The sequence below is a fragment of the Cotesia glomerata genome, linkage group LG10 (genome assembly GCF_020080835.1).
Source record: "Cotesia glomerata isolate CgM1 linkage group LG10, MPM_Cglom_v2.3, whole genome shotgun sequence".
Taxonomy (NCBI): Eukaryota; Metazoa; Arthropoda; class Insecta; order Hymenoptera; family Braconidae; genus Cotesia; species Cotesia glomerata.
Window position 1 is genome coordinate 5146833 of NC_058167.1, and position 72089 is coordinate 5218921.

A 72089-nucleotide genomic window follows, 5' to 3' on the forward strand; every position below is an offset into this window, starting at 1 on the left:
ACTCCCTCCTTGAGACACGCATTGAAGGTATCTATGAATAGTACCGGCGCTACTTTAATAGATGTTTTTAAGGCAATGTTTGGAATTACAGCCAATCTCGGCGCCTTATTATTCCCTACACGATTGCATGCCTCCATCAATTCTTCCTCTGTGACAAGTGGGATGTCTTCAGGGTCAGGCTGTAGTGACGAATAGATCAACTCACATTGCTGAAGAAACAACGTACAGACGATTTTCTCTAGTAGTTGTGGAGTTGTAGGTGACGGCATTGGTTGACATTTCAGGTGGGTCATGACCACCTTGTACGGTCTGCCCCACAGATCTTTTTCTATCTCTTCGACGAGTTCCTTCCAACAGCGTCTTTTGCTATCCTTGATGGCTCTATTCAATTCTCGACGGGCCTTTTTGTACTCTGCCACCAGTTCTGCAGAGTTAGGTCGACGGTAGCCACGCTGAGATATTCTTCTTCTCTTAAAACACTCTTTACGAAGAGCGCTGATGTTATCGTTCCACTAGTGTACCGAAGATCGATGATTCATGCCACGTTTCTGGGGCATACAAGCGTCGCAAGCCTGGGTCACCCTCTTCATTAGCTCTTTTGCTTTCTCTTTAGCATTCCCTGTGGTAGTCGGGTCGCTATCTAAGGCTACTATCAAAGTAGCTCGGTCAAAAGCTTTCACTTTCCATCCAACTGCGTTAGTTTGTCTGGTTGCTCTTCGAGGGTTCTGGCCAGTTCATACTTCTCAAAGGACGGCGTAGTGGTCGCTGGCAGTGTAGGTGTTAATAACTACCCAAGAATAGCTTCCTCTCGTAAGACTGCTGCTGACGAACGTAAGATCCACTATAGAGCTTACCTCTCCTTTTGAATATGTTGGTGTTTCACCAGTGTTCAGGAGAATAACATCTATAGTGGACATCGCTTCAAGTAAAGCCTTTGCTCGTGCATTGGTGAACTTGTTGCCCCAGTCTACTGCCCAGGAATTGAAATCACCTGCTATTGCTACAGGAAAGTGTTGCCTTGCATCTTCGGTTAGACGATAAAAAAAATCGATGAATTGTTCCAAAGAAAGACTCGGCGGGGCATAGCAGCTGTAGCAACGAATTCTGTCTACCCATGCTGCTACAAATCCGGCTTCTCTGTTGTTGACTGCCTTCTGGAATGGTAATTTGTCACAGGACCAAATGACAGCTTTGTTGGTACTGTCCGATTCCCAGGGTTGGGTACTCAGATGTTTATATGGTTCTGCTATCAGTACTAAGTCTAGTTCTAGTTCGCGCACGGTTTGTATGAGCAAATCATGCGCAGCCTCACAATGATTGAGGATGAGCTGCAGTATCTTCATGCTTGTTTATTTGTCATTTTCTCGAGTGCCTCTTTGAAAATCGGGCATTTGTACGTGCCAGCATGGTGGGCAGCGTCCTGCGCACCTTGATCATCAGCGCATAATACACATTTGGCGAGATTTTTGCAATCAGCAATCTTGTATTCTTCTCTTCAGCACCTTATGCACTGCTTAGATCGGTCGATTTCACTTTTGCACTGTGATCCAAAGTGCCCAAAGTGCCAGCATTTGAAGCATTGTATCGGTCTCTTTGTTGCTCTCATTCGGCAGTTGACCTAGCCAATCCTTATTTTGCCGTTTCCTTCCAGTAGCTGTTGTGCTGCAGCTGCTGGTAGTGTCACTGTAGCCGTTTGCGTAACTCTGTAGGCCTTACGGATCTTGATAGGCTCGAGTGGTCTTTCACAAGTTTCTCCGATTTCCGTTTTCAGGGCAGTCTGAATGTCCTCTTTCGTCGTGTCATCATCAATGTCTCGGATCTCGATGGTCTCCTGCGGTCCTTTGCAGATTATTTCAGCCTCTTTTTGAAGAATATCCGTGATGGCCTTCTGCAATGATTTGCCTTTGTCAATACTCTTCTTTGAAAGCGTAATCAGCATGTCCCCGGTTTTGGTTTTGGGGATCTTTTCCACGGTTTTGCGGACCTCTTCGTCAGGGACGGCCTGCTTTATACGACGCAATATTTTGGAGTACTTCTCTTTCTCGACGGACGGATGATCAGAGCGTCAGGCCTCATCCACTTTCGCGGTTTCTTCCGCTTAGGTTCCGGCCGGGGCTCTTTCGGCGGTTGCTTTTAGAGCTGCTCTTTCCTTTGCCTTTTCTGTTCTTTTTTAGACTGAACTCGTTGCCACTCTGACGCTTTCATCTGTTCGTCACTTTGCAGTGCTGCTCTTTGCAGAGGGCTTCTCTTCAGGTCCTTCTTCTTTATTGCTTAGCTGAATGTTGGGTCTGGAGAGGTTCTTTCTTTTCTCTTACCAGGGTTGCCGAAAGTTTCACGCCTATCTTCAGCGACTGATTCACCATCACCTTCGGCTCCGGTGTCCATTGCTTCGTCAGTCACGACGATAGCTTGACAGGTTTTCTCGGGTGTAGCACGGGAAATGCGCTGCAATGATGAGCGCCATTCTTCGTCCAGTTTCTCAAACCTTTGAAGGGCGTTAGCTACACTAGTCGTCTTGGACTTTATCTCCTTGTGAATGTTGACCTTTGATTGGATGAAATCATTCAACTCACTGGTCAGCTTTTCAAGGCGTTTGAGCGCTTGCGACCGCTTCATTGCAGCGCTTTCGTCATTCGCTGCTTGTTGGGCATGAAGTCCGTTTCCACTCTTGTTTGTTTCCTGTAAATTACTCATACTTATTTGATTTACTAGCGCATCATACGGAGTGGAGCGGGTTGTCATAACTAGGAACGGGTGTACCCTCGGAGATAGTACTCCTACCCCAGTTCCCTGAGGCCTAGTCGATAGTTAGCCAGTCTCGGAATACACGGACAGACTAGACTCGCTCAGGGCGGTGAAGATTCCGATCTCTAACACTCACTGCGTACTTCCTGATCAAGGCCCAAAGTGACTGGCTCCCGATCCACTGCTGCAACTTACACTTCGGCAGAGCAAGCTCACATCAATCGTGGCCCACATCGTCAGAAATAATCGACACGGGTTCCGGACACTCCCAGTGAGTTACAGCAGGGAACGATCGTCTTGCTAGATCAGTTAGTGTGACCAACCCATTATAGGGGAGTTTTGTCCACGGGAGCGTATTTTATTTGGCTCCTACCCTCTGTACCTCATCAACGAAGAGACTTAGCCTCATCCAAGGACAACGAGCGTTCTCCTATCTGCTACGGGGAGACGCGCCTGGTAGCAGATTCTCCTCTGCTGCAGGTGTGTGTGTGTATGTGTGTATGTGTGTGTGTGTGTGTGTGTGTGTGTGTGTGTGTGTGTGTGTGTATGTGTGTGTATATATGTGTGTATGTGTATGTGTAAGTATGTATGTAACCCTCTTATAACTTTTAAACGGCATGACCGATTTCATCGCGGTTGACGCCATTCAAAAAGGCTTGACCAAACTTAGATTTTGAATACCATTTGGACCGATTCAAACCGCTAGATTTTGAGAAATCTCGAAAAAACTTCAAAAAAATATTTTTTGAAATGTGATTTTTTTTAAATTACTTTTAGATAGCTTTACCGATCAATTCCAAAATCTAATCAGCTCTCAAGGTCAAAAAACCACGTCGATTACCGTAAGCTTGGTCAAAACCGGTTAGTTCGTTCGTGAGTTATCGTTGTCGAAAGAAAACTGAAAAAAGTGTTTTTTCGGAATTACTTTAAAATTTCTAACTCGATCGATTCAAACATGAAAATTCTTTATGGGGCTTAAGAAACTGCGTCGAATGACACCAACTGCGTGAAAATCGGATCATTCATTCAAAAGTTATTGCCGTTTGAAAATTCAAAAAGTTGTGTTATTATACTGCTATAAAAATTTTGAGCTCGAAGAACTAAAAATGACACAGAAATCATATTTTTAAGTTCGAAAAGCTCAAAAATATGATGTGTTATTTTAAGCACTTGAGTACAAAATGAGCGGGAAGTTGCAGGGATGGCCTGTAGGGTCAACCGTCATCCTAATTTTTTTGAGCTAAATTAACGACAAAATTATTTCAGTACTTTTTGGGAGAGAAAATTTTTCTCTACGATTCCTATTTGAAACTTAATCATTTTATAGAAAAGGCTGTAATGTCAGAAATTGAAACTCAATTTTTTATTAAAATGGTACTTTTCGACCGAGAAGGGCTTGTAACTTTTTTTGGGCTAATTAAACGACAAAATTATTTCAGTAATTTTTGATAAAGGATATTCATCTCTATAATTCTTAATTTAAATCTAGTCACTTTATAGAAAAAGTTGGAATGTCAGGAATTGGAACTCAATTTTCGGTAGATTTCATAAAATCTATTTGAATCGCGGAAAAAATAGACCAGAAAAATAGACCCGGAAAAAATAGACTTGGAAAAAATTTTGAAGTTACGAAAAATTCATATTATTTCATATTATTTAAGATTTAATAAATTATTATTACTATTATAATTTTTATTTTTCCGATTACCAATCTATCTATTGCATTGGCCCTTGTGTCAAAATTCGCATAGAAATTTGTTACTATATTAATTATATTGTCGAGTATATATAAATTATTTTTAAATATATTTAATTATCTGTAATAACAATAACTGTCACATAAATTTTCATCAAATTCTAAATTAAATTCTAATTTATTAAAAAATTTTGAAAAATTACTATTAGTTCATGTAAAATAACTTAACATTAAATATTTATTTGTACCGGATCTGGGTGTTGAAAAGAAATTACAATCACTTATTCGTGGTTTTCTCGTTTATTATATAAAATATCACACTTTAAAATTAGTGAACACTTGACTCTTAATAACTATTATAAATTTAACTTCTTAATTTATTTGAACTATTAATTAAGTAATATGAGAATTATTATTAAATTAAGCATATGAAAATACTGTAATTATAATTATAAAGACGAGTTATCAATATGTTGGCATCATAAACAAATATCAATTTAAGGTTTTAATAAGAGCGTTGAGTTAATCAATTTTAACAAGATTCTGAATACGAGCTCAGATAAAATTAATTGCATGAATTTGTTGATTTATTATTTTATCACAATAAAAATTATTAATGACGCGACAATAGTTAGTACGAGCGATGATACGAGTGAAGAGCACGGAAGAGAGTCAGAACGCGAACTCAACTCGGCAGTCACAAGAGAGGCTTGAATAAAAGCAAGACATTATAAGATTATTTGCATACCTGGTGATCAGTGACATCACCTCATCCAGGTATGACAACGACTTGAACTGACGACAATTATAATTAATGAGCCATGCAGGTATTATATCATTAAGACTGAATATTATTTAATCCCTTGTGAATGCTGATTGAACATGTAAAATAATTTATATAGTACGTAAAACATGATCCCGAGATACCGGCATAACAACAATCGAAAGGTTACGTTTTTAATTATTATTATTAACCAACATTTATTATTAACCAATTATTATGAAAGACACAAAGTTGGTACCTGAATTTCCGATGATGGAAAATTATCCTGGATGATTTGTTGAGTTGGATTGCACAAAGATGCACTGAATTAATTTATGTGTACTGAGTACGTGTAGCTGGCCACCGCGTGTAGAGTAATTATGCCGGTTGGCGCGTAACCGTCTATTTGCCTTGGGGAGTTGACTATCAGGGTGCGCGTCAGTCGCAGCACCACTGATGCAGTAGAGTGCGGATTTACCAAGTGTTCTAGCGCGAACATTTGGTATTTACGCAACAGTTCAAAATATTAAATATTAATTATTAAAAAAAATGAAGTTAGCACAAGTTCATCAAACTAGCTTACGAGCGTCTATTTTCTTGACTTTGGTTAAATAAGCATTTTTTTTAATGCCGAGTTCAAATTAATTTCTTTATCTAATTAGATGATCTTTGTTTTTTAATTAACAATATATGAAAAATTTATAAAATTGAATAATCGAAAGGAATTGTATGCTTTATAATATTTTAATATTGGGTGTTAATAACTAGTACATAATTTTTAAGTTGAATCTCACATTGACAACCAATCGACAGCGCTAAAACGCCAGTTTGAACTCTTCTGATTCAATAAATTATTTTTAAATTAATTTTTACTATTCTAATAGTAATTAATCTATAACGGGTGCTTTACTTCCCGCACTTTTAGCCCCTGATTAAATTTAACTAACAACAATATATTAACAAATGACTCTAAGATTTACCAGGGCGCCACCAGGATTTTTCAATGCGGTTCCTGGAACCGGAAACCAGAGCTGAGCTTAATAATCTACAGGGAGAGAGAGTGGAGGAAGGTTGTTCTGAAAATGAATAAATTTTTATTTAACAAATTAACCGGTTTTTATTCAACAACAAAATTAAGGGGGTATTCTGGTCTAGAAATTTGAAAAAATCGACTTTTTTTTTTGCATATTTTCAAAGTTTAGACCCTTAAAAATATGTCCTTCAATGGATTTTTCAAAATTCGAATTATTTTCGAAGATACAGTCGATTTTGTGACGCAGCATCTAAGCCGGCCGATCGTCGCGAATCACACAATAAACAGTGGCAGTTCCTGGAAGACTTGAGCACTCGTTCTTTCCAAGAACTCTTTTGTTTTCGACATAAGCCTTCATATATATTCAATATATATTTTTATACTTCTATATATACCTTTATACATACTTAATATACTAGGAATATACATACTAAATATACCAGGAACTGTTCAATGCGAAAGTTATAATGTTGATATTGTTTATCATTTATTAATCTGTTCAGTTTAGTTTCAATCTTGAAGCGAAGTAGACAAGTGCTCTGTGGATAGTTTTGTGAAATAATAAATTTTGTTTTTTTTTATTTGCTTAAAAATGGATAGAAAAAGTGCGCGGGGGAGCAGTAGTCGTCCAGATAGGCACAAGAAGAAACGATTTTCATCAAATCAATTTACCGCTGAAAAAGATTGTAGTTATACGAGTGCTTCCGCAGCAAAGTTAAAAAAGTTTGGAGATGAGGAAATAGTTATTAACAAAAATTTTGGGTACTGTCTTCTGGAATTTTTCTCAGTTTTTCAAACTCTCTCAACTTTAATTGTGTGTGCTACCTGCAAAGAAGAAATTAAATTTTCTCAAACGGCACCACGCGGTTTAGGATTTAAAATTACATTACAGTGCAGTTGTGAAAATGTTCGATACATTCAATCATGTCCGTTGGTGAACAAAGCTTATGAAATTAATCGCCGGATTGTTAAAGCTATGAGACTTTTAGGAGTAGGAAGAGAAGGAATAAATATTTTTTGTAGTGTCATGGATATATGCAAAGGTTTATGTATCAGTACTTACTACAGTTGTCTTGATAATTTACATACAGCCGCAAGTGCAATTTACGATCAGCTAATATCAAAAGCTGTAAAAGAAGAGCAAGAATTATTATCAGAATTTGAGCCTAATGAAAATCCAAAACACTTGACGGTTTCTGGAGATGGCACCTGGAAGAAGCGAGGGTTTACTTCACTTTTTGGCGTTACAACCCTTATTGGTAAATACAGTAAAAAAGTTATCGATACTGTCGTAAAATCTAGTTTTTTCCAAGGCTGTTGCCAAGGCGATTTACTACATCGATGTTTGGGATCCGAAACTCAAAATAACAATGAATCGCTCAATTCATTAATATGGACTTTTGCTCCCAAGCATATTCACGCTGGATCTCAAACAATTCAAATTGCGAATTATTTAGCTGTTGCCATTTTTAATGAAGGTTATTTACCCATCTTAAAAATGATGGAACTTATGGGCATCACCGTTGGTACTGAAGCTCATTCATTTGCTATCAGACGTAACGAAGTTCGGATTGAGCGCTCTGAGCTACGAGCTACTGCTGCTTCCAAAGAAGGCAGAACAGCTCGATTAGCTGAAAGAACTTCACAAAACATCGAATATGAAGTTGAGGAAGGCCCAATGTATGGATCTGGAATCGCCAATTAATCCAAAGTGAGTATTGAATGTTATTATACGAGTTATTCTACTATAATTGTTTCTCAAACTTTAAACGCGTTTTTCTCAAAACTACTTTTTTTGAAGTGGTTGACATGATATCTCAAGTTCTACCCGACCGATTCTTTTGAAATTTGGTGGGAATCTTTTTTATATATCTCTCTATCGCGTCTGCTTTGCATTTTAAAAAATTTCAATTTGGAGTATTTTTAAAAAATTCGAAAAGGTCAAAAAAAGGGGGTAAAAAAAAATTGATATTTCATGTCGACGCCATTTTGTAAATTTTTTTTTTTTTTCTTGACTAAGGTCAACGCGATAGCGACATCTTTACAGATTGAGAATTTTTCAAATTTTTTTGTTTCAGATCACTACAAGGGCTGGAATCATGTCAACCAAGGTGCACCGTTTTTTTTGTAGCCCCCACTTCACTGACCTGTAATTTGTCCAATTTATCATTTTTTTTTTTTTTCAATTTTTTTTTATATTCTTGAAACGTTAATAAACATCATATAAAAAAACCGATACTAAAAATGTTCTTAATTTTTTTTTTATGTTAGTTTGAAAAGTGCCTAAAATTTAGGCTTCTAGACCAGAATACCCCCTTAACAACTGTGCACTTGCACTTACTCTCACTCACTTACACCTAACTCACTTACAACTAAACTTAACACTACAACTTATGACTACTCTCCTCAGGTCAACTTCAACTCCACGACCCCACCGCCTTGTCACCCCGCAAAGGAACTAATCGTATGCAAAGGCTCGTTAACTCGGCTCACGAAAGTAGTCGACTCAGTGACTGAACGTAGACCGATGTCCTCCCGTGAGCTTACAAAAAATTGCTTAATCCCACAGTACCCTCTTATGGAGCGACTATACTGTAGTTCTACCTTACTACCGCTGTACCCCACTTGGCGTCTATACAACGGCTTCTAGGATTTCCCGCCCCGGAGTCAGATGGACTCAAGCGTGCTCAACGTGCCTCTTGAGCGGTACTATCTCACACACACATTACCCACGCGTCTCCACACACATATCCCGCTCACACACACAACTGACTCTGCTTTACTTTTATTTTGTTTTGTCGCAAACTCTCCAAGAAGGAGAGTTTCCGTAATTATTTTGTTCTTCTTGATTATTTAGGATCAGGATCAGGAATTCTAATTTTAAAATAAAACACTCGATGTTGGGGTGAATAATTATAACTAATTTGTTCCCCAATGGGAGAAAACTCTAGCAATGACTAGAGAAAAACTCCTCGAAGATAGATACAGATGCGTATGATGTGAAACTGTGTGTGTGTGTAAGTATAAATAATTGTACTAGGCGCACAATAGGGGTGAGAGATGATCTCAGCCGCTGTTAGGTTGTTGAGGTCAACCGTCAACCTGTTGTGTGTAGTGTAATACAGTAGTTGTTACATAATGTTAAGATTAGGCATTAATTGGTAATGGACATAATAGAGTGATGTTCCGTTTGAACAGTCCTCGTGTTGTTCGGACAGATGCCACCCGAGTAACTCCATCGTCTCCAGGGTGGATTTCGACTACTACGCCCAATTCCCATCGCATACAGGGTTGATTTTTGTCCATCAGCAGTACGATCTGGTCAGGTTTAATTTCTCCTTGAGTAGAATGCCATTTTTGACGAGTTTGAAGCTCGTGGAGGTATTCCAAATACCAGCGCTTCCAGAAGTCTTGTCGTGCCTTAGTGATGAATTGCCATACGCTAAGACGATTGTCTGCAACATCAGAAAAATCATATTCAGGCAGCATTGTGAGAGGACGCCCTATTAAAATATGAGCAGGTGTTAATGCGATAGGATCGTTAGGATCACTAGATAACGTGCATAAGGGTCTAGAGTTAAGTATGGCTTCAATTTGTACAGCTAAAGAATTCAACTCTTCAAAGGTCAGAAGTTGATCTTTCACCACCCTCTTAAAATGATGTTTAAAAGACTTTACTGCCGCTTCCCAAATGCCCCCAAAATGCGGTGATAGTGGTGGATTAAATTTCCAAACAATATTTTTTCTAACTGCATAATCATTGACTAAATTTTGATGAGTTTTAGATGTAAAAAGTGCATAAAGTTCTTGTAATTGGTTATTAGCGCCTACAAAGTTGGTACCATTATCAGAATAAACATGAGACGGGACCCCCCGGCGACCAATGAACCGTCCGAAAGCTGCCAGGAAGCCATCAGTGGTCAGGTCGCTAACAATCTCAAGATGGACTGCCTTCGTGGCCATGCAAATAAAAACGCACCCATAGACTTTAATCTTATTTCGATTTCTAAATTTTCGTTCTTTTATGAATAAAGGTCCAAAATAGTCTACTCCCACATGGGAAAATGCGGCTGATTCTGTGACTCTGGCACTGGGTAGATTAGCCATCTTCCCTTGAAGAATTACAGGACGATGTCTAATGCATTCCACGCATCTTTTGACAACTCGCCTTATCTGGCCCTTTCCATCCAGTAACCAGAATTTATGACGTAAATTTGATAATGTTGCTTGGATACCAGAGTGGTATGCATTTTTATGTGTTTCTCTAATAATTAAGTCTGTAACATAATGACGTGAACGCAGTAAAATGGGATGTTTTGTAGAAAATGAAATAGGGGCGTGTTTTAAACGACCACCTACTCGTAATAAACCATCTTGATCAATAAAGGGATTTAGACAACGTAATCTTAGATTTTTTGTGTCTCCCGTTTCTTTAAGTTGTTCTATTTCACAATGGTATTGTTCTTGTTGAATTAATGTAAGTATTCGAATTTCTGTTTTTAATTTTTCTTCAACACTCAGTGGTTTATGTTTAAACGAACTTGATTTGAGCATACGTAAAATGAATGTAAATGAATTTATGAGTGTTGAATACGATGAAAAGCGTTGGAATAGGTCACTGGTGGATGCCAATAAGCAGGTGTTTTTACGTAAACCTGGTAGTTCTGAAGGAACAGACTGAATAAAAATAGGCCAGGTGTTGGGATCCTGTGTCAGCCACGTAGGACCTTCAAACCATAATTTATTTTTAAGAAAATCGGAGGGTAATTGACCTCGAGATAAAGAGTCAGCAGGGTTATCATTAGTTCTAATATGTCGCCATTCTACGTTATTCCCGAGAGATTGTATTTCAGAGACTCGATTTGATTCAAAAACCTTAAGAGTGTGGGGCGAGCGTTTAAGCCATTGTAAGACGATGGTTGAATCTGACCAAAATGTTACTTTAGTACAAGTGAAATTAAGTGCAGGAAGTGCTTCTTTATATAATCTTGAAAGTAATTGTGCTCCACATAGTTCTAATTTAGGTATGGTTACATCTTTAATTGGCGCGACTCTAGATTTTGAGCAGGCTAATCTGACAATTACTTGACCTTGTTGATTCATTGAACGTACATATAAGCAGGCTCCGTAGCCTATTTTACTAGCATCACAAAACCCGTGTATCTCGATATTACTAGCATTGGGAATAACAATGTTACGTTCAACAGCAAATTCTCTAATTAAAGGTAGTTGTTCAGCAAATTTACACCAACGAGTGTGTAATTCTTGTGGTACTGTTTCATCCCAGTGAACCTTTACCTTCCAACATGCTTGTACCATCGCTTTAGCAGCAAGTACTACTGGACCTAAGATCCCGAGTGGATCGAAAATTTTTGCGATATCAGATAAGATTGTTCTTTTAGTCATCTTTTTCAAAGAATTAAGTGAATTGACAGTATAAATAAATTCATCAGTTGAAGAGTTCCAGACAATACCAAGAGTTTTAGAAATAGGGTCATCATTAATAGCACAATCCAAGTCAAGCGTTCTTTGGTCAAAGTTGTCTAGTGCATGTTTATGATTGGAGGCCCACTGACGGAGTTCAAAACCCCCCTTTCTTACTAATTGAATTATTTCGTCGCGTAATTGCAAAATTTCAGGTAAAGAATTAGTCCCAGTTAATAAATTATCAACATATAAATCGCGTTTTAGTATAATCGAAGCATTTGGGAAGTTATGACGTTCATCGTCAGCTAATTGGTTTACTGTACGTGTGGCTAGAAACGGAGCTGCAGATACTCCAAAAGTGACTCTCTGTAATTCAAACGTGCTAGTTTCGTCGTTATGATAATGAAAAATTCTTTGAAATTTATGATGATCTGGATGGACTCGGATTTGTCTATACATTTGAGCGATATCAGAAGTCATGGCGTAAACATAGATACGAAAACGTAATAAAATAGTAAATAAGTTATCTTGTACAGTAGGCCCCGTCAGCAGAACCTCATTCAATGAGATACCTTTATCAGATTTTGCTGATGCGTCGAATACAACGCGTACCTTGGTGGTAGTGCTAGATGTTTTTATGACGGGATGATGTGGTAAATAGTAGCCCGGCTCTTGATCATGTGATATGAGTACCATATGACCAAGGTCGATGTACTCCTGCATTACTTTATTGTACTCAATCTTAAGTTGCGGATCTAAGTTTAATCTCCTCTGTAAAGAGAGAAATCGTTTATAAGCTTGTTGTTTAGAGTTACCAAATTCCACATTCTCGACTTTAAAGGGTAATTTGACAATATATCTCCCACTTGCATCTCGGGTAGTGTTAAGTTGGTAGTGTGTTTCACAAAGGAAATCATCTAAAGTTCTAGATCCCTTAGGACTAACGTCTTCTATTATCCAAAAACGAGTTAACTGATTTGACAAATCTAAGAGTTGACATAATACAGGTTGTGTATTGTTATCATCATTGACTCCCCCCGCTACAACCCAACCAAGCTATGTTTTCTGTATAATTAAATCACAATCTTTATGTGAGCGATCAATTTGTCCAATTGACAGCAAAGCTAAAGTGGTTCCGGAACCAATGAGAACATCTACTGGTCGCGGAAGATGAAAAAGTGGATCAGCCAAGGTTATGCTATCTGGTATATCTATTTTTTCACGTGGAAATACTTCGTTAGGACTCAGATCAGTGATTTTATTAACTGTCAAAAAAGATAATGATTTTTGAAATTTATTGTTTAAAGATTTGCATACTACTTGAATGAGATGTTTAGAAAAAGTCTGCATTCCATTAACTGCACCGATTGGAATAGAGCAAGTTTGTGTAGGTAATTTTAATCTATTTGTTAAATTTTCTGTAATGAAATTAGCAGTAGCACAAGTATCAAGAAAAGAAGGAGCTTGAATGAATTTACCATTAGAATCGCGCATCTGGATGAGAGCGCTCATCATTAATTGAGACCTTGGTGTTCTGAGTATTGTGGTTAGGTTGTACACAGGTAGTCATGAAGTAGATCCCCTTACAGCCGGTGTGACTGCAGTTGATTCAGTAGTATTGGTGTTTGTTTTTGCATTTTTATTCTGATTTGAATAAGGGTTTGAGCTTCGTTCATAATGTAGCATAGTGTGGTGAAATTTGCGACAGCGTTTGCAGTGGGTGGAATTACAGGGTCCTTTATGTTCACGTAAACAGTTGGGGCAGAGTCGGGAAGTTTTAACAAATTTAACACGTTGGTCAACAGTCAATGAATTGAATTGAGGACATTTGTATAGAGGATGTGCCAGTTTGCAGTTTGGACAGGTAATCGTTGTTGTCGTCATTAAGGCTCGAACTGGCGTATCTGTTTTTTGTTTCTTGAAATTATTACTCGAATGTTCATTACGTCGTCTTTTGAAAGAGTTATCGGAGTCACGCTGTTTGTTAGGTTTACGTGTACTGAGTCGAAAAGCAGTTTTTATTATAAATTTGCTAAATGCGTCAAATGTTGGGAGGGTGTTATCGTCTTCATACGATTCGTCCCATTTATCTCTAATTTCCGTTGGCAATTTAAATTCTAATAATCTTACTATAAATGCGTCAGTTGGTGTTGCTTTTAATGACTTTAAATCATTCAAGTGTTGTCGAGCGTCATCTATGAATTTAGTAAGATTTTCATTAGTCGGAATTGATATTGAATTAAGATTTAAAAGAGCATCATAATGTTTAAAAACTAGAGCGCGCTCTTTCTGATAAGTTTCTGTTAAAAGGTCCCAAGCCCGTGTATAGTTTTCTGCTCTTGCACTAAAAAGCGCGAGCTTATTTGCAGCAGAACCAGTTAAACATCCGCGAAGATATAAAAACTTGTTAAGATCATCTAAATCGTTACGTCCGTCGATAAGTGTCTTAAATGTATTTTTAAAGGAAAGCCAATTTTCAAAGTTACCATCGAATTTTGGTAATTCCGTGGTAGGGAGCTTAGCAAGTCGTTGATTTTCGGTTGTCCGATTGAGAGTTGAAGCGTTAATTGCAGATTGAATAGTAGCGTTAAGAATGTCTTGACTAGGAGTCTTTATTTTAGCTGCAAGCTCGTAATAAATTTTACGAATTCCGTCCGCGAGTTCTACTTCTTTGTCTTCAGGTGTGTTAATTTCTAATTCGTCGACATTTGTATCGTACTGATCGAATAATTTTTCGATTTTAGGAAAGCGTAGAGAAGCGGTCTGAATGTCCATGGTATTTGTTTTTAGTTCATTGGCTAATGCGGTAATTTTAGTAGTTAGTAGAACACGTGATTGTTCTAAAGTCGGTTTTGTCTTAGTCATTTTGAGATAAATTTATATGATAATAATAGTAATAATAATAATGATAAATATCGATTGATAATTAATTATCTTATTTCAGTAATAAATAGATCACTTATGCTGATCAATTAATAACAACAAATTAATAATTTAATGAATTGAATTGAAATCAAATAGCGAATGTACTGTTATATAAATTATTGAACAAAGAAAAAGGCACAAAGTAGGATCAGTGTTAGTGAGGCTAGCGGGTATATTGTGTCGGTTACAAGTCCCAAACACAACTGAACTGTGCACATGGCGTCTGGCGCCTCGTGCTTCGTGCCGGCCGGGCTTCTTCCCGCTAGCTCATGGTGCGCAGGTGCGGCAGCCATTACAAACGTGTTATTGGACGTGTTCGTAGTAAACAGTCATAGAAATGACTCTTGTCAAGTCTTGAGTATAGTTAGGGTTTAGTATAGTCATGAGAGTCAGGGTGACCAACTCTCCTTTGCCTTGGCGGCAAAACATATTTCCGGATTTACAAAAATTAGACTCCAAAATTTACAACGTTAATTTTCACTAAAATTGTTCAGTCATTAGCTTACAATAAAACTCATGAATTATCCTCACGATTAATAAATTTACTTCTTAAAATTTTCGGCTTAAAACCGACGCTTCTTTTATTCCAAATTCAACACGAGCTTAACTCTGTGCATTAACTTAAATTCTTTCGAAGAACATTCTTTATAAAATTAACTAAATTTTTACTCGGACGTAATCCACACAATAAATAGTTTTATAACAATTTCTACCGGAACAATGATATTAAATTATTGACAATTTTCCAGTACATGACTTCAATATATAAGACAACCCAAGTATAAATTGGCAATTAAATTAGATAATTAATTAGTAATTTCTCAATATACAAATTACTTGCCGAAAGTTTATCTACGGGTACATCAGTCTTATCTGCTCCGAAATTTAGTAAATTAATTCTCAATAATTAATAACACGTGGAATAATTATTTTCTAGTAATTTGAGAATGACGATTGGATAATTAATAATTCGCCTCGGTGTAAAATAATTACAGAAAATTATCCACGACGTTCGATTACTAAATGCGTCGCAGTTTTCTCAATGAATCAATTTCCGGTAATTAAAATTGTTTCCAATAAATAATTAAATAATTTTCAATAAATGATAAAATATAAATCAGTATATATAATTAATTGAATGGTAATTCAACTGCTATATTTTATAAAAATAGTCCAGCTAATAATTTTGTAAATTTACTGCGTCACAAAATTCTCAAGGAATTTGCGCGCTCAAAATAGACGCCGTTGTTCGTTACTGCGTAGTTAGCTTGACCTCGGGCACCAACGTTTGACCAAGTCGTGAGTTGCTGATTGAACTATTTCTCGGTGTTCAGAAATAAATTAAATAATAAAACTGAATTTTAATGTAGCCCATCTAGGATGTTATTAATTATTAACCAGCTGAATTAACAATTTAGACACTCACGACCTAAACCCAGGAGGTCTAGAACATTCCTCGGGTGAAAAATCCCCAGGAGGAATTGTTCACAAGCTAACAAATTAAATTGATTAAAATTATTAATTATTATTAACAAATATTATTAAACAAATTGAATTACCACTTATTAAATCAAAATTGAGAAGTAGATCGACCAGTGAGCCGGGTATAAGCCCCAAGGCTCAACAAAAATTCCAATACCTTAATAATCTTAATACTGAAGAAAACTCTACTCTGGAATTTTGCTTCCTTCCTAGCTGCTTTAGTTGGCGATGTCATTGGTTTCAGCACTTCACTACTTCTGATTTTTTATTGCCGCTTCACTTCCGAAGAAACCCAAAATTTCCCCCTCTTAATTCTAGTCGGGTCCCGAAGACCGAGACGCGCCAGTGCTGCGTCGATTAACTACTTCGCACACGTGTGATCGGTTTTACCGATCAAGGGCAATTTACCCTGTTACAAATCATTTATGTAAATTATTATTAATAAACTTTAATTATATTGATTACTTACAATTAATAATAAAAATCGACTTTTTTAAAAATTCAAAAAATTCTCCAGCGACCCGATTCGATTATATCGGGCCCAAATTTTCAGGATCGTCTCTTTTTGAGATCGACTACTTTTGAAAAAAAAATCGGCATCATAATCGCTGACCTAAGTGCGCACACTTTCGTCGAGAATTAACAGATCTGCCTATATATATATATATATTTATTTATGTAATATAACGCGCGGCTCGTGGACACGATAACTCCCACAAATCCTAATGAATCTTCATGAAACTTGGTAGACTTATTCTACCGACAATTAGCTTGAATGAGTTCAAAAATTAGCTGAATCCATCAAATAGTTTAGAAATGGCAGCCATTTGAAATTTTCGAAAATGTGAAAATCACGTGTTTGTTGACTTTAATAGGTAATAACTTTTCATTGAGAAATAATAAATCGTTTTTCTGCATCCCATTTTAATGCTTATGAACTTCTCTTTTATTAATCGGCTGCTCAATTTCAAAACACAGTAACTAACATTTAAAAATTTTTTTCAATTTTTCTTATTAAAAATAAGTTTGCCCACCAAAATACTTGAAATTAAGGTCTAAAAGTTATAAAAAATGCATCAATACTAGTGTAAAATGCTGAAAATGCCGGAAAGTGGAGGATCAGGTTTTTGTCTGGATATTTCAATTAAAACGCGTAAATTATTATTAAAATGAACACTATAAATTTATTTACACAAATTACACTTAATAATTATTTAATATTTTAGCAGATTGTTTAAATAAAAGTGGATAAATAAAGCACTGCGTGATTAATAAAGCGAAGCCGGTTGACACGTGGTTGAGCACACTGCCGACACTGGAAAAGCGGAGAATTATGTTTACAAATAACACAATTTATCTGTAACAAACTAAAGCGGGTTAATACTAATTAATTTAAGCAAATTAAATTATTAAATAAGCAAAATGCGGTTTGTAAGCAAAAAGCGAAAGTAAAGTAACATTAATGGCGACTTGTTGCAACAAAAGCGTGGATGCAAAAGATAATAATAATAATGCGTCTTCTTCCTTGTCGACTTAGTGAAGAAGGCTGATTGCGCATGTCTGCGGAGCGATCAGCCAATCACACCGTCGAGACATGGCGTGAACAGTCAATCTAAGCTTTGTGCAGGCGGTTAGTTTTTGCGGGAACTAGCGGTTGACAGGTGCGGCTCGTGAATTGGGAGTCCTCCAGGGGCGACTTCATCGCGGCTGGGCCTGTTTACTGAACAACTAGAAAAAATCAGGTATAAAAATTTTGCAGTTACTGTGTTTTAAAATTGGGCAGCCGTAATTACAACAAAAATGTAAAAAGCTGAATGCCATCTAAATCAGTTCTAATTATTTATAATATTTTAATTAGAATCATGGATTATATGAAATTTACCTTCCATCTTGGCGGATGTCGAATAGCTTTTTTTTTTTTTTTATTTAAATTGTACTTTTCGACCGAGAAGGACTTGTAACTTTTTTTTGGGCTTTCAATAGAAAAAGCTTAAATGTCAGGAATTGAAACTTAATTTTTTATTTAAATTGTACTTTTTAACTGATAAGAGCTTGTCATGGTTGTCACACGAATTTTATTCCCGTGTGCGTTCCTCCCTGCGCCTAGTTTTGGCAACAGATCCACACTAAGGGCCAGGAATCTGATTTTTATTAAAAAGAGTCAAACGATAAATAATCTGATTGGTTGAAATAAAATTGATTTTTTTTTGTTTTCTGAACTCGACTGTAGCTATGAGCAAAATAAAATTAAAATCAGATGATTAATTTAAAAAAAAAAAAAAAGTAAATGGATAAAAAAGTCAGGTTAAAGTAAAAATTTACCGCTGTTTGATCTTCAAACCCGGCCGTGTCATAACCTTAACGCCTAAACGCGGAAAAATAAAGAAGTTTTGGCAAAAAAAATCGGATGTGAATTTTTACAGATAATAGTTCCTAAGGTTTAATAGTTTAATAGTTCTTAAGGTTTAGGGGTGGCGACCGAGAAGTATGTTCTGTGTTGGTAAAATGACCTGAGGTAAAAATAAGTGGTAGCATGGTCTGTAAAGGCAAAGTGTGAGTTCGGTTGCCTAACTTGGCAATATTGACTATCATGTCCTGGACTAAAAAAATACAGTTGACAAGTAGGCGGCTCGAACACAATGCTAGTGGGTTGAATAAAATGTATCCTACGCCAGTAACACATCGATGGAGTTGTTTTCAGTTCTAGAGTTTTTATTTCTAGATTTCTTGCTTTGGTGCATCGAATGATTAACTCCTGACTAGAAATAAAAAAGAAAATTTTCTCAACCTAAAAGTACCGGGATACTTTCTTCTCAGATTTAGCGCAACGAGAAAAACAGACTAAAAATTGATGTTACTGAAAAATAAGGTTCTGTATTGTCATTTTTTTCTATTTACTGGTAGGATTTAACTAAAAACCAGTAATTATAGGAGTGAATATTCTCTACAAAAAGTATTGATTGATTTTCCTGCCTAGTTAAGTACAGAAAAAGTTAAAAATAATCTTGTTCAATGATTTGTAATTTACTAAAAAATGAGGTTCGGCACTACTGTTTTTTTTGCTGACCCGTTAAGGATTAATTTGTAGCTGGAAATTATAAAAAATAAAGTTCTCTATAAAATAATATTTTAATTTTTAACCCCAGATAGCCAAAAAAAGTTAGACAATGATTTCGTTCAAAAAGTTGAGTTTCACCAAGTTTAAAGTTCTGTTCTGCCATTTTTTCTGCAGACCTGGTACGGCTTGACTTATAGCTGGTAATTGTGTGGTCCTTAGGTGTCAGTTTAGTGTTGCACTAATGTCTTTCGGGAGTCGCTGAAATGTTGCTTAACCCAAGTGTCGCCGGAATATCACTCGGTATTGTTCAGGTGTCGCATATGTGTCACCCCAATGTCGCTCTAGTGCTGCATCAATATTGCTCAAGTGTAGCATGTCACCCATATATCTCGTGAGTATTGCATAAGAATTGCTCAGGCATCGCGTAAGTATCGCTTTAGTATCGGACAGGTACTGCTCAGCTGTCACCTAAGTGTCGCTCAAGTGTTGCTTTAATGTCGCTCAAACATCACTAGAGTGTCGGATAGATATTACTCAAGTATCGCTTCGGTGTCACGATTGTGTCACCCATATGTTGCTCTAGTACTGTGTAGGTATTGCTCAAGTATACCGTGTCGCTCATGTGTTGATACAATGTCGTGCGAGTGTCAAACAAATATTGTTCAGATGTCACGTAAGTGTTGCTCAAGTTTCGCTTAAATGTTGCTCAAATATCGTTTAGGTCGTATAGGTATATATTATTTAAGTATCGCAAAAGTGTCGCTCCGGTGTCACGTATGTCGCACGAATATTACTTTAGTGCTGCATCGGGATCGCTCAAGTCCCGCATGTCACTTGGGTGTCGCATCGGTATTGTTCGAGTGACGCGAAAGTGTCGCGTATTCGTCGCTCTAGTACTGCATCAGTATTGCTTAAGTATACCGTATCGCTCATGTGTCGCTCAAATATCACGTGAATGTTGCATAGGTATTACTCAGGCATCACGTTAGTGTCGCTTGAATGTCGCTCAAATATCGCTTCAGTGTCGGACACGTATGTCTCAAGTTTCGCGTGAGTGTCACTGAGGTATCACCGAAATGTCGCTTTAGTATCACATTGGTATCGTTCAAGTGTCGCATAAGTGTTGCTCCGGTGTCGCGTATGTGTCGCCGAAATGTCGCTTTAGTACCACATCGGTATTGCTCAAATGTACCATGTCACTCATGTGTCGCTATGATATCTCGCGGGTGTCACACAGATATTGCTCAGATCTTACGTAAGTGTTGATCAAGTGTCGCTAGAATGTCACTCAAATATCGCTTAGGTCGTATAGATATATTATTTAGTGCTGCATTGGTTTCGCTCAAGTACCGCGTGTTGCTTGTGCCGCTCAAATATCGCTTGAGTCAGATATATATTGCTCAGGTGTCGCTCAAATGTCACTCGAGTATCACATAGGAATTAAGTGTCGCGTATCACTGAAGTATGTCGCTCAGATGTCGCGTATGTGTCTTAAACCTCGCTTCAGTCTTGCCAGGCATCGTATTGATATTGCTCGAATGTCGTTTAAATATTACTTGAGTATAGCATAGGTATTGCTCAGGTGTCGCGTGAGTGTCTGAGGTATCGCCGCAATGTCGCTCCAGTCCCGCATAGGTATCACTCAAGTGTCGCTCAGGTGTCGCGTATGTTTTGCCCAAATATCGCTTTAGTACTGCATCGATATTGCTCAGATGTAGCGTAAGTGTCGCTCAAGTGTTTCTTATGATTTTAATGCTTGATCTGTATCTACTGAGGTAGTCACAAGAAATTTAAAGCAGAAAATAGAATTCAAATAATTATTTATTATATTCAAAAATTAAAAAAAAATTATAATGAACTGTTATCCCATTGCCAGATTTGTCTTAAAATTTGTACTTTGGGGAGTAATATTTTTGAGTTTTTTTGAAAAATTCGAATTTTGATTTCAAAACAAAAAAAATTAGGAAAACGGTTGAACCTAAAGGCCATCCCTGCAACTTCCCACTACCTCCATACCTAAGTGCTCAACAATTCACTTATTTTTTGAGCTCTTTGAACTAAAAAATATAGTTTTTGTATTATTTTGAGCTCTTCGAGCTCAAATAAATAGCTGTTCTGTGCTTTTGAGCTCTTCGAGCTCAAAGGGCTTGTAGGAGTTTCAAAGAACACTATTTTTTGAATTTCCAAACCGCAATAACTCTTAATGAATTAAACGATTTTTTTTTAGTTCTTTTAAGAATATTTAAGGGCAAATTGGTCAGATTAAAAATTTCATAGAAATTCTAAAAAAAAAAAACATTTTTTTCAACAACGATATCTCATGAACAAATCAACCGATTCTGACCGGGCTGGTAGCAATCGACGTGGTTTTTTGAGATTAAGAGCTGATTAGTTTTTGGAATCGATTCGTTTAACCGTTAAAAAGATATTTCAAAAAAACGAATTTTCGGAAATTTTATTTTTGAGATTTCTCAAAATTCATCGACTCAAATTCTGTAAACTAGTATCAGAATTCTAAGGGCAATGAAACTCTTTGGAACGCCGCTTATTTCGATCGAATCGGATGATCCATTCAAAAGTTATGAGAGATATACATACACACACACACTCACACACACACACACACACATACATCCATACATACATGCATACATACATACATACATCACCGCGGGAATATTTAGGGAAGCTTCCTAGGACCTCAAAACGTCGAGATCTCATGAAAATTTATCAAAAAATACCGAATTAAAATAAAAAGACCCAATTTGGACAATTTCAGCAGATTATGGCTGTTTCCTCTAGCAGTAAAAATAATTTGTTAGTTGTTAAACATATTTTATTTATAAGAACATTTGTTAACTAAAACTTTTATTATTAGAAAAACTTTAGCATTAGAAAATAATTTTAGGCCGTTTATGGTCATAAGCCTATTTTCTTTTCTTTAAGCTATTGAATATTCTTTTAAATAGTTTTCTCTTTAGAATTTGCTGTACCTCATATAAAGCTAAACCTTTCAGTCTAAAATTTTAAATACTATTGTAAATTTAGGGATTGAGTACCCTTGAGTTTATTTTTTATTATCTTTTTATTGCATCTGACGACGAATAATTTTTCTAATCTGTGAGAAAATTTTTCTGTCAACCATGTGTATAACAGCTCTTCTCTAACTTACTCTCTCTACCTTCAAATTATTTCTTTACGCCTACAATTTTCATCTACCAATAATTTTGCACAAATAACGTTACCACACCTATCGACCCTTTTCTCATTGCCTCAAACTGTAACCTCTGGCTGTATCACTTCAAACAAAATTCTTCAGTCAATCATCTACTTACAAGACAATTGCATCTATCTATTCATCGACTATATATCGACAATCTATCTATACATCGACTATCTATCGACAATCTATATATCTATCGACAACTTATCAATTTTCTATTAATCAGTAATTAATTTAAACATATCAAAAAGTATGTAATTTTACATTATTAAGAAGTATTTATCAATAAATCGTTAAGAGTAAAAATTTACTTTTGTGTGTTTAAAATCAACAATTTAATTGAAATATCCTCGCTCCAGTAAATTGTAGCTAGGAAATAAACATGGTCCCTCGAGCCGGAATAATAAAATCCATTTAACAAATCTACAATAATTACAAAAGTTTACAAACATTATCAACAGAAAGTGTTAAAAAGTATAAAGTGAAGTATAAAGTGTAATATCATCGCCTGAGACGTTCATTGAAAATATCAGAGTCAAAATTCTTCATTTTCTATCAACAACGATCGGATCTACAATCATCAATCCATCTTCAATCAACAAACTATCAATCCATCTTCGGACAAGGCCAACGACTTCCAACAATCAAGGTACGACTCATTAAGTTATCACCAATTCCATCAATTTCCAACATTTCCTATAAATGCTACATCGCACTCCAGTTAAATCTAAAAACGACAATATGACACCAAAAGCCAACGATCTTCCTACCTTGAAACGTAAACGCGGAACTATTAAAAGTAGAATCACGCGCGTAAGTAATTTTTTGAATACGGTTAACGATACTACAGATATTCAACAAATTAAAACTAGAGAAGAAGCTCTCACTGCAACGTTTAAAGAAATATACGATATGCATGATGAAATATTAGAAGTTGACCCAAATGAAACTGAAACCCATAACAATGAATTAGTTGAAATCGAAGAATACTACTACACGGCACTTGCATCAGCTCGTAAATTTATTACTGAACGGGAAAAACCCGTTACTATTGGAAACAATCAACAAATTATAACTACGCCGAATTCAAGTCAAGGCATAATCACGAAATCGCAAATACGTCTACCGGAAATTTCCATTCCCGAATTTGATGGAAGTATTGAAAAATGGCAATCATTTCAAAGTATTTTTATATCAATAATCGGAAATAATGGTGCGGTAGATCCAGTAGATAAAATCACTTATTTACAAGGCTGTTTAACGGGTAAAGCAGCTCGCGTCATCGAAGCAATTGATACAAGTGAAACAAATTTTGAAGTAGCTTGGGATCTTTTACAAAAAAAATACGACAATACACGTAAAGCGATTCTGAAACATTGGTCGATATTACACGATTAACCGCGCTTAGCAAAAGATGCATCAGAAGCATTGAATGATTTAACCGATACATTTAGACAACATTTGCGATCCCTTAAATCATTAGATGAACCAATCAAACAGTGCAACGGATGTATTTTATATATCCTACTATCTAAAATTAATCCTTATACTAAAATTCAATGGGAGAGTACTTTACCAAACAACAAAATGCCGAATTACATTTCCCTAATTGAATTTTTGGAAAAACGCGGTAATTGCTCAGATTATTCTGCGGAATCAAAACAAAAGAATCAAAATCAGCATCAATCGAAATTCCTTTTGACTAAAAATAAAAATAATAATAAGGGTAATCGTAATAACAACAATAATAATAATAAAAATTATAATAATAAATCTAACCCTCATTCTCGTGGCAACGTTGTTAATGATAATCACGATGATAAAAATGTCAATGAGCACTCACGAGAATCGACCGCTTCTACATCTAACTTCGTATCTACACCGCATCAACAAAGTGCATATCCGTGTCCAGTATGTCACGAATTTCATAGTATATATAAATGTAATTCATTTATAGCGAAAACTACTGAACAAAGAAATCAATTAGTAAAAACATTAGGTTTATGCTAAAATTGCTTAGGAATAGGTCATACATATCACGATTGCAGGGGAAGTAATTGTCGAGTTTGTCACCTTAAACATCACACTTATCTTCATGTACACCAAGAATCTACAGAACCTAACAATCAATGACTAAAAGCAGGTATAACAAAGTCCCTCACCATAGATACCCCAACTAACGACATCATCCCAACGGCTTCTTTCTATATACTCGACAAAAATAGAATTAAAATATTTTGTCGTGCAATAATTGACACAGATTCTTCAACAAATTTTATCTCAAATGATCTTGCATCGTTATTAAATTTACCTAAGAAGAAGTGTCACGTACCTATTGGTGCATTAAACGATCTATCTACGGTAGCTAATCAATGGATTACTACGACTATCTATTCAACTAACAAAAAATATCACAAAACTATCGATTTTCTGATTGTACCTACAATCACATCAACTCCTGATCAACAAATCAATCGTCAAAATATCAAAATTCCGCCGAATATCAAGTTAGCAGATCCAGAATTTCATAAACCCGCATCAGTACAACTATTACTCGGTGCAGGTATATCTTTATCATTAGTATGCGTCGGTCAAATAAGGATATGTCAATCTCCTCAACCACATCTATACCTGCAAAAGACCCTAGCCGGTTGGATAGTAGGAGGAACATTACCGGAATTATTCAACAATTCTTCAAAATGTAATTTGGTTCAAATTCAAAAAGATATCGATAGATTCTGGGAAATCGAAGAAATCAACAACAACAAACATTTATCTAAGGGAGAGGAAGCCTGTGAAGAACACTACAAAAAACATGTCACTCGTAATGCAGAGGGTAGATATGTCGTAGCTTTACCATTTAATCAAAATAAAGAGCAGATAGGTTCTTCGCGGAAAATGGTTTTAAAAAGATTAATCGCATTGGAAAATCGATTAAATAAGGATCCCGATCTTTTTCAACAATACAAGGCAGTCATGGATGAATACATCGAACTAGGTCATATGGTAAAAATCGAAGGTGAGCCTGAAAATGGTTTCTTTTTACCTCATCATGCTGTTATCAAAACTTCAAGTCACACAACGAAAGTAAGAGTAGTATTTGATGGTTCTGCGGCATCGAGTACCGGAGTTTCACTCAACGATGCACTGGAAGTAGGGCCTGTAATACAGGATGATCTTTTGTCATTTGTTCTCTGGTTTCGTATACCTAAATATTTAGTTACCGGAGACATTGAAAAAATGTTTCGGCAGGTAGTATTAAGAGTCGACGATCGAAAATATTTACGTATATTATGGAGAGACAAGGATGGAAAAATTTCAACTTACGAATTGACAACCGATACATTTGGACTCGGGCCCGCGTCATTTCTTGCTATAAGATCTGTTCATCAACTGTGTGAAGATACAAAACTTCAATATCCGAGAGCAGCTGCCAGTTTAAAAAGACGTCTATATGTAGATGATTATATAGACGGAGATGACACTATTGTAGGAGCGGTCAAACTAAGAGACGAAGTTATTGCCCTTCTAAAATGCGGTGGGTTCAACCTCAGACAATGCGCCTCAAACTCACCCGAGGTACTACAAGGATTACCTGACTGTAGTATAAACAAACAATTACAAGATAAAAACGACACGACACTCAAGACTTTAGGCATGTATTGGGATTCTAAACAAGACAAAATAATATATACGGTAAAACCAATCTTCAGACTATCTTCAGCGACAAAACGATTTATTTTTTCTGAAATTTCGAAAATATTTGACCCGTTAGGTCTATTAAATCCGGTTATAGTTACAATAAACATATTGATGCAAGAAATTTGGAAACTAAAACTGGATTGGGATGAATCAGTACCATTAGAGATTCAATCAAAATGGGATTCATTTGTCAATCAACTATCATCATTAAATGAAATATCATTTGACAGAATGGTACTTCAAAAAAATGCAAAGAATATACAACTACATGGTTTTTGCGATGCAAGTGAGAAGGCTTATGGAGCTTGTATATACTTAAGATCGACTGATATAAATGGAAAGGTAAAAATAGCTCTGTTCTGTGAAAAATCAAGAGTTGCACCTATCAAAACTATACAAACTATTCCGAAATTAGAGTTATATGCAGCCTTATTATTAGTCGATTTATTTTCAAAAATTAAATCATCTATCGTCATTCCAATACAAGAGACAATATTTTGGACGGATTCCATGATAACGCTTCATTGGATTCGTAAATCTCCTCATCTACTTAAAACATTCGTCGCGAATCGAGTATCAGATATTCAATCAAAAACTCATCCAGAAAATTGAAGACATGTACGCACGCACGACAATCCAGCTGATCTATTATCTCGGGGTATATCACCCGAAACTCTTGTCAAAGAAACTATTTGGAAAAAAGGACCCAAATGGTTAGAAGAGAGAGAGGAAAAATGGCCTGAGCAACCGTCAGCCTTAGCTATTGAAGCAATTGATATACCTGAAGTGAGAAAACTTACCTGCCTAATGACCAACACTATAGGAAACGACATCCTCGAACGATTTTTGTCTTACTACAAATTACAAAGCATTATCGCATTGTTACGTCCCCACCTGCATTCGCAGATGTCTCTGATAGTAAATACGCGCGCTAATTTAAAACTCTAATAATTATACAATAGCTCCATAAATATTCATTTTTTATAAATAATAATGTAAAATGATGAGTAAAGAATTCCAAATGTTAAATGTTAAACATAAAATATTAGAAATAAAAAATGATAAGAAAATGTGAAACTCAGCCAACACCTGAGTAAACAGAATATTTTTAAGTTTACATTAACATTTTCTCTCGAAGAATGTTAATGGAAAAACTAGAATGATTCATTGTAAGACAACTAGCGTTGAGTACACCAGGTTTATTCGAGAAGATTCGAGGAATGTTCTAAATAAACAAACGATAACGAACGCTTGCGTGTCCTGGACTCTGGAGTTGAGTCAGCGCTGGTCATCCGAGTGGGCCTCGAAAATGCCACGCGCATCAACTCAGGAGAACAGGATATTCGGGGCCCGATACGCAACCCTACTCTTCCTAGGGCGCGGCCCTTGGACGAGGTGATATAAGCAGGGTGCACGGGTAGTTCGGGGCTCTTCTTGATCTTAAAGTTACGAACTTTAGACTCTTTATAGTTAACACTTGTCGTGAGACTATTAATTCCAATTACAAAATACCATTACGTACTTTACGGCAGTTGTCAAATCATATAAATTCAAAGTGTATTTTAAATAGTTAAATAAAGTTATTTGTTAATTAAATTCACCGAAGTTAGTTATTTCGGAGTTAATTCGAGAACCTCTACTTACTTCTCTGGAGGTCGTAACATCTTTATCTCCAGCTCTAGTTGTTCTACTGGTTACTTACAAACCTGTAAGGTAACCGGAACGTAACAACTAATAAATTGGTGGCAGCGAACGGATTCGAACACGCTCCGAAGAAACTGGCGAAAATTTTTTTTCCTTTGCGGAAAAATCAACTCAACATCATCCAGAGATCTCCATCGAACACGTCATAAAAATCAGAACATTTTTTTTCTCAAACGAGTGAGTAATCTACAAAAAGTGAAAACAAGTGCTTATAAAAAGACTCGAAAATAGCAAAATTTTTTTTTAAATACACTTAACTCAAAAATTAATTAAACATTGGTTTCATTCCAAAAACTCAAAATTTTTTTTGGAATTAAAAAGAAGAGCAGTTCAAAATTAAAAATTAAAAAGTTTAAAGAAAAATGAATTAACAAAATTTTTAATAAATTAACAAAATTTTTTGTATCGCAAACACATAAAAACGATAAAATAACATAAAAAGTGCAACAAAATACATCAAACATAAATAAAACATCGAGAAGAAGCCATCAACATCACAGTGCAGCCCTGACCTAGGACAACATCGACAACAGCCAACGCCCAAAGACACAGAAGATAAGCCGACAACCATCAGCCCGACCATAGACGAGAACTTCAATAGATGATTACTTCTAAGTAGTAAGTCATTTATTTTTCTGAATATTTGTTTCTCGTCAAATCAAAAGTATTATTTTTATTTTAAAATTTTTTTTACTCGATTATCGTTCAAAATTTTCTTTTCTCTTTCCCTCTCGTAAATTTTTTTTAAATTTTTCAAAATGACTAACGATACCGAAGCTATGGAAATAACTATAGCAGAAACTACGGGTAAAATACAGACCCTTGAACAACAAATTCAAGAATTATTAACAGAAAGAGAAGAAATGAAAAATAATTTTGAAAGAAATTGTCAACAATTAATTAATGATAATTTAAGAACTTTTCAAAATAATTTAAACGCACAAAATCCAAATCAACAAATAGCTAACCCTCACATTTTTCAAAATAACGGTACCCTAAATTTAAATAAATTCGATTATTTCCTTAAAACAATTCTCGAATTTGACGGATCAACAATTCCAGTAAAATCATTTACAAAAGTATGTAGAGACGCGAAAGCTTATATTCGCGAAGTAGATGAAAAAGTATTAGTTAGCTTATTAATTTCAAAATGTAAAGGCGGACCTTTAGTTAGACTATTAAACGCAGAAATAAATACAGTAGATCAATTAATTACGTTCCTAAATTTAAATTATCGACGTAGCAAACAAGTTTCTGTTTAGCTAAACGAATTTAATCAATTTAAACAAAAACCTAACGAACGCGTTATGGATTTTCATTTTAGAGTAGATGAACATTTAAGAAAAACATTAGCAGAAATAGACGATTCAGCAGGCATAAATAAAAATGAAAAGAAAATATTAGCCTCAGAAATGGCAATTCAAACCTTTTTAACCAGATTATTCCCACAGATAGCAATATACCTGCGTCAAGCAGAGTACGTAGACCTTCAGACCGCTGATAAAGCAGCATCAGATACAGAAAAGACATTAGAATCAATGAGTAACATAAATAACATGTTTAAAACATTTAACAATACAGACTGTCACGCCATACAAAATAATCAAACTACAGATCCAACAAACAATTCACAAAATAATCACCGAAATTCCCAAACAAATTCAAACGGGACAAATAAATATTGCGATTTTTGTAAGAGAAATAATCATAATAGAGAAGATTGTAGATACTTAAAGAATGAAAATTCTGAAAATAACAGTAACAATAATAATAACAATAATAACTACAACAGAAATAACAATAATAATAACTACAACAGAAATAATAATAAAATCAATTCTAACTCCAACGGTAATTACAATAAAAATAATAATAATAATAATAGTAGTCAAACGCAATGTAATTACTGTAAAAATTTCGGACACGTAGAAAAAGCATGTCGTAAGAGAAGTTTCGACTTAGGTAAACAAGCTGGACTTCAAGCGGCACAAGCAAATCAGGGAAACGGACAAACGTTTTCCCCTCCAGGCACAACAGGGGGAAACGCGTTGCCCCAGGAGTGCCAGAACCAGAATTAAAAATAAGAAAACCTTCAAAAACATCTTTCGTAGGCGCAATGTCATCGAATTACAAGACTACATCCATTATGATCAAATCAAAAGACATAATTTCAAGTTACGGAAAAATTTTATTAGATACTGGGTGTAATTTAAACTTAATTTTATAATTAATCAAATATAGCGAAGTCAAAAATAAAAATTTAATCGATGATTCATTTTGTTATAATTTAAACGGAGTTTCAGAAGCAATTACACTCGGTAGAATACAAATGCAAATTTTTAATAAAAACACATATTTTCATGTAATCTCAGATGACTTTCCTTTAGATAACACAGGCATACTCGGTATGGAATTTTTACGCGAAGAAGGCGGCATAATCGATTTGGTTCAAAATACAGTAACTTTCACAAAATTAAATAACAGAAATCTCATTAACAGAAGGACAGTATTTTGTCTTAAAACCTTGAACTAAAACAGCAATGTTTGTTTGAGTAGATAACGATCTTAATGAAGGATACGTGCCTCGTATAGATTTAGATGACGGTATTTTTGCTGGTGAATCAATAGTTAGTAATCGTAATGGTATAGCTCATTTGTATGCAATAAATACTGTTAGTAAAAGTGTCAAAGTAAAAGTGCCAATAATCTCCTTGTATCCTTTGAAACAAGTGAAGAAGGTAGCACTTGCTTATCGCAAGATGAAACAGATCAACAAGATAATAAAAGTACCAGGGCCCGGGAAAATCGCGTTGATAATGTATTAAGTCTCTTGCGTTTAGAACATTTGAATGACGAAGAGCGTAAAGAAATAATTTCATTAATTGAAAAATATGCTGACCTCTTTAGCATTCCGGGAGAAAATTTGCAAGCAACATCAGTAGCTTCACATATCATACCTACTAAAGACGATATGCCGGTAAACACTAGACAATATAAGCATCCTTCTTCACATAGAAAGGAAATCGAAAGACAAATTACTGAACTTCTGTCAATGGATGTTATCGAACCATCTACCTCTCCATACAATTCACCTTTATTTATCATACCTAAGAAAAAAGACTCTCAAGGCAGAATAAAATACAGACTAGTAATTGATTATCGTAAATTAAATGAGAAAACTATTGGCGATGCATATCCATTGCCCCTAATTAATGATATACTTGATCAATTAGGCAGTGCAATTTATTTTTCAATTTTTGACCTAAAATCAGGTTTTTATCAGATAAAACTAGATGAAAAAGATAAACATAAAACTGCATTTACAACTCCTCGTGGTCATTATCACTTTAACAGAATGCCATTTGGACTTAAAAATGCACCTGCAACATTTCAAATATTAATGGATTTAGTATTACGCGGTTTACAAGGCGTAGATTTATTTGTTTATTTAGATAATATAGTTATTTATGCTCGTTCTCTTGAAGAGCACACTTCTAAATACGAAAGATTAGCAGAACGTTTACGTAAAGCCAATTTAAGTTTTCAACCCGATAAATGCGAATTTCTAAGAAAAGAAGTAATTTATCTAGGTCATCTCATTTCTGCCGACGGTGTCAAACCTGACCCCGAGAAAATTAGAGCAATTAAAGAATACAAAAGACCCATTAGTACCACACAAGTACGAGAATTTCTCGGACTTGCTGGTTATTATCGACGTTTCATAAAAGATTTTACAAAAATAGCTAAGCCATTACACGACTCTACAAAAAAATTTTCGTTCTTTGTCCTAAAGTTTAAACTATTATTTTCCAGTTAGTTATGCACAAAAACGAAAAGAAAATACCTTTTTTCGGTATAAAGTTTGCTTTTGTGATAGTTATAATAATAATACTCATTTTTCAATTTTTTCATAAATTTTAATTGATTTTAATATTTTTAAAAAGACCGCGCGGTGAGAGTGGGGTATTAACGTTTACACTGTGCCGCTAGATGGCACCCGAGCGATAAACAACCATCAGGTGTTATTTACAAGCCCAGAATAACTTAAAATGTCGTCACGAAAGTGCAAATACGATGCTGATGCATTTTGTTTTATATGTGGTCAATTTATTAAAGTTCGAGACGTGAAATATGAACTAAAGACATCTCACGTTCTCTGTGAAGCCTATGAAGCATATTTTGACTGTCCTGTACGGAATCAAGATAAGCCATGGGCTCCACATGTTGCTTGTAGTTATTGTAAAAGGTGTTTGGAAGGTAAGCAATTTTTATTTAATTAAGCGATGAATCCAAAATAATAGACATATTAATTTTTATTTTTATATTTTTAGGTTGGTATCGAGGTGAGAAAAGGTCTATGAAATTTGCAATACCAAGGATTTGGCGAGAACCAAAAGACCATATTACTGACTGCTACTTTTGTATGGTGAATCCGAGTAAAAGACGTAGAGGTAAAAATACAAAACCTATTGAATATCCTGACCTCGAATCTTCTTCTGCTCCAATTGCTCACGACCTGACACGACCAGTACCTGAGCCACCAAAAAAATTATCGCAGAAAAGTAGCTCATCTTTTAGTTCTTATAAAAGTAATTCCAATAAGGAGTTTTTGCCTACACCTGAACAACCAAAACACTATCTCATTACTTCAGAAGATTTTAACGATCTAATTAGAGATTTAAATTTGCCAAAAAATAAAGCAGAGCTTCTAGGCTCTCGGTTAAAACAGTGGAATTTGCTTGATGATGTTAAGATCACGGATCAGCGGACTAGGCATGAAATGTTTGCAACGTTTTTCACGAAGGAAGATGGACTTTGTTTTTGTAATGACATTAAAGGTATGTTTGAAGCAATTGGCATATCCTGTGTCCCTAGCGAATGGCGTTTATTCATTGACAGCTCTACAAAAAGTTTAAAAACAGTTCTATTGCACAACGGAAATAAATTTCCGTCTCTTCCAATCGCTCACTCAGTACATCTTAAAGAAAATTATGAAAGTGTCAAAATTTTGCTTGAATCTGTAAAGTATCGTGAGTATAACTGGGAGCTGATTGGAGATTTTAAAATGGTGGGATTTTTAATGGGGCTACAGGGTGGATATACAAAGTATCCGTGTTATTTGTGCTTGTGGGATAGCAGAGCGGATTCTAAACACTATATTCAACGGTCATGGCCTGTAAGAACAGAATTGTGTGTCGGAAAACAGAACGTCAAATTTGAGCCGATTGTTGAAGCGGAAAAAGTGTTAATGCCGCCTTTGCACATTAAGTTAGGGTTGATGAAACAATTTGTTAAAAAACTGGATGAAACTTCAGAAGCTTTTGGATACTTAAAAAAATTTTTTCCGAAGTTATCGGAAGCAAAGGTTAAAGCTGGGGTTTTTGTTGGTCCGCAAATAAGACAGATTTTCGCCGATGAAAAATTTCCAACGTTGCTGAATCGTACTCAAAAAGCAAGTTGGAACAGTTTTAAAGCAGTAGTTTCTGGATTTTTAGGAAATAATAAAGCTGAAAACTACGAAAAGTTGGTTGAGGATATGCTTACAAATTTTAAGGCCATGGGCTGCAGGATGTCATTAAAAGTACATATGCTGCATGCTCATTTGGATAAATTTAAAAACAATATGGGAGCCTATTCCGAAGAGCAAGGAGAACGTTTCCATCAGGACATCATGAATTTTGAACAACGCTATCAAGGCCAATACAATGAAAACATGATGGGCGACTATATTTGGGGTTTATTGAGAGAAAGTAGCTATGAACATAAAAGAAAAAGTAAAAGTGTGCACTTTTAAGTTATTTTCCACTTTTCTGTAAGCTAATTTGATAGTAAAACTTAATAAAAATAATAAACATTTTTATTTCAATAGTTTTATTTTCAATCAAAAATTAAAATCCGAGATTTTTAAAAATTTCGTTCAATCAGTCTTCTAAGCACAAAAGCAAAGTTTTTCATGCCATATATTTTTTTTCCGTCTTATTACAACCTAAACTACCGAAATTCAATGCTTTGCAATCAAAGTCAAATTTCATGTTGACCCGTGTGATTTACGTGTACCTTATTCTACTTTTCACAGACATCAAAATGCTCACAAGGAATTTAAGGAAAAATTTATCAATAACTCGTTTGGGCATGTTTGCTCAGTATGTGATAGATTGTGGTTTGAAGAAGATTTAAAATCTGCATCTATTCACCACAAAGAGATATTAAATATAATTCTTCCTCATGTGTCAAACGACAAAATTGCTTTATGCAACACATGTCTTAACGCATTAAACAAAAATAACATTCCAGTAATGGCTGTATATAATGGGTTCAAATATCCACAAACTAAATTTATAATTTATATTAATTTTTAACACTTTTAATATTTTAATGACAATTAAATTCCTAACATATCTTCCTTTTTCCCTTCCTTTAAGTCTCGGAAAATTAAAGTTTTAGATTTGTATAAATATAGACAAGACTGATAAATTAGTTCGCGAAAGAAGTTTCACTTCTGACATGTGTACTTTGTACGCACGCACTTTTTTTTTTTTTGCTCCCTTCATTTTTGTGAGAAGTGTATTACTTTTTTACTTGTTTTCTTTGAAGTAACGACAAGAGACTAAGAACTATAAATTTTTACAGCTTGGTTTCGTGATTTCTTCCGAAAGAACGACAGTGATACGATTTTTGAGTCACTTAAGTATACAAACCGAAATAATTCTGAAGTGTGTTCTTGCTTGCCTGACTGTACACTTTACAAATACCCAGTTGGAGATTCTGAAGGATTATATGGTTCGATTAATGGATATTACCTAAATACGTTCAGGTAAGTAGATAGGAAAATAATAGGGAAATAATAAAACGATATTCTAGGCAATTCAGTCTCTAATAACTCTTGTCTCTTTGTTTGATTGCAATCTCATAAAGACTGAACAGCTTTCAAATCCTCTTAAAATTTGCTACGTGAAAGAACTAAGTAGGATTGTAATTTTCAGGATCAGGAGCATATCTAGACAATATCTTTAGTCGATAGTTAGCTCGATGCAACTGAGATTGTATGCAATTAATTTCGAGTTTGCTGCGAATATTGACATTTTTTTTTCTGTCTAAATAATATAATAGTTTAATTTCCAATTTCTATGGTATTATTGAGGTTAACAGCAATTTATTAATTTCCTTTCCAAATAATGAGTAAAAAAAGCTTAAAAAATCCAAAAGTTAATGTCCAATCATGCTCATTTAATTACGAAATATAATAATGAAGTAAAGTGTGCTAACAAGAATAAAACGGATCGTGATTATCACTATCCACGACGTCTTCAGCACCACCACTCATAACCAAGTCTGGAACATTTTTAATCGAAAAATTGGATTTTCGTTTAATAGGACACTTTTGATTTTATTTAAAATTTATCTAAAGATAAATTATTCTTACATTTTATACATTTTACTCCATTGATCGTTTTGTTCCTTTATTTCTTATCATTTTTATTACTTTGTGCGTAGTTGATTCTGTTGATTTAGAAAATGTTTTGACACTAATGGTTTTATCGGTATTTGGTACAGCAAAATAAATTTTTTATGTGTTAGGTACTGGTTTTGTACTACTAAAACGATTTAACAATTTTTTTTCCATCACTTTATAGTCAATTTTAGACGAAAATCTAACTTTTATATTTGGTAAATGGTTCAGTTGGGAAGCCCAATCATAAAAGTGTTGTGTCATCGTTATTTATTGATCTAAAGGTAACTGGAGACTTGCTCTAGCAGCCATACGTCTTACAATGTCACCCATGACATCATAAGGCCCTTTGCCATGTGCAGTAGCAAAAAAGTTCCACTCTGCTTTTATTCCATAGTCTTGCTCACGGTAATACAAATTAATAAAGGTTTTATAATTTTTAAACTGTTGTGGAGCTCCATCTGAGAAATAATGGTTTTTTGACACAGATGCTGAAAAAGTTTTTATATAATCGATCGTAACCCGTGAAAAAATTTTCTGATCAAACTATATCAGGCCTGATATGGAAATTGACCATATCAAACTATATATACTTTGATATAAGTATATCAGACTATATGCCCGCCCGGATAAAAAAATTATATATAATTATATTATATGACTATACAGAGTGTCCCAAAAGTAACGGACGCCATTGTAGCATCTGATAAAAAAAAATAATTCTGAGACGAAAAGTCCTTAGCCATTTTTTAATCAGACGCATAGATAATTAATTATTAATTAATATAACATCCTTTTATGCGTTAGAGAAAGAGAGAGAGCACTAGTGTCCAGTCAAGTGCGTTCCAAACGAAGACGCGTGTGAATGTGTAAGTAAATGTGTGTGACTACGTTAGCTATATTAGCTATAGTAGCTAGTTAGTCATACAGTTAATTGTGTCTTTTTTTGACACATACTTTACTGGACACTGGCGCTCTCTTTCTAACACATAAGGAGACGTCATTTTAATTAATAATCAATTATCTATGCGTCTAATTAAAAATGGCTAAGAACTTTTCGTCTCAGAATTATTTTTTTCATCAGATGCTACAATGGCGTCCGTTACTTCTGGGACACCCTGTATATGATAAATGGCCCTATATAATTATGTATGATCATATTAAATTAGGTATAATTATACATAATTATTTCCATAGGAAAAAAAAAATCAGCGTGAGTGGGAATCGAACCGTAGACCTGACGCTCGAAAGACTAATTCACTACCTGTCTGCCTAAGAGACTTACTTGAAGAGCAAAATTTGTTATAACTACAAGTAATGCAAATCGTATACATGATCGATTCGTAGTGAAAAAAATTTTCAATCCAATTTATTAATTATTAATTATCAATATAAATATTGTCACACGAATTTTATTTCTGTGTGCATCCCTCTCTGCGCCTAGAGTTGGCAACAGATCCACACTCGGTGTGTCTCATATTTTTAATATTTTTGTATTAATTTTATTAATTCATATACTGTATATCATTCATTATTATTTATATTTGACAATTTATATACTATTATTATAAGTTCTTAAGTATTAATTTGACATTTATTTCAGAAAATTGTATTGGATTATTAATAATTTTAATGTTCCATTATATATTGATTATTGGTAATATGTCATAGCCCTTGCTCGCACGGGTCATTCCCTAAAGTATCAATTGCGAGCACAGGGGCTAGTGATTTTGGTAAATGACTTGAGAGGCCCTCGTGATCGGACACGAAGTCTCGTAGTTTTCGGTAAAATAAAAATCGGGAGACACGCGGTAGTCCGCAGAGCGTAAGGAGTGTGGATCTGGCACCTTCGTTCCAGTTTCCTTTGTTTGGTGAGTACTCACAAGTTGAGCCATATAGTTAACCACGCACCGCATTGTCTCCTGTTGGATAGTTTGTTATTAAACATCGCTATTAATTATTCGAGTCAGCCAGTATTAATTTATTTAATTTTATAATTATATTTCGTCGAGATAACCCGACTGGGGAATTCGAGTATATCTCAGTTAGTATCATTTAGACATAATTTAGTTTATAATCAACGTCGTCGTAAATAAACGGTCAACTCAGAATTTAAATTAATAATTAATAATTGTACGCGGCAAAATTATTATTATTGATGTTATATAGTCGACCCGGCTAAGGAATTCGGCTCTGGACATAGTTTTAAGTAATTTCTGGTTTTTTTGAATAAATAGTTTATTTGTTTTGTTATTAATATTTGCTGATTTATAAATAATTTGATTCACGTAAAGCACTTCCTCGTTTCTTTCCTGATATTAGTACATTTATCTTTCCCTTGAATACCTGCAGATCGGCCCTTGAGAATCTAAGGTTTGCTATTTCCTGGCAAAGAATAGCTGGCGTCCAAAATCGTGCACTAACCCAGCCTTAAAAAAAGCTGCGGGTTTCTTAGGAGGCTAAGAGTTACCTCCCAAGTCATTTTTTTTGTTTATTTAGTATTTTTATTCAATTGTCGGGTGACGTGGACAAGGATAAATGACAACTGACTTCTCCACCGTCAGTTGAAATTTATTTTCTTGTTACAATATATATGGGTCATTCCACCAAATAAGAACATGTTTACGGGGCGACCCTTGTGGATTATGTTTAAAATTTATGGAGGTGTTCTATATCATAAGACGAAAATTCCCTGAGAGTCTTAGCTCTTAATACGCAGCGGTCTTGAAGTTATGATTTTTTGAAATTTTGGAAAAAATTTTTTTTCAACTTTTTCGTCAATTTTTCTGATATGAAAAACATTTTTAAACAAAATTGACAAACATTGTATTTTGTAGGAAAAATTCTCAGCTTTTGAATGAAAATATTGATTTTTTCATAAACTCATCAGAAGACCCTTAAAAATCGAATTAAAGTGGAAAAATTGATTTTTTTCGGTGTGCAGCCCAAAATTCTTCAAATTTGAATTTTTTTTCTGAAAGCTGAGAGTTTTTTTACACAAAATATAGCGTTTTGCCGATGTGCATATTTTTTGTTTCGTCACAATTAAATTAAATGTTAGATTCACTATGCAGTAATATAATTCAGAATAGTAATATAATTTTCTCTTTAATACTAAAATTATAGTACTCAGAAATTTTGAACCACCTGTTTAAAAGATGAGTCTATACTTCGTCACTTATCATGCAGATGGCGCTCACAACTCCCTCTATTTACTTTCATTTTGTGATTTTTTCTTGAGCGATTTCTTTTCGGATCGTTTGTTCTTAACAAAAATATAATTGCTCAAGTTTTTAAGTAATAATTATTGCGTTACTTCGATATTTCATCGCCATGAGTAAACGTATACGACAGTAAATTGTTGTCATCCATTCAATGAGTCACGTAAGTAACTAATACAGTGCACTTGACCTCTTATGTATAACCTCTACGTAGAACCAATTAAATTAATGGCCTTGTGTTTAATATTGACTTTTGACATCTAATTAAACGAAAATTTTAGTTAAAAAAGGAGTTAAAAATTTAAGAAAATTTCCCGACGAAGATCGTTGGAAATTTCCTGACTTAGATGACACTTCAATGTTATTTGTGCGTTGTCGATTCCGTATCAAAGAATATATTCCGCCGGCATCAGAGGAAGAGGAAATTATTTCAAGTCAAATTAGTGTTGAAAGTCTGAGTATATCAGCTGAAATTTGTACTCAAGGAAGCAGTTTATCTCGAACTGTCAGTAATTTTAGCGACAATCTATGTGATAACAATAATCATTCTTAAGAGCGATTTTTGAAAATTCCTCTTATTGAAAAAGACAGGTAAAAATTTTCTATTGATTAAGTTTTTCATTTACTGAGTGAAAACTTACTTAATTATTTTTTTATGCGTTTAATTTAAGGTTATATTCTGAAAAAAATTATGGAGTAAAAAAACTTGATGAGAGCTATGCTGCCCTAGAGAATAAGTTCCAATCACAATTTGGAATAGTACCTGAATCTACCTACAGAAAGATTAATCAAGATCGTTGTTCCATGATAGCTAAAGTGAAGAAATTATATAACGCTGAAAGTGACAAGTAAATTTTTTTAACAATCGATCATTTTAAAATATCTTCATTTTTTCATATTAATACCATCGATCGTTTGCTTTACAGATCAATAAAAAAGAAGCTGCTTTCAATTTTACCCGACAGTTGGGAAGTCAGTCGTATAGCATCTGAATTTAACTGTTCTCGAAAAATGGTACTGAATCTTAAAAATGATATCAGTGAATCTGAGAATGTTGATTTAGACTCTGATGGAATGACTACTGATACTTTAAATCCCAAAAAAATTCCAGGCAATCAGCCGCTTAAGTTAGATGTAAAAAAACTTGTCATTGATTTTTAGGAAAGCGAAGAAAACTCAAAACAATTAGCGGGCATGAAAGATTTTAAATCTGTGAAGGATTGTGATGGAAATCGAACTAGGGTACAAAAAAAGTTGATTCTTTGTAATTTAAAAGAATTGTACCAAAGCTTCAAAGCGCAATATAATTCAGTGGCAATCGGATTTTCTAAATTCGCTAGTTTGAGGCCTACTTATTGTATTCTTGCTGGAAGTAGTGGTACACATGTCGTATGTGTTTGTACTATTCATCAAAATGTAAAATTGATGTTGGAAGGTACTTGTGTATTTGACATTCTCTATAATTGTACTAAAACTAGTTATTAATCTTATTACATTTATTCCATTTAGGATGTAATTTTCCAAAATTTGCGAAAAACACCGATTGGGTTGTAGAATCTCAGCCAATTTACAAAAATTTATTAAATCAATTAGTTTGTAACAATCCAAAAGAATCGTGCTTTTCCAGAATGTGCAATAGTTGTCCAAGTAATGAAGAAATCGCTGATTATTTTCGTGTGTCGTTTAATGAATCTGATGTTAATGAAATCCAATATAAAATGTGGACATCAACAGACCGTTGTACTATTGTGAATGTTACTTCAGATTCCGAAGACTTCATCGAGACTTTAGTGACGCAACTTGATAAGCTTTTGAAACATGATTCTATTGCGAAAACACAAAGTCGATTTTTTGCTAATACAAAACTAAATTTAAAGAGCGGGGAATTCGCCGTAGTATTTGACTTTGCGGAAAATTATGCACTCGTTGTGCAGGAAGCAGCTCAAGGCTTTCATTGGAATAATGATCAAGCTACTATATTTCCAATGGTGATTTATTATAACGAAAATGATACTATTAAGCATTTGAGCTTTGTTGTCATTTCAGATTGTCTTAAGCACGACACAGTTTTAATTTATTTATTTCAAGAGCAATTGAATGCCTTTCTCAAAAAGAAGTTTGCTGTCATCAATACGATTTTTTACTTCTCTGATGGAGCTCCACAACAATTCAAAAACAAGAAAGCATTTACAAACTTATGTTATCATTATGCTGACTTCGAAATCAACGCTGAGTGGCATTTTTTTGCAACTGCCCATAGCAAAGGACCATGCGATGGTCTTGCGGATTCATTAAAACGATATGCTGCTAGAGCTTCGTTACAAATGAACAATAAAGAGCATATACTGAAACCACAAGATTTGTTTTCCAGGGGAACGAAAAATTTTACAAGCGTTGACTTTACTTTTATAGCTAATGACAATTATTTAATAAAAAAAAATGTGTTAGACGTACGATATTCTCAATCGAAAACGGTGAAAGGCACACAGTCATTACACTTTTTTATGCCTTTAAAAGATGAAATTGGTTATGCTTTCATTAAAACTGTGTCCACATCTCAAAAAAGTTCAAAAATAAAAGTATTTTAATTATAATGAATTTGCGTTTAATTTAATTGTGACAAAACATAAAATATGCACATCGGCAAAACGCTATATTTTGTGTAAAAAACTCTCAGCTTTCAGAAAAAAATTCAAATTTGAAGAATTTTGGGCTGCACACCGAAAAAAATCAATTTTTCCACTTTAATTCGAATTTAAGGGTCTTCTGATGAGTTTATGAAAAAATAAATATTTTCATTCAAAAGCTGAGAATTTTTTCTACAAAATATAATGTTTATCGATTTTGTTTAAAAATGTTTTTCATATCAGAAAAATTGACGAAAAAGTTTAGAAAAAATTTTTTCCAAAATTTTATAAAATCATAACTTCAAGACCGCTGCGTATTAAGAGCTAAAACTCTCAGGGAATTTTTGTCTTATGATAGAGAACACCTCCATAAATTTTAAACATAATCTGCGAGGGTCGCCCCGTAAAAATGTTCTTATTTGGTGGAATGACCCATATAATAATGGTATCTATATGTAGATTTATAAAATTATCTATGTATACATGAAATTGTGAAAATGATTTTACGATATTGTTGGTAATCGGAAAAAGTAGACCGGAAAAAATAGACCCGGAAAAAATAGACCTGGAAAAAATAGTCTAGGAAAAAATAGACCGGAAAAAATAGACCCAGAAAAAATAGACCCGGAAAAAATAGACCTGGAAAAAATAGACCCAAAAAAATAGACTTGGAAAAAATAGACCCGGAAAAAAAGGGGAGATTACGATTCGTATGGCACCTCGATTTGAAGGCGGATTCTTATAGATCTCGGCGACATAAAACGAAATAAAAAAATTAAATCTTCGATATATCGCTTAGTTTGCGAGATATCGAGACTCAAAAATCGAAAAATTTTTTTTTCCTTTTTTTAGCATATTATAGATTTTTTAATAATGAATCGGAAAGAATGAATAAATATTAATATTAATAGGAAATTGGACAACAATTGAATATACCAGTTGTTTTATGCCAGTTGTTTTCTAAGTCCAAGATTTTAACCTCATCAAACTTAAACCCGGGTAAAAACATGACCCGAGTCAAAGTAATGCAACCAATGGCGCTTTGCTCGCCAGTTGACTTACACTTTAGTTTGGAGTAGGTGTCAACTGTTTATTTATATGTACAAGTTATCTGCTAGTTGTTCTTATTCATTTAGTTAATAAAATAAATGAGTTTTGTTAATCATGTTGAGTGAGCCGAAGGATGGATATAATAAGTTTTATATTGTTACGCGTATGAATTGAGGTATATTCATATTGCATAATTTTATGAACTTGTTATATTAACTGTGTTAGGTTATTGTGTAATTGTTGTTATTTTTATGTATGTTTTAGACGCCTGATGAAGGCCAAATAAAATGGCTGAAACGTCGCGGAATCAATAATCTGCGTTTTTACAATTGTTATCCAATTTCCTGTTAATATTAATATTATATAAATTACTATGGATGTAAGATTTAATGAAAAATGAATAAAATTTTTTTATATTTTGAACAGTTTACGAGATATCAAGTCTTAAAGATATAAAAATAAAAAAGAAAATTTTTTCTCGCAATTACACGTGCTTGTTTCAGCTTATTCACGAGTAAATCACACATTCAATCCATGTTGAAAGGGCGTGACATGATTACCCGTGTTTGTGATGGCCTATTACATAATTGGGGTCCAAGGGCGGAGCCACGCTGGGGTTCAGGGGCAAAGCCCTGGTGGGGGGTTGTGGGGCGGAGCCCCTCCCCCCAGTCTTTAAAAACGAATGAAAAATGAAAAAAAAGAAAATCACTTATCAAAAAATAAATTTATAATCAACATAGTGGCATATTTCTAAGTTAACACACATTTAATCCATGTTAAAAGGGCGCAACACGATTATCCGCGTTTGTGTTGGCCTATTTACGAATAAAACACACATTCAAACCATGTTAAAAGACACAACACGATTATCTGCGTTCGTGTTGGCCTATTTACGAATAAAACAGACATTCAAACCATGTTTAAAGGGCGCAACACGATTATCCGCGTTTGTGTTAGCCTATTTACGAATAAAACACACATTCAAACCATGTTAGAAGGGCGCAACACGATTACCCGCGTTTGTGTTGGTATACTTACGAATAAAACACACATTCGAACCATGTTAAAAGGGCGCAACACACGCCCTATTAAATTTATTAATTAAATTTGCTTTAAATGTATTACTGTGGGGTCTATTTTTTCCGGGTCTATTTTTTCCGGGTCTATTTTTTCCAGGTCTATTTTTTCCGGTATATTTTTTCCAGGTCTATTTTTTCCGGTATATTTTTTCCAGGTCTATTTTTTCCGGAATTCGATATTGTTAAGGTACTTCGTTTTAGAATTTATAATTTCTTTTAAAATAAAAAAATAATAGGAGTAAAATCAGAATTAAAAGCTTAAATTTTGATGGAATTATTTGTTTTGTATATGGAACTATATATTGCTGGAGGGCCCTGCTAACAATTTTTGAACTTGACAAAACTAATAATTTTTGTGAAATTAAATTTTTAACTTCCTGCTAAGAAAATTGAAAATTTTCAAAAATCGGGAAGTTATTGGTTTTACCCCGTTTTTAAAAAATCGAGTTCTCATCAGATCTTGACGTTTTGAGGTCCTAGGAAGCTTCCCTTAATTTTTTCCCGATGATGTCCGTATGTCTGTATGTATGTATGTATGTGTGTGTGTGTGTGTGTGCGTGTGTGTGTGTGTGTTTTTTTTTTTTTTTTTTTTTAGGGGGGGGAATCCTTTTTACGGATTCTAGGCATAGCTGTTTGGCCTGGATATGTGGCGACTCGACGCAGCGTCATACTAAAACTCGACACTAACGCCCCTACCCACTAAACCCTAAACCCCTTTTCCTTCTTTCCTCTAATCCCTCATGGAAACCGCCGTCAGGCATTACTTCGTGAAGGGAGGATCTAGCTACTGCTCTTCCTTCTGGTGGCCAAGGTGTTAACTACCTTCCTTCTATCTTCTGCTATTTGCTCTTTTTCTTTCGGTGGAACGCAAGTCTTTAAGGACTTCTGTTGCAAACGTGTTGGTAGCGTTCCAGGCAGCTTCTGATGACAACATTGCTTCTACTAGTGAATCTGGTTACATTCTCTGGTTCAGGATCCTCTCCAGTTTTTCACGCTGTGGATCGAAACGAGGACATACAAAGAAGACGTACTCCGCGTCTTCAGCAGCTCCTGGGCAGGACGGGCACTCCGAAGAGTCATCGTGCTTAAAGCGGTGTAGATACTCTCGAAAACACCCATGTCCCGACAACATCTGCGTAAGATAGTAATTGACCTCACCGTGATTCCGGTTAAGCCAAATGTCGATCCGAGGTATGAGACGGTGCGTCCACCTACCCTTCTCTGCAGCATCCCATTGTAGTTGCCATCGGCCTATGCTCTTCTGCCGTTCTTCAATTCTAAGTTCTTCAGGGCCCAGTGCAGTTGACCTTTTTCGTTGGTAAAGGGCCCGCCTTTCCTCTGCTAGAACTCTAAGAGGTAGGGTTCCAGCAATGACGCACACTGCTTCTTCTGATATAGTGCGGAAGGCACTAGCTACTCGTAGGGCAATCAGTCGATATACTGGTCCAGCCTTTCTCCATGATTCTTGCGTCTTTAATGCGTCGGCCCAAATGGATATTCCGTAAGTGAGCACCGATATGACTACTGATGACAATAATAGCCTCCTGCTCTGTTTTGGGCCTCCGACGTTCGGCATCAGTCGTGCGAGACTAGCCCTCACTACTGACGCTTTTGGCACTGACATGTTCCACTTGCTGCTTGAAATTGAGTCGGGCATCAAGCATCACTCCCAAATATCGGATATAAGGTTGTGATGTGATTTCTTGTTCGCCGACTTTCAGCTTAATGGTCTCTACCACTTTTCTGCTGGTAATAAGCACTGCCTCAGTGTGTGTGTGTGTGTGTGTGTGTGTGTGTGTGTGTGTGTGTGTGTGTGTGTATGTGTGTGGCCTAGAGTGTGCCAAAATGTAACTTCCGTGGAGAACCTTTTTAAATTGGAATTTTGAGTTCCACTTCTAACAGCAGCTGTGTTTGGGCATTTCCTGAGATATTTCGAGGTGAGAGGATTCATTTGATTAGTTATAGGATTTTTATCAGGAGATTTACTTGGGCACTTCCGGCCAAATTTTGAATTTCACCGGAAATGACCAAACTAAGCTTCTGTTAAAAAATTCCATGAAAATCAAATACATCGTCTCACTCAAAAATATCTCAGGAAATGCCCAAACGAGGCCCCTGTTGAAAGCGGAATTCAAAATTCCAATTTTAAATGGTTCTTCACGGGAGTTACATTTTGGCACACCCTAGTGTGGCCGTATGTAAACCTCTCATAACTATTGAACGGCTTGACCGATTTGATCGCGGTTGGCACCATTCGAAAGGGCTTACCCGAACTAAGATTTTGAATACAATTTAGACCGATTCAATTCAGTAGATTTTGAGAAATTTCAAGAAAACTACAAAAAAAATTTTTTCGAAATGTGGTTTTTTTGGAATTACTTTTCAATAGCTGCACCGATTAATTCCAAAAGCCAATCAGCTCTTAAGATCAACAAATCACGTTGATCACCGTAAACCCGGTCAAAATTGGTTGATTCATTCGTGAGTTATCATTGTCGAAAAAAAACTGAAAAAGTGTTTTTTCAGAATTACTTCGAAATCACTAGCTCAATCAATTTAAACTTAATGATTCTTTATGAAACTTTGAAAACTGCGTCGAATGCCGCCAACCACGTGAAAATCGGTTCATTCATTCAAAAGTTATTGCTGTTTGAAAATTCAAAAAATTGTGTTTTATTAAACTGCTATTAGAGTTTTGAGCTTTGAGAGCTCAAAATGACACAATAGTTATATTTTTGAGCTCAAAAACGCAATGTGGAACTTTGAGCGCTTGAGTACAAAATGAGCGGGAAGTTGCAGAGATGGCCTTTAGAGTCAACCGTCATCCTAATTTTTTTTAAATTCCTATCATTTCATCCGCAAAATACTATATATTACAAGATTGTTAACAATTCTAGTTACAGACTCTTAGATAAAAAATAACAATGTTTTATGGTAATCACAAAATACCCACTGGTGTAAAAAAAATTATATAGAATTATATACGAATCATAAATAACTGTATATGAATTATATATGCATCTATATAATTAGAAATGAATTATATATACCTCTATATAATTATAAATAAATCATATATAATGCTTTATAGTTTTCGTTACTCGGGTATGCCTATATATGAGTATATCAGACTACTTATGTGCTGATAACAGTATGAGTAAATCAGACTATATGAATCCATATCAAGTTATATCAACCCTGATCAGGATTTTTTTTTCAAGTTTATCAAAGTATATATAACTTTATAAGGTTATATCAGGCCATATCAGAAACTATTGAGGAATAATTTAAAATTGTATATGAGCATATCAAGCAATATCAAGTCTGATATAGACATATCAAATTGATAAGGCTTGATTAAGTCTGATATGGCTAATTTTCATATCAGGCCATATCAGGACATATCAAAAATCAAATATGGACATATCAAATCATATCAGGCCAGGTATGAATATATAAAAAATTTTTATATGGCCTTATCAGCTCATATCAAGCCTGATCAGAATATTTTTTACGGGAACTTTCGTAAATACTCGAACCGCAAAGAGAGTTAAGATTTGAACTTTTTTAGTCCAAGTTGTATGTGTGTGTGTATGTGTGTATGTGTGTGTGTGCGTGTGTGTGTATGTGCGTGTGTGTGTGTGTGTGTGCGTTTTTTTTTCTATTTTTTTTTTTTTTTGTAGAGGAGGTAAGATACATTTACGTATGCCAGGACTTGGTGTTGGTGCCAGGTCTAAGTGTTGGTGCCTGGGTATGTCGGACTCAGAAGTCAATATTATTTTGCAACAATACCGACTAAACATCCTCCTTTCTCCTTTCCCCATAGATGTTACAGGGAAGACTGGATCGGGACCGCGTTAGCATTACTTCGATCCAGTCCATGTTGTGTCTCACGACACTTACTTCTTGTTACTACTGGTTTCTGATCATTTTCTGCGATTTTTTCGTTCAAAAGGCGCTGTGCGTAGCCTGCGACAGTTGACCAGCTTTTTTCTTTTGTGATCATGCAGGTTACCAAGCTCTCAGGGGAGAGCGTTGCGCCTATTGTTACTTCGGTGCTGATTCGTCCTTCCACCGATCACACTTGAAAAACGTGTGCTCGGCGTTGTCAATTCTGTCTGGGCAGTATTTGCACGTTGGTGTGCTGTGCAAACCCATCTTGAAAAGATAGGCATTGAACTGCCCATGTCCCATCAATAGCTGGGTCAGAAAGAAGTCCGTGTCCCCGTGCTTTCGAGAAAGCCAGACGTTGATGTTTGGGATCAGGCACACTGTCCATCTACCCATCTCTTCCGATGTTCATCGGTCCTGCCACTCTTGCTGCGTTTCCGCCTTCATCCTCGTTCTTGCGTCCTTCATGTTTTCGTCACTATCTTTAGCGTCATAGAGTTTAACTCTCTCGAACACTAATAGGTCGATGGGCGTGGCTCCCGCAATGACCAATACAGCCACTTCGGAAACTGTGCGATAGGCGCAGGCAGCCCTGAGAGCACCTCGCCGCTGTACTGCTGCTATCTTTCGCCGGTAGGTCTTCTGCTTTAATATGTCTGCCCATATCTCAACTCCATAAAGCAGTACCGAGTGGACTGCATCTAGAAGAACTCTTCTCTTTTTTGTTCTTGGTCCCATGGTGTTGGTCATGATTCTTGCTAGACTAGACACCGTCTTGCTGGCTTTCTGGCATGCATTATCGAGGTGTTCGCGAAAAGATAGTTTTTCGTCTATCATTACCCCCAGATAGTGCAGGGCCCTTGTTGACGTTAGTGTTGTTCTTCCCATGTCCACAGCGAATGGGTTTGGGAACCATTTTTGACGAGTCAGAACGACCATCTCGGTTTTGTGCTTGGCGAGTTTCAGGTGGTGTTTATTGAGCCAAGTCTCGACGGCATCGATGGTTTCTCGAACTAGAAGTTCGGTCTCCTCTACGCTGTCTACTATTATCGTGGTCGCGACGTCGTCTGCAAAGCCCGTTAGCTCTACTTGGTTTGGTAACAGAATATTAAGAAGCTCGTCATAGTCGGCGTTCCAAAAATCGGGCCCTATTATTGAGCCTTGCGGCACGCCAGCCGTTATGGCGTATTATTGTGGTCCTTCTGTAGTTTCCGCTATTAGCTTTCTTTCTTCAAGGTAGTTGTCGATTAATGCCAAATTCTCTGGCTTTGCGTCAAATTTCTGTTCCAGAGCGTCTAGGATATCTCCCCAATTCGCGCTGTTAAATGCGTTTTTGGCATCTAGCGTGAGAAGAATGCATACTTTACGTGCTTTGAGACTACTGTAACAATACTTTTTCCCAAAATTTAACTAAATTCGACCGATGGCGGAGATATCGGCTGGGTAGGGTATTTTACGCTCGCCCTTTTTAATAAATAATAAAATTAACCCGGAAACCCCGCAGGCTGGGTTAGTGCACATTTGGACGCCAGGTAATTTTTTATGAAAATTACCAAAAATAATAAAAATTCCAGGGGCCGCGCCGGACGATCAATTAACGATTTAAATTAATGAGAATGGAAAATAAATCACGAAATAATCAAAGTCGAGATTAGGATATTATTTCGAATCAAAAACAATAACTAAATAATTATAAATTAATATCTTAGATTATTTAGCTAAGATAGGAAGATGAGTCATAGGAAAAGAATCCGGGAATCAGCTTTCAGACAGTAATTATTAATGGATCAGAAAATTTCAATAAAAATAAATAAATTATTTATTCAAAAACGAAGTTACTTAAAACTAAATTTATCCTTTAAATAACAAAATAAATCCTTTATGGAATTCTTGATTAACATATAAATTTTTCTCCAACTTATGTTATAATATTGCGTTCGAGAATAATAATAACCGCAATCAAAACAATAATCGTAACAGTAATTAAAATTTAAGAATATTAAATCTGAATTGCGCTTGAAAATAATACTTGTAATAATAATTAATGTTTGACAATAATAATTGTCAGTGACGCAAAATAATAAACCCAATTTGACAATAATAATTATAAACATTGCTGACCGTATCGAGGACCCAACACGCGGCTTTCGGGACAGGTACAAATATTCCCTTTTGATAATCCTTACTCGCTACGGGATCGACCCGATCAATCGATAGTGATTTTAATTAAACAGTAAAAGAATAATTTATTTAAGCCAGGAGACATTGGTGTGCGGATATTAATTGATCTCAACTTGTGAGTACTCACCAGAAAAAGGAAACTCAAACCAAGGCACCAAATCCACACTCCTTACAATAGCGGAGGTCCCGCGTGTCTACCTCACACCAAGCGGGCCACCGCGTGTCTACTCAATTTTTGTCACCGTAAACCGTTCGAGGCCTCGTGTTCGACAACAAGGGCCTCTCTAGCCATTTTCCTTAATTCAATGAACTCTTTGCTCGCGATCGATATTGTAGGGCCTCACCCGTGCGAGTAAAGGCTATGATTTATCACTCATAGTAAAATTAGGTACTATATGCCAATGATTTACGGCAATGCACACAAATAATAATAATAATAATAATAAATTACAAATAATTCATTATAAATGTCTGAAATAAAGATAAAATTAATTCTTAAATTAATAACCATAATATTAGAAATTTCAAATATAAATAATACTAATAATATTAAATTCAATAAATAAATTCATAAATCAATATAAAATAATAAATTCAGAGACACACCGAGTGTGGATCTGTTGCCAACGTTAGGCGCAGGGAGGGACGCACACAGGGAATAAAAACCCTGTGACACTACCAGTCCATGCTTCTGTCCCTACGACTGTCTGGATCGCGCCGACTGTTGAACGTACTTTCCGGAAGCCATGTTGGTTTGCGACAAAGCCTTCAGCACGATCGGTGTCGTTACGTAGTCTTCCCTGGATAAGCTTTTCGAGCAATTTCCCAGCAATGGCCAGCATGCAAAGTGGTTTGAACGACGAGGGTGTTACAGGGCCACCTTCGCCTTTATCTAGCTGAAACAATCTCTGCCGCTTCCAGACCGCGGGAAACGTGCCAGTTGCCAAGCATGCGTTGTAGGTGTTCAGGAGTATGTCTAGGTATTCCAAGGCTACAGTCTTGATCACCGATGCTGGGATGCCATCAGGGCCGGGTGCCTTTCCTGTTTTGAGTGACTTGGCCGCGTCTTGTAGTTTCTCAGTTGTGAAGGGTGTTACTTCGCTGTTTTTAGTGTACTGTTTCTTCTCCCGCGGTGGGTGTTTGGGGAAAAGCTCCGCTACAATGCTGTCCATTAAGATTGGAGACTTCGGCGCCTCTGGTGGAGCCTTTCCAAGTCGTTTGGTAACAATTTGGTAGGCTTTACCCCAGATATCTTTATCAAGATCGTTACATATCTTTTGCCACAATTTCGCTTTGCTTGCTCTGATTGCCCGGTTTAGGTTCTTTTTGGCCTGCTTATACTCGCTCAAATGTAGATCTTGATTGGGGGAGCGTTTCGCAGCTGTCGTTGCTAGCCGACGTAGTTTGTGGCATTTTTTCCGGAGTTCTGCTCTGTCTGTTGAACACCAGAACGCCGGCCTGGGGAAACTCTGATTTTTCAGCCGCGGCATAGAGGCGTCACATGCGGCAGCAATTTCATTCATCGTATTTAGCACTGCCTTTTCCGTCTCGCTACAGGTATCCAGAGTCGGGTTTATTCGGATACAGTCCAGTCTTCGATCATGTTGGCAGTCCTTGAAGTCGCCAACGAGATGTCGAGGATGGATTCTTGGTACCCTGGTATTCTAAAGGTCGTGGTGCTCCCGGTGTTCAGCACTATAAGGTCGAGTCTAGCCGCGACGTCAGCGACCTCGTTACCTCTGGTGTCGGAGAAAGCAGCGCCCCACTCAGCCGATTTCGCGGTGAAGTCTCCGGCTATGGTGACTTCGCCGTCGAATTTAGTGACCGCAATTTCTATATTTGCCAGTTTCTGTCAGAACAGACTAATACCTTCGTTAGGTGAGAGATAGACGCTCATGAAGTAGGTTGTGGGGGTTTGAATCCAGACAAAAACTGCTCCACTTCCGCTGTTGTTGACGGTGACGTTCTTTGTGTTCACAATCCAAATCGTGCCATGCCAGTTTCGTCTGCGAACCACGTTTTACCTTCGATGTTTAGATATTGCTTGCAGATAAAGCAGACGTCGATTTTATCTTTAACGACATGCTGGCGCAGTAGGTTTTGCGCCAAGGCGCATCTATTCAGGTTGCCTTGTAGTATTCGTGTCATTTCTGCCCTCTCGTGGCTTCTACAAGTGCTGTGCAAAATGCCTTGCAAGCTCCAGTGCCAAAAATATGGCATAGACCATCCTGGGCATTTTCGTCGAGAGCACAAAGGAAGCATTTTGGCTTCTTCGTGCAGTTTACGGCCTTGTGGTTCTCTCCGCCACATTTGTAGCAGCACTTTCTTCTGTCTGGTCCCGCACACTGACGTGTTTGGTTTCCAAAACCAAGACATTTGAAACAGCGTGTTACTGTCGCAACTGGGCGTATACGACAGTTCACCCAACCGATCATTAGACGGGCCTTGTCAAGGGCCTTAATCGCACTGGCCTCGTCTACTTCGCAGTTGGCTGCCCGATTGCCTCGTGGTGTGGGTTTTGTCAAATTTACCCGTTTGACCTCCTGGCTGTCAGTGAATTCACGTTTAAGTGCTTAACGGACTTCGCTCTCGGTAGAGATTTCATCCAAGTCGAGGATCCCGATCGTTGTTGTTGGTGTTAGCGTCTTGACTGTGCCGATGTTTGCAGTGGCTGCCTTTATTGCATCGGAGAAAGCCTTGCTAGCTTTCCTAGCCTTGCTGTCTTCGGTCTTTCGAGCCATTTCAAGGAGAACGCCTCGAAAGTTCTTTATGAGGCTTCAAAAACTGCATCGAATGCTGCCAATTGCGTGAAAATCGATTGATTGATTCAAAAATTATTGCGGTTTGAAAATTCAAAAAATTGTATTCTATGAAACCCTTATCAGACTTTTGAGCTCGTAGAGCTCAAAAGCATAGAACAGTTAACTCTTTGAGCTCGGAGAGCTCAAATTAACAAGAAAATCATATTTTTGAACTCAAAGAGCTCAAAAACAAAATTAGTAATATGTTGAGCGCTTAGATATGGAGTTAGCGGGAAGTTGCAGGGATGGTCTTTAGGGTCAACCGTTATCCTAATTTTTTTAGTCGGAATCGGAGACATTAAAATATCTTAAAGCTTTATTTACTATTGGTAATTTAGTCCCAAGACTTAAAGAGCTTGTTTACTGTGATAAACATTGTTGAACGTCTGATGAAAATTCTGAAGAAAAACGAAAAATTTTGTAACTAAGTGCTTTTTTAAATCGTAATTAAAAAGAAATTCCATGAATAAAAAAAATCAACACTAAGAACTTTAAAGATAGAAAAAAATAGTAAATCGATTGGAGTACAAATACTGGTGTTGTCATCTGAAAAATTACTTTGATTACCTAAATCAGAATTGCCACCAGGAAAAATATCAGAAATGAAAGAATCATAAGCAATAAGTTATTGATCACTTCCATCGGGAACTTTTAGGACATCAGATTGACTACTTAAAGGATTTATAGTTCAATCGTTTGACGCATCCATTATTGATTCTCGATCATCGATCGCCGTTTCAGTCGAATTGTTGTCAGAACAATCGATATCTTTATTACGATTTTCACTTCATTTGTTAATACATAGTGGACTCATGTTTCGTACTTGTTTCAAGCACATTGATCATAATCGACTTTTGTCATGTAAATTCCACTTGAGTCGTAAGTAGGGAGTAACATGAAATAAGTTCTTTTTGACTTTCCGTTAAGAAAATTTGAAACGGAGTGTTCTGCTTTCTTGGTCACCGCTAATATTTATTTAGGGCGCCACTGGATTTTTTACACAGTATCCAGAAACTGGACCAAGCATGGAGTGATGACACAGGGTCGTGAGAGATTATTAGGAAGGAAACAGAAATTATCAGTAGAAATTCATTTTTACAATTTATTTTATTTAACCAACCCTGATTACACAAATGAAACCCCTTACAAAATAATTAAACTAACTTATTCCCGCCTTCGCTGCAGTTTCTATCATATTTGTTATTCCCGACAGTACCCTCATATGGAGCGTCTATACCGCGGTTTCTAACTTACTACTGTTGTACCCCAAATCCGGCGTCTATACAACGGTTTCTTAGTGCACCCAGTAAGAAAACGAGGATACCATGAATCCCTAGGCTATACTGAAATAATATTTTCCACACACACCCACAATTTATTCATTTTTTCATCTTACGCCTATTGCACCCCCAACCCGGGCGTCTATGCAGAGGACTCTAAGTGCGCCCAGGTAACAGAGGAGGATACCATGAATCCCTAGTAGTGATGTGAAGCAAAGCATGTGCTCGTCAAATGCTCGTCAATTGCTCGTCATTTGACGTCAATTGACCAACTAAAAAAAATGACCGCCGGTCATTTTTCGAATTAAATGGCAATTTAATTTAAAAGCTGAATTAAAGAAATTAGGAAAACGGTTGACCCTGAGGGGCATCCCTGCAACTTCCCGCTACTTTCGTAATTAAGCGCTCAAAATTGCACTTATTTCGTTTTTGAGCTCTTCGAGCTCAAAAATATAATTTTCGTGTAGTTTTAAGCTCTCTGAGCTCAAAAGTCTGATAGAAGTTTAATAAAACATTATGATTTGAATTTTCAAACCGCAATAACTTTTGAATGAATGTACCGATTTTCACGCAGTTGGCGCCATTCGACGCAGTTTTTCAAATTCTATGATAAATTTTCAAACACGAATTAATCAGACCGGAAATTTCGGCGTAATTCGAAAAAAACACTTTTTTTTTATTTCTTTCGTCAACGATAACTCACGAACGAATTAACCGATTTTGACCGGCTTAGTGGCGTTCGACGTGGATTTTTAATGTTCAGAATTGATTAGTTTTTTCAATTAATCGGTAGAGCCGTTTAAAAGTTATTCATAAAAAACAACATTTAAAAAAATTTTTTTTCGCAGTTTTTTTAAGATTTCTCAAAATCTATCAGTCCGAATCTATCCAATTTGTATTAAAAATCTAAGTTTAGTCAAACCCTTTCGAATGGCACCAACCGCGATCAAATCGGTCGAGCCGTTAAAAAATTATGAGAGGTTTACATACATACATACACACACACACACACACATACACTTTCGGGGCCGAGGAGAAACTGCTACCGGACGCGTCTCCCCGAGTGGATGGGAGGATGCTCGCTGTCCTTGGATGACACTTAATCTTTTAGTTGATGAGGCACAGCGGGTAGGAGCCAAGCAAAATAACCAAACAAAATAAGTTCCCGTGGACAAAACTCCCCTGTAATGGGTTGGTCACACTAACTGACCTAGCAAGACGATCGTTCTCTGCTGTGACCTACTGGGAGTGACCGGAACCTGTATCGTAGTTTCCGACAATGCAGGCCACGGCTGATGTGAGCTTGCTCTGCCGAGGTGTAAGTTGCAGCAGTGGATCAGGAGCCAGACACTTCGGGCCTTGATCAGGAAGTACGCAATGAGTGTTAGAGATCGGAATCTTCACCGCTCCGAGCGAGTCTAGTCCGTCCGTGTATTCCGGGACTGGCTAAGTGTCGGCTAGGCCTCAGGGAACTGGGGTAGGAGTACTATCTCCGAGGGTACACCCGTTCCTAGTTATGGCAACCCGCTCAAATCCGTACGATTCGCTGGTAAATCAAATAGTATGAGTAATTCACAGGAAACAAACAAGAGTGAAAACGGGCCTTATGCCCAGCAAGACGCACTGCTACTTAGTGCAAACATGAAGAGGACAGATGCTCTGGTACATCTGGAGAAGCTAGTCAGTGGACTGCAGGACTTTCTCCAATCCAAGCAAAATGTCCACAAGGAGATCAAGTCGAAGTCGACGAACATCTGCAGTGCCCTGGGAAGGTTCAAGAAACTGGACAAAGAGTGGCAGAACATCCAACAGCAATAGCTCAAGGCGAACTGGAGGACATCCACCTGTCACGGAAGAAGAACTGACGGAGGCTTGCAAACGCGTAGGGAATAATAAAGGACCAGGATTAGATGGAATCCAAATATTGCCTTAAAAACAGCTATAAAGGCAGCACCGGCATTATTCCTGGATGTTTATACCACCTGCCTCAAAGAAGGGATTTTTCCTCGAAAGTGGAAACAGCAACGGTTAGTGCTGCTTCCTAAAGGGAAAAATCCACCGGATGAACCGTCATCTTACCGCCCACTTTGCATGCTAGATACAGCGGGTAAGATATTTGAACGCATAATTCACCAGAGAATTGAAGCAGTAGTCGACCCACTCCTGGCAGACAATCAGTATGGATTTCGGAAAGGACGATCAACCCTGGACGCAATCAAACTGGTTGTTGATACGGCCAAGGAAGCAATCGCAGAAACCAAATGGAAGGGTGGAACGAAGAAGTATTGCCTGGTGACGACTCTAGACATCAGAAACGCCTTCAACTCCACCAATTGGGAATGCATCATGCAGGCCCTCCAAGAAAAGAATGTACCAGAATACCTTCTTAAGATCGTAGCAAGCTACTTTGAAAACAGGGTCCTGAAGTATGACACGAAGAACGGTCCGAGGGAGTATGATATTATTGGAGGTGTACCACAAGGTTCAGTTCTAGGCCCGCTCCTGTGGAATATCATGTATGACGGTCTATTAAGACTAACTCTGCCAAGAAACGTCAAACTCGTAGCATATGCAGATGACGTAGCCGTAGTGATCGTTGCCAAACACCTGGACGAGATAAACCATATGTTCGATCTCACTTTTGAGCGCGTTAACCGGTGGATGGACGCAGTGAACCTGCAACTGGCGCAACACAAGACTGAGGCAGTGCTTATTACCAGCAGAAAAGTGGTAGAGACCATTAAGCTGAAAGTCAGCGAACAAGAAATCACATCACAACCTTATATCCGATATTTGGGAGTGATGCTTGATGCCCGACTCAACTTCAAGCAGCAAGTGGAACATGTCAGTGCCAAACCGTCAGTAGTGAGTGCTAGTATCGCACGACTGATGCCGAACGTCGGAGGCCCAAAGCAGAGCAGGAGGCTATTATTGTCATCAGTAGTCACATCGGTGCTTACTTACGGAATATCCATTTGGGCCGATGCACTAAAGACGCAAGAATCATGGAGAAAGCCTGGACCAGTATATCGACTGAGTGCCCTACGAGTAACTAGCGCCTTCCGCACAATATCAGAGGAAGCAGTGTGTGTTATTTCCGGTACTCTGCCTCTCAGAGTCCTAGCTGAGGAAAGACGAAACCTATATCAACGAAAAAGGTCAACCAAACTGAGCCCTAAAGAACTCAGAAGGGAAGAAAGGCAACACAGCATCGCAAGATGGCAACAGGAGTAGAATTCTGCAGAGAAAGCTCGGTGGACGTACCGTCTCATACCTCGGATTGATGTGTGGTTCAACCGGAGTCACGATTAGATCAACTATTATTTAACGCAGATGTTATCAGGACACGGATGTTACCGGAAGTATCTTCACCGCTTTAAGCACGATGATACCCCAGTGTGCCCGTGTTTTCTTTGTGTGTCCACGTTCCAACCAACAGCGCGATGAGTTAGAGAAGATTCTGAAAAAGAGAACCCAACCAGAATCAATAGTAGAAGCAATGTTGTCGTCAGAAGCTGCCTGGAACGCCACAAGCACTTTTGCTACAAAAGTTATTACAGAGTTGCGATCCATTGAGAGGAAAAGAGCGAAAGACAGAATCTAGAAGAACGAAATAACATCTTAGCCACCAGAAGGAAGAGCGGCAGCTAATTCCTCCCCCCGCGAAGAAATGCCTTACGGCGGTACCATGGGGGATCAGAGGATAGAAGAAAAGGGGTTTAGGGTTTAGTGGGTAGGGGTGTCAGCGTCGAGTTTTAGTATGATGCTGCGTCGAGTCGCCACATATCCAGGCCAAACAGCTATGCCTAGAATCCGTAAAAAGGATTCCCCCCCCCTAAGGAAAAAAAAAAAATTAAAGAAAAAACACACACACACACACACACACACAAATACAGACATACAGACACCATTGCGGGAATAGTCAGGGAAGCTTCCTAGAACCTCAAAACGTCGAGATCTAATGAAAACTCGATTTTCGAAAAACGGGGTGAAAACAATAACTTCCCGATTTTTAAAAATTTTCAATTTTCTCAGCGGGAAGTTAAAAATTTTAAAACTTGACCAAAAAAATTTTGACTGTCATTTTCCATCTAAGTAGTTGAGCAAGCCAGATTTGTTTACTACCGTCATAATTTTTAGATAAGTTTTGTATTTGTATTAATAGATATAGTGACTGTTTTTAACAAATAATCTGTAGAATCAATTTTAGCAAACAAATTTTACCGGATTGTTACGTCTAAAAAATTGACCAAAAAATTATCGAAAAATTTTTGACGGCCATTTTCCATCTAAGTAGTTGAGCAATCCAAATTTGTTTATTACTGTCAGAATTTTCAGACAAATTTCGTTTTAAATATTTAAAATATTGAGGTTCCACATAAAATAGATTGGTTTGATTTTTTTTTGAGAGGAATTTTAGTAAAAAAAAAAAAAAAAAATGCTCATGAATTTTTGTGACTGACCAAAAAAAATGATATCAATTGACGAGCATTTGCTCGTCAATTGCTCGTGATTTGACCAAAGTTGAGAATGACCGTCATTTCGCATCACTAATCCCTAGGCAACACTACAATTGATAATTCTACTCACTCACACTATTAATTAATTCCCAAACACACTAAATTTTTCCCCAGATTTGACAGATTAAAATTTATAAACTATAACGGGGTTTTGCCTGACTCAGGGATTTACCAAGCCAGGCTCACCGTTTATATTGAAAATCTTGGCTTAATTCAAAAAACAAGAATTATCATTAAAAAAAGGTGACAGGAGAATGAGCTACAATTAATTACTACTGCGACTTCGGCTAGCTCTTACCTCTTCCTCAGGGTGGCGGGCCATGTTGAAATACTCGTCGTTAAAAAATAGAACAGCAAAATAAACGAAATTCTTAAAATTACTCGAAATAAATTCAGAAGAATTAAATAAAAAAAAATAACAATTTATTTAACAAAATATACGTCGGCAGTCAATATTAATTTTCAACAAAAAAATTAAAACGTCGTAACTTAAATTTTCGCTTAATTTTAACAAAACTAAATAAACGTCGTTATCTCAACTTCATTTCTTACACTCGCATTCATACATCGGCAATCACACTATGTAATAACAACATTACAAAAAAAAATGAATTATCGTAAAGCGTTGAATCCTCGCGTATTATTTTGTTTATTGAAATATTTTACAAAATTCCAACGTGGACTCGAAACGCTGGATTCAACACTGAACAAGAACGGCGGCTTACCAAGCAATTGACCGTCGTCCTTGTCGTAGCAGCTCGGGAGAGCTTTGTGTGGTTGAATCAATAAATAATTAATTGATAAAATATAAATTCTTTATTACAAGTTACAAATTAATTTCAAGTAAACAAAATCGCGACAATACTTCGAAATTAACTTTAGATTGCGGAGCGCGCAAAAGCGCGTCCGAATCCTTCGACAGTTTAGCCTCGAATCGTCTTCTTCATAGTGAAGTACCCGCTTTTTCCTTCGTTGAAGTTGGCGGCGCTAGTCTTCGTTTCCCTTGGAATTGATCCCCTTCGATAGTTGATCCAGGTCCGTATAACAGTCAACGGACCTTGTCACGGGAATTTGAATCAAATTCCTGCGGCATCTTCTCCCGGGCTGGTCGCTGAGGCTAGCGCCGCCAGGGTCCGCCACGTACTGGGCACCAGCCCAGCTGGTCCCAGTGATGGCAAATAAAATTATGATTATGATTGGAATTTTTATTTATAATTTGAATTATTATAATAGAAGGATGTTATAAATTTAATTTGATTTAAATTTCAATAATTAAGAGTTAATTAATTATTAAATTGTCAACCGTTGACGGTGAAAGTTATTATTCCTTATTAATAAAAAGTATCTACAGGGACTATTTGGTAGCCGTGGAGTGCGCATGCGCGGAGCTACGTCCCGGACTTTGGTGGTTTATTTATAAAATTTATTAACGTGTAAATAGAAAATTTTTTATTAAGGAGTCTATAAAATATAATTTAATTATAGGAAATTAAAGTATGATTTTCCGTGAATACATCCGTCGTCGATGAGTCCGTCCTCGGGGGGAATCACAGAATCAAGCGAATAAAAGTCAATGTTTTGACTAGCCTCGTGGCGCAATAACACGAGAGAATGTAGGGCCGCGAGGGGGAAGGCATTCTGGCGGTAGCATTTTGTTGGTTAATAAATTGTTTTTATTGAATTAAATTTTGTTGCCACCGGTGGTGATTGTTATATAAAAAGATTGTGCCTACACATTTAGTGAAACCAGCGATCGTCTATCCTCTCGTGTGAGCTGTTATTTGGTTGAGTCCCAGCATTGCTTGATCTGTGTTTCCTCGGTGGTCGTACCGGCATCGACGGCGACGGTGAGGTTGTGTTGGTCTCGACACGTGGTCGAGCCCGCTGAATCCTGATTATTATTAATTGATTTATTCAAAGTTACACATAGGATAAGTAACTACATTAGTATTTTATTAATTTATTTACATTTTTGCTCACCGTCAACGGCGTTGACGTCAGTAATAAATTTGATATAAATATTGCTAAGTCTCTCTGACATATATATAGATATATATAACCGTATTTGGTAACAAATAACTAACAGTGCAGGCCATCTCAGCTCGCAAAATTCTTAAGTTTGTTGTGATTTTTTGAGCTGGTTGATAATATTATAAGTTTTTCTAATCATGTTTCATGAATTAATCAAATAAATTATTTGTAATAAGCTAATTACTAAGATAATTCATAAATTAATAGTAAATAACTATTTTATAATTTACACATAAGAATTTTGAGATTAAATTAAGAGTGCCTCCGCTGGTGTTGCCCTCGAGGATTTGGCGCACCAGGGGTAAATTATTTTGTAAAATCCGTATCGAATAATTTATTTGTTTAGTCATGAATATAAATTAAGGTAAATTTCTATTCGACAAATATGGGCATTCGTTAGTTTTTAAGTAACTTTGTTCAGGAAGAGAGTATATCAACAAAATTGTTAAATAGATTTAAGTATTACCTTGCAAATATAGTTGATTACTATTGTTTACGACCACCGTTGGGATAAATTATTCGCCTCCTATCTCTCTTACATGCTATGTTTTAGTATATTTATACTCCTCTCTCTCTCTCTATCTCGTCTACATACTAGTCGTTTCAATATCTGCTGTTATATCGGCCCTGGAAATCAGAGGACTTGTTGTTTCCCGAGTGAAAAGAACAACTGGCGTCCAAATCGTGCACTAACCCAGCCCGAGGACGAGCTGCAGGTTGCTTGTGAGGCGAAGAGTTACCTCCCAAGTCTTTTTCGTTTATTTAGGTTTCTTTGCCAGATATTTGGGCGACCTGGACAAAATTACGTGTCCACTGACCACTCCACTGTCAGCTGGGGCGTAATATTTGTTACATCCTACACGACAGTTTGTAGTCACCTCTGCTCCTGCAGTACTGACTAACCAACTGTCATCGATGGTGATCGTCGTATTGGAAAAATGCGGCACTGCAGCGTCGATCGTCCTCAGACCCCTCGGGTGTTTACGCCACTCGGGGCCTCGCTCGCTTCGGTACTCGCTTGATTACATCGTAGCTCTATCCTTGTCACTTCGTAGCCTCGTACTCGCTGTGACTCGTCCTATCTTCGTATACAAAATTATTTTGTTAAATCAATTTACTTTATCTAATTTATTTTACCAGAATTTATTAAGTATTTTATTAGGTTGTTGTTAATTTAGTCCGAATTATTTTATCAGAATTTATGAGCTATTTTATTTAATTAAGAACTTAATTTTTATTAACTAAGAATTCCTTAATTGATTTTGTTAGATTTGTTTTGACTAAACTATTTTACTTGTCCTTGAATAACCGAGTTTTATTTTATCTCCATTATTTTATTTTTCTTTATATTGTGTTGCTTGAAAAACTTAGCATTTATTTTATTTTATTTTACTCAGGATTATATTCTGCCTAGCAACGCAGTAAGATTTTAGTATCGACCTTGCGTGTCCTCTACCGAGCGTTTTGATGCAGACAAGATGGCTGACTCTCTCGCTCGGTCTTGCGTCTCTGTCGCACAACTCGCTAATTTAATTTTTCGAACGAAATTTTTAAGTGAAATATTTTTCTAAATAATTTCCACAACAATTTTAACAACTATTTCCTGACTCGAATTTTACTTCAAACAATTTTATTTTGACAACCAAAAATTTACTATAAATTATTTTACTGATTTTAATTAATTTAACTTCAAACGGTTTTACTAAAACTTTTTCTAAAATATTTTATTGATTTTACTCTACGCATTTAATTAAATAAATTCACTTAAACTCAATTACCAAAGACAATTTTCATCGTGGCGCCGAAGTCATGAATTGACCAACTGGAATAATTCCTAGTAGAATCGATCCAGACTCTGCCTACGTGCTTAATTAATGAACCGAAATAATTCCTGGTTTTATTAATTAAATATTTAGTACTTTTTTTCCTGACTTGTTCTTAAATTCATTCTTAATTTTATTCTGATTTTTATTCTAGACTTTTCTCGATTGTTCTTAAATTTATTCCCAATATTATTTTAAATAAATTCTTGAACATTTTTTAAATAACATTCTAAATATTTCAATTAGAATTTATTCAGCCTATTTGGTCACAGTGACTAGTGAATCTAATTCAAGCCAACAGATGGACATTACATCTTCCTTTTCTTGTTTGAGAGTTTTATTCTCTTCTTCACGTTAGTTCGATGAAAATCCATCAAACTTGAATACTAGTAAAGCTGGAAGCTTGTAGTATCTGTTCGAGTTATCAAGATGTTAATTAAGTGAAAGATAGTGAAAGAAAATTTAAATGAGAGCAAAGATGAGTTTTGAAAAAATAAATGGGGTTGGTTGCCAAGCCAGAAATCGAACTTCCAGCTCTACTAGTATTCAGGGTTGATGAATTTCCATCGAACCAACGTGAAGGAGAGAATAAAACTCTCAAACAATGAAAGGAAGATGGAATGTCCATCTGTTGTCTTGAATTAGATTCACTAGTCACTGTGACCAAATAGGCTGAATAAATTCTAATTGAAATATATACGCGAGTCACTGAAAAAATAACTCCGAAAATTCTAATTATTTCTGATAAATAAATTCTATATAATATTTGAAGTAAATTCTACGATTAAATTCTTAAACTAGTGATAGCGGTGACTTTTAGCCGTCTTGAGTGCCTGGCTGATGCCGCAACACCGAGAAATTATTTAGACATGATCTTTGTCCCTGGAGTTTTTATAATTGTAATGTACACCCCCTCGATGAGCTGCAAACTCCTGGTCTCGATACTGATACAAAAATCTCTCCTCGGTGAGGTACTTGATTTGGTGGCAAAGACTTTGGGTCACCGCGTTGCGTCACGTACTCCTCAGCAAATATTTTACCTGTAACTGCAAATCGGCATTAGAACTTATTACAAATTTAATTAACTGATGCAAGCTGACAGAAAGGCCTAGCAAGCAATAATTAATAAAGTTTTCATCGCTTCGTCCCACTGAGGTCGAGCGAAATAAAATAATTACCTGGGATAGATGTTCAGTAAGTTTTGCGTGTTATACAGCTAGACTGTTCGGTCACAATGGATCTTCCGAATTTTGTTGGTGCGTTTCTTTCTTCACACCGTCTTCCCCACTCACACTCCGCGCCGGCGCATCCCCCTTCGGGACTTACTCACTACTTACAGCTAGAGACGCGAGTAATTCGGAGCACAGCACTCTGGAGAATCGGTCAATAAATAACTAGCATGGATCGGAGACCTTCTCAGGATAAAGAAGGCCCCGTGTACACCGTAACAAATTGAAAATTTTCAAAAGTTGAGAAGTTATTGGTTTCAGCCCGTTTTTTGAAAATGGAGTTTTCAACGGATGTTGACGTTTTGGTATCCTAAAAAGCTTCCCCGAATGTTTCCGCGATGATGTCCGTACGTCTGTATGAATGTATGTATGTGTGTGTGCGTGTGTATGTATGTGTGTGTGTGTGTGTATGTATGTGTGTGTGCGTGTGTATGTATGTGTGTGTGTGTGTGTGTGTTTTTTTAAGGGGGGGATCCTTTTTACGGATTCTAGGCATAGCTGTTTGGCCTGGATATGTGGCGACTCGACGCAGTGTCATACTAAAACTCGACGCTAGCGCCCCTACCCACTAAACCCTAAACCCCTTTTCCTCTTTCCCCTAATCCCTCATGGAAACCGCCGTCAGGCATTACTTCGTGAGGGGAGGATCTAGCTACTGCTTTTTCTTCTAGTGGCTAAGGTGTTATTCTTTTCTCCTTCTAATTGGCGTCATTCGCTCTTCTTCTTTCTATGGATTGCAGGTCTGAGAGGACTCCCGTGACAAACGTGTTTGTGGCGTTCCAGGCAGCCTCTGATGACAGCATTGCTTCTATTATTGTCTCTGGTTGGAATTTCCTCTTCAGGATATTCTCCAGCTCATCTCGCTGTGGATAAAAACGTGGGCACTCAAAGAAGACGTGCTCTGCATCTTCATTGACTCCTGGGCAGGACGGGCACTCTGGGGAATTATCATGCTTAAAGCGGTGGAGATACGCCCAGAAACAGCCGTGTCCTGATAACATCTGCGTAAGATAATAGTTGACCTCACCGTGACTCCGGTTTAGCCAAACGTTGATCCTTGATATGAGACGATGCGTCCACCTACCCTTCACTGTGGCATCTCACTGTAGTTGCCATCGACTTATGCTCTTCTGCCGTTCTTCTGTTCTAAGCTCCTCAGCGGTTAGTGTGGTTGACTTTATTCGTTGGTAAAGGATCCGTCTTTCCTCAGCTAAGAATCTGAGAGGCAAAGTTCCGGAAATGACACACACTGCTTCCATAGATATTGTGCGGAAGGCGTTCGCTACTCTTAAGGCACTCAGACGGTAGACCAGTCCAGCTTTTCTCCATGATTCTTGCTTATCTAGTGCGTCCGCCCAGATAGATATTCCGTAAGTGAGCATTGATGTGACTACAGATGATAGTAGTAGTCTTTTGCTCTGCTTTGAGCCTCCGACGTTTGGCATCAGTCGTGCTAAGCTAGCTACCACTGCTGATGCTTTTGCACTTACGTGTTCGTGAGGATCTTCTTTATCGTACTGCGGACCTGATCATCAGGGACGTTCTGTTTTATTCGGCGCAGGATCTCGGCGTACTTTGCTTTCTCTGTCAGCCAGATGATGAGGGCGTCTGGTCTGATCCATTTCCGCAGTTTCTTTCGCTTGGGTTCAGATCGGGGCTCCTTTGTCATCTGTTTGAGAGCATCTCTTTCTTCTGTCGCTTTAGCTCTTTCTTGGACTAAACTTTTTGCCAAACTGATGCGTTTTCCTGTTCGTCGCTTCGTACTGCCGCTTCTTGCGGAGGGCTTTTCTTCAAATCCTTTTTCTTTACGACTTGGCTAATTGCTGGGTCAGGAGAAGGTCGATCTTTTCTCTTACCTGACTTGCTGCTGGCTTTACTTTTGTCTTCCGCGACTGATTCACCGTCACCTTCAGCTCCGGTGTCCATTGCTTCGTCAGTCACGACGACAGCCTGACAGGCTTTCTCTGGTGTAGCATGGTAAATGCGCTGCGATGATGAGCGCCACTTCTCGTCCAGCTTCTCAAACCTTTGAAGGGCGTTAGCTACACCAGTCGTCTTGGCCTTTATCTCTTTGTGAATGTTGACCTTTGGTTGGACAAAATCATTCAACTCACTGATCAGCTTTTCAAGGCGTTTAAGCGCTTGCGAACGCTTCATTTCAGCGCTTGCGTCAATCGCTGCATGTTGGGCATGTAGCCCGTTTCCACTCTTGTTTGTTTCCTGTAAATTACTCATACTTTTTTGATTTACCAGCGCATCGTACGGAGTGGAGCGGGTTGTCATAACCAGGAACGGGTATACCTTCGGAGATAGTACTCCTACCCCAGTTCCCTAAGGGCTAGTCGACACTTAGCCAGTCCCGGAATACACGGACAGACTAGACTTGCTCGGAGCAGTGAAGATTCCGATCTCTAGCACTCACTGCGTACTCCCTGATCAAGGCCCGAGGTGGCTGGCTCCTGATCTACTGCTGTAACTTACACCTCGGCAGAGCAAGTTCACATCAGCCGTGGCCTGCGTCGTCAGAAACTACGACACAGGTTCCGGACACTCCCAGTGGGTTACAACAGAGAACGATCTTCTTCTTGCTAGATCAGTTAGTGTGACCAACCCATTAAGGGGAGTTTTGTCCACGGGAGCGTATTTTATTTAGCTCCTACCCTCTGTATCTTGTCAACTAAGAGACTCAGTGTCATCCAAAGACAGCGAGCGTTATCCCATCCGCTCGGGGAGACGCGCCCGGTAGCAGTATCTCTTCTGCCCCGAGTGTGTGTGTGTGTGTGTGTGTGTGTGTGTGTGGCCGTATGTCAATCTCTCATAACTTTTAAACAGTTCGACCGATTCCATCGCGGTTGATGCCATTCGAAAGGGCTTGACCAAACTTAGATTCTGAATATAATTTGGACCGATTCAAACCAGTAGATTTTGAGAAATATAAAAAAAACTGCAAAAAAAAAATTTTTCAAATGTGGTTTTTTCAGAATAACTTTCAAACGGCTTTACCGATCAATTCCAAAAACTAATCAGATCTTAACAACAAAAAACCACCTCGATCGCCGCTAGCCCGGTCAAAATCAGTAGATTCGTTCGTGAGTTATCGTTGTCGAAAAAAAAAACGGAAAAAATGTTTTTTCGGAATTATATCGAAATTCCTACTTCGATCAATTAAAACTTAAAGATTCTTTATGAAGCCCAAAAAATTCCAGTTGCCACCAACTGCGTGAATATCGGTTCATTCATTCAAAAGTGATTGTGGTTTGAAAATCAAGAAAATAGTGTTTTATCAAACTTCTATCAGATTTTTGAGCTCGGAGAGCTCAAAATGACACGAAAATTATATTTTCGAGCTCGGAGAGCTTAAAAACGTAGTAAGTGCAATTTTGAGCGCTTAAGTATGAAATTAGCGGGAGGTAGCAGAGATGGCCTTTAGGGTCAACCGTTTTTCTAATTTTGTTTTTTTTTTGATGATTTTAAAAGTTCAAAAGATTACAGCATCGATCGGATAATGGTACTGAAAACATTGTACGGGTGTTAAATAAAATTTAAAACGAGAAAAATTATTCAATAGCACGAGTTAGACAATAAAAGGTTATGAAAATAAAACAAAAATTATGCCTTGTTAGAAATACGGTAAGGGTCATCACCGCTACACGGAGAAAATAAAGCAGTAACCAGTACTGCGCAGAACACTAATCGAGCCTATTCAGTGTTCGGAAACATAAATTTACTTAGAAAACAACAACAGTTATCGTCATCACAGTAATGAGTCCTGTCAGTAACTATAATGACTGATGTTTTGTACATTTTGGTTAGAACAGCAATAGCCACTCTTAAAACATCAACCGCTCACGTTTGGAGTGTTTCGAGTCGTGTACTTCTCCACGCTGGATACTGTTCTGTGCAGTAACCAGTCGTGTCACAAATCAGAGTCGCAACCGCACTGCACATGATTTACTCGCAATGAGGTTCAGTTGCAACTTCCCGCTCAATTCATACTTAAGCGCACAAACCTACATTTATTACGTTTTTGAGCTCTTCGAGCTCAAAAATATAATTTTCGTATCACTTTGAGCGCTACAAGCTCAAAAATCTGCTAGCAGTTTAATGAAACACAATTTTTCAAATTTTTAAACCGCAATAACTTTTGAATAAATTACCTGATTTTTACTTGGTTGGTGGCATTTAAAGCAGTTTTTTAAGCCACATGAAGAACCTTTGAGTTTAAATCGATCGAACATGGAGTTTCGAAGTGATTCCCAAATAACGATTTTTTCGATTTTTTTCGTTAACGATAACTCACGAACGAATTAACCGATTTCGACCGAGCTGGCGGCAATCGACCCATTTCTATGGTGTTAAGAGTTGATCAGTTTATGGAATTGATCGGTCAAGCCGTTAGAAAGTTATTCCAAAAAATACCACATGTGAAAAATTTTTTTTTGCAGTTTTTTTGAGATTTCAAATCGATCCAAATTATGGTCAAAATCTAAGTTGAGTCAAGCCTTTTCGAATGGTGCCAACTGCGATAAAATCGGTTCAGCCGTTCGAAAGTTATGAGAGGTTTACATACGGCCGTACACACACACACACACACACACACACACACACACACACACACACACACACACACACACACACACACACACACACACACACACACACACATACATCTGTATGTACGGATATCATCGCAGAAACATTCGGAGACGCTTCCTAGGACCTCAAAACGTCAACATATGTTGAAAACTCGATTTTCGAAAAACGGGGTCAAACCAATAACTTCCCGATTTTTGAAAATTTTCAATTTTCTTAGCGGGAAGTTTAAAATAATAATAATAAAAATAATGATAAGATTGATAATAATTTATTTTTTAGCCTTTGGCAAATGCCAACTGCGCAAATTATAATCAACCAAGTATTTTTAAATAATGTTTATTGAATAATATACATAAATCTTAAAAAATTTTCTGAAAAAATATAATTATAATTATGTTCATATGAATTAAAGCTTTCAAATCCATTTTTTTGTAATATACTGAAATCCATTACCACTGAAACAAGTACGGCTAACATTACATCTAATCACTTCTTAGATCTTGATTGTGGGAGTGTTTCGCAGCTCTCGTTGCTAGCCGACGTAGTCTGTGGCATTTTTTCCGGAGTTCTGCTATGTCTGTTGACCACCAGAACGCCAGCCTGGGGAAACTCTGATTTTTCAGCCGCGGCATAGAGGCGTCACATGCGGCAGCAATTTCCTCCATCGCATTTAGCACTGCCTTTTCCGTCTCGCTGCAGGTATCCGGAGTCGGGTTGTTCTGAAGGACAGACCAGCTCCGTGCAAGTGAAGCTTGCAATGCCTCTGGATCAAGCCTCTTGGCATTCAACTTCCGCTCAGAAAGGTTGCGTTGTGAAACCGAAGCAGCGAGGGTCAGCTAGAGGCACTGGGCGGCTATGAATGAATTTTTTATTTTATTTTGAATGATTAAATTAATTTTCAATTTAAACATTAGTATCGATTGTCAAGTGAAGGCTCTGGGCGGCTATAAATAAATTTTCATTTTTATTTTGAATGATCGAATCGATTTTTAATTGAATAATCAGTGGTGAGTGTCAAGAAGAGCCACTGGGTGGCTACGAATGAATTTTTATTATTATTTTGAATAATTATAGTAATTTTCAATAAAAAAATAAGTGGCGAGGATCAGTACGAGGCATTGGGCAGTAATGACTGAATTTTATTTTTATTTAGAATGATTTAAGGAATTTTTAATTAAAAAATTAGTAGCGAGAGTCAGTAAGAGGCACTGGGTGGCTATGAATAAATTTTTATTATTTATTTCGAATAATTAACGTAATTTTCAAATGAAAAATAAGTAGCGAGGGTCAATTAGAGGCACTTGGCAGCTGTGACGGAATTTTTTTATTTATTTTGAATCCTTGAAGTAATTTTTAATTAGAAAATCAGTAGCGAGACTCAGGCAGTGGCACTAGCCGGCTATAGTCGAATATTTCTAGTTATCATGAATTATTGAAGTAATTTTTAATTTAAAATTAGTAGCGAGGCAATAAATGGCTGTCTGAAATTTTATATTTATTTAGAATTATTTAAGTTATTTTTAAAGTTTAAAATTAATACTAAGCTCAGAAAAAAATACTGTAATCGTTTAATACAACAAAAATTTCATTTATTGAGAAATATTGAAGAATTTCGAAATTAAAAAGTACAACGAATAACATCAATAGTTTTTACCGCAAGCGCTTATCAAATTCGATTATTTATTTACAATTATCAGTAAAATAAAAAGGAATACGTCGACATTTAATCAAGTAGGTGCTCAAAATGTCGTCCGTTCACTTGAAGACAGAGCCGACATCGCTTGAGTAGATTTTCTCGGACATTTTCTATTATTTCCGCAGTGACTGTTGTCTGAGCAGCATGAATTCGGGCTACGGTCTCCATTTGGTCCTCGGGCTTATCAGAGTAAACCATTTCCTTGAAATTTCCCCACAAAAAGTAGTCCAATGGCGTCAAGTTAGGTGATCTCGGGGGCCACCTTCGTGGTCCGTTTCTTCCCAACCAACACTGAGGGTAAACCCTGTTGAGGAAGTCTCGTACTGTACCAGCATAGTGACTCGGTGCTCTACCATGCTGGAACCACGTCGGCTGCTCATTCACTTCAGCTAGTAGTCACGGAAGTTCATTACGCAGGAATGTTAGGTATTGGGTGCTCTGTAATACGGAGAATTCATGGTTTGTTGTAGAAAACTAGGAAAAATGTGCATAGAAGTGGTGAAGTCGGGTAAGGAATATTTGAGGACGACGACGCCGACGTAACTAATTATGAAAAATCGAATGATTCCATTAAAACACAAAAATCACTAGCGTAAATAAGGGTCGATTTTTATGAATGATAAAAGCTCTCAATTTTTAAAAAGACTCAATTTAAATCTTCAACACATAAGAATTTTTACTTGTGTATTTAAATGTTTACTTACGTCCATCGTTTCAGGTAATTCGTAAAGAATGACGTGGTCACCGATGATTCCACCCCAGACATTGATCTTCCATTTATTCTGGAAATTACGGTTCACCGCCATGTGCGGATTTTCCTCTGCATACCAATGACTATTGTGCTGATTAAAACACCCCTCCCAAGTGAAGAGCGATTCATCAGTCCACAATATTTCCTGTAAAAAATTTGGATCCGCGTTGTTGGAGTCAAGTATAAACTGACAAAAGTCCATTCGTAAGCGGTAATCTCCAGCTTCTAACTTCTGCACTTTCCTTCTGTGATAAGGATGGATCTTCTCAGTACGAATAATACGGTTGACTGTAGAGCGTAAAATGTGAATCCGACGTTCAACCCATCTGGTACTCGTACTGGGATCCGCACGGATAGCAGCGAGAGCGTATTCTTCGTTGCGAACGTTCCGAACCTCTCGAGGCTGACTGACTCGCTCGACGTTGTTCGGCATCAAATTGCCGGATTCGCGACAACTATGAAGAGCGCGGAGGATAACATTTTTATCCGGATAGCTGTCACGATTTGGAAATCTCTCACGATAAGCGCGTGCAGCTGCCACAGCATTACGATTACACTCGTCATAAAGAATCATTATCTCGGTAAATTCAGCAGCAGTATAAACCATGATGACGAAGTTCGTTGAGAGAAAATTCAGAAGCGACTGACAACGGGAAATAATCAGCCAAGAGACGGGAAGAAAACAAATGAAATCGTAAAACAAATCGAATCGCGAGACGCATAGAAAAAAAAACAAGAGAGTCAGAATAATAGCAACAATTATAATAAAAATGAGTTAATAAACAAGGACAACGAGAGATAAAAATACAGAAGGTTTCTAAGGAAAATAAGTCAGCGAACGACACTCTGTTAACCCGTCTAAAAACATTGGTTCTTTATTTTAGTAGTTATAATTATTATTTTCTTAATTTACCAAGATAAATTAGCCGCCAACACTTTGTTAATCCGTCCGAGTTAATCGATTTTTTACTTTTATAATAATAATTATTATTTTAGTAATTAACCAAAATAAATCAGCTACCAAATGCCTTTGCTTGACCCTCACTACTGGTTTCTAATTAAAAATTACTCTAATAATTTAAGATAAATAAAAAAATCCTTTACCTAACGCCCAGTGCCTCTAACTGACCCTCAATACAAAGTCTTTAAATAAAAATTACTTTAATAATTGCAAATAAAAATAAAAATTCAGTCATAGCTGCCCAGTGCCTGTACTTGACACTCACCACTAATTTTCCGATTAAAAATTACTATATTTATTCCAAATAAAAATAAAAATTCATTCATAGCCGCCCCGTGCCTCTAACTGACTCTCACTACTTATTCTTCAATTAAAAATTACTCTTATTATTTCACATAAAAATAAAAATTCATTTCCAGCCGCCAAGTGTCCCTTACTCATCCTCACTACTATTTTTTCAAGTAAAAATTACTCGAATAATTTTAAATAAAAAAAAAAAATTCTGTTATAGCTGCCCAGTGCCTCTAATTGACCGTTGCTACTTATTTTTCATTTAAAAATTACTTTAATTCATTTTAATAAAAATAAAAATTTATTTATGGCCGCCCAGTGCCTCTAACTAACCATCGCTAATAATTTTTTAATTAGAAATTACTTTAATTATTCTAAATGAAAATAAAAGTTCGTTTATAGCTACCAAGTGTTTTTAACTGATCCTTGCTACTGATTTTTAATCTAAAATTGCCTCAACGATTCTGAAAAATAATTAAAACTCATTCATAGCAGCCCAGAGCCTCTAACTGACCCTCGCTACTTATTTTTCGATTTAAAATGGCTTTAATTATTTTGAATAAAAAGAAAAATTCATTCATGGCCGTCCAGTACCAGTAACTGAGCCTCGCTAGTAATTTTTTAATTCAAATTTGCCACAATTATTCCAAATGAAAATTAAAAACTCAGTCATAGCCGCCTAGAGCCCCTGACTGACCGTCACTCCTTATTTTATATTTAAATATGATTTTAATTTACTTAAATAAAAATAAAAATTCATTCATGGTCGCTTAGTGCCTCTAACTGACTATCACTACTGATTTTTTAATTAAAAATTACTTTAATCATTCAAACTAGAATAAAAAATTCATTC

The 72089-nt window shown here is 36.6% G+C and overlaps 3 protein-coding genes and 1 long non-coding RNA gene across 4 annotated transcripts; 1 reads left to right on the forward strand and 3 right to left on the reverse strand.

The window, feature by feature from the left end:
* Window positions 1-9384: 9384 nt before the first annotated feature.
* Window positions 9385-12387, reverse strand: LOC123273369. The gene has a single exon (XM_044740771.1). The coding sequence runs from the start codon at window positions 12385-12387 to the stop codon at window positions 9385-9387; it is 3003 nt and encodes a 1000-aa protein (XP_044596706.1).
* Window positions 12388-13230: 843 nt separating this feature from the next.
* Window positions 13231-14529, reverse strand: LOC123273371. Its single transcript, XM_044740772.1, has one exon. It carries the CDS (start codon window positions 14527-14529, stop codon window positions 13231-13233), a length of 1299 nt encoding a protein of 432 aa, XP_044596707.1.
* Window positions 14530-31771: 17242 nt separating this feature from the next.
* Window positions 31772-33618, forward strand: LOC123273372. The gene is made up of 5 exons (XM_044740773.1): window positions 31772-31905; window positions 31945-32015; window positions 32090-32209; window positions 32267-32596; window positions 33254-33618. Exons 1-5 carry the CDS (start codon window positions 31808-31810, stop codon window positions 33550-33552), a joined length of 918 nt encoding a protein of 305 aa, XP_044596708.1. The 5' UTR covers window positions 31772-31807; the 3' UTR covers window positions 33553-33618.
* An 8693-nt stretch (window positions 33619-42311) lies between these two features.
* LOC123272622 lies at window positions 42312-59023 on the reverse strand. Its single transcript, XR_006511109.1, has 4 exons — window positions 58924-59023; window positions 52593-52604; window positions 44247-44251; window positions 42312-42322 (listed from the first exon to the last, which is right to left on the reverse strand). It is a non-coding gene; the product is annotated as an uncharacterized LOC123272622 (long non-coding RNA).
* Between the last annotated feature and the right edge of the window lie 13066 nt (window positions 59024-72089).

Excerpts from the sequence above, each read along its gene's own strand:
- LOC123273372 (XM_044740773.1), top strand. The coding sequence starts at position 31,808 with ATGTCGTCACGAAAGTGCAAATACGATGCTGATGCATTTTGTTTTATA. Across the intron at positions 31,906-31,944 it reads AAATATGAACTAAAGACATC|TCCTGTACGGAATCAAGATA; the intron begins TCACGTTCTCTG and ends ATATTTTGACTG. Across the intron at positions 32,210-32,266 it reads TCCGAGTAAAAGACGTAGAG|CTCACGACCTGACACGACCA; the intron begins GTAAAAATACAA and ends CTGCTCCAATTG.
- LOC123273369 (XM_044740771.1), bottom strand. The coding sequence starts at position 12,387 with ATGCAGGAGTACATCGACCTTGGTCATATGGTACTCATATCACATGAT.
- LOC123273371 (XM_044740772.1), bottom strand. The coding sequence starts at position 14,529 with ATGACTAAGACAAAACCGACTTTAGAACAATCACGTGTTCTACTAACT.